At 40.6% G+C, this 72089-nt stretch overlaps 2 protein-coding genes across 2 annotated transcripts; both read left to right on the top strand.

Annotated features, from left to right (window-relative positions):
- Positions 1-25415: 25415 nt before the first annotated feature.
- Positions 25416-27177, top strand: LOC124138326. Its single transcript, XM_046504917.2, has 2 exons — positions 25416-25552; positions 26838-27177. Exons 1-2 carry the CDS (start codon positions 25475-25477, stop codon positions 27111-27113), a joined length of 354 nt encoding a protein of 117 aa, XP_046360873.2. The 5' UTR covers positions 25416-25474; the 3' UTR covers positions 27114-27177.
- Positions 27178-28837: 1660 nt separating this feature from the next.
- On the top strand, positions 28838-30886 carry LOC124138325. The gene is made up of 2 exons (XM_046504916.2): positions 28838-28962; positions 30594-30886. Exons 1-2 carry the CDS (start codon positions 28897-28899, stop codon positions 30828-30830), a joined length of 303 nt encoding a protein of 100 aa, XP_046360872.2. The 5' UTR covers positions 28838-28896; the 3' UTR covers positions 30831-30886.
- The last annotated feature ends 41203 nt before the right edge of the window (positions 30887-72089 follow it).

Below are 72089 nucleotides of genomic sequence, written 5' to 3'. Positions count from 1 at the left end.
AACCTGTTACGAGGTACATCAGAGATAAAATGAAAATAAGATGATATCAACAGATAACATGAATTTAACTTTTGGAAACACCTTACTAGATTCCTAGTCACGATGAAGCATGACCAGCTCGGCTGGTGATCTTCAGCTCACAAGGGATTAATAATTCCAAACATCATCTGTCAAAGGTCTTTTGAAAAATATATGTTCTCCTTTTCTGATTTATTGTTGTTTTAAAAGAAACTACTTTGTGGGGTACATTTTGATGAACAAAGTTAGATTGTTAACAAATTGGTAGTAAAATAATTATAAAATGAGATTGGTTGTACGTAGCTGTGCCATCAATGGGGGTTGTACCAGGCGTTTTCCTTTTGATTGCTGCCGATCTATTTCGTCCTGACAAATAATAGTCATAACTATTTACTGCTCCATACGAGTTTTGACTATCACTGTACGGCTGGAATACGTAAAACTTAAAGTCACTCAGTTTGTAGAAGTGTAGAAGTTGCATTCATGGGTTTTGGAACATTCATAAATAATTATTATGTTTATTAAACAATAACGGTATGTGTTATTAATTACATATAATAATTTGCATATTGTCTTATGGTTGCTAAATCTTCAGGGACATACATACACTTAAACTACCATGTTTGCATTGTGTTAGCATGGCCGCATTGTGTTGCATGTAGTACATAATTAGATTTTAATGAAAGTAACTATAAATCACAATATCAAATCTATCTATATTATATTTAGCCATTTATTTAAGGTGAACTGTGGGTACGATAGAGGGTAGGGGGACCTCAACATCCCAAGTTGCCCGAATGTTTGTTAAATGAATAAGTGTAATTTCTCGACTATGGAGCAAGTACCGTCAAACGGGTGGGGTTGCAAGGAGGCAAGATCTTCTACTCGCAAGGGATTAATAATTCCAAACATCATCTGTCAAATGTTCTCCTTTAATGATTTGTTGTTTTAAAAGAAAATACTTGTGTGGTACATTTTGATGAACAAAGTTAGATAGTTAACAAATTGGCAGTAAAATAATTACAAACTGAGATTGGTCGTGGCTTTGCCATCGATGGAGGATGAAGTAGTGTACAATTAGTATCTCCTTGGGAGGGTTTTGCAAGACCATGTATGTTTATTTGTACCACGTTTTAAAACTTAGAATATTTGCTCATTCCAATTTTCAGCTGAAGGGATGGTGTAACAGAAGTTGTATGATGCCTACTATGGTGGCCTCACATTTTCAAACGCCTGGTGTCATCACCATTCAGTGATCCGTTCATATCATTTCCACCGCTGTTTTGCCATTTACATCTCAATGGAGTCTGATTGTCCTCTGGCGATTTTTATTTGGTTGCTGGCGATCTAGTTTGTTCTTTCAAATAATAGTCATAACTATTACTGCTCCATATACGAGTTTTAAATAACATCTGTGATAATCTAGTTAGTATACTGTTAATCGTTAACAAGTGTTTAGATATTCTTAGTGTACGATTTGTGCTAGTCACTGTACAGCTGGAATAGGTAAGAGTTAAACTCACTCACTCAATTAGTAGGAATTAGGTGTATTAATGGGTTAAAAGTAATTTAGGACCATTCATAAATTGTAGTATATAAACCATACAATAACGGTACGAGTTATGTTATTACCACAGTGCTCAGGTTTGTTGAAATTTGCATATTGGCTTATTGCTACATCTTCAGGGACATATATACACTTAAATTACCACTGCATAAGTGCTGTTTCCAATCCTTAAGTGGGCAAGGCCTTTAGTATATTTGCAACAGCTTCCTTCCTTCCTGTAATATTGTTTTACACACATTTCTACCCACATTTAGCTATTACCATAGATAGTTTAATTGCCGTTCATGTAGGATGTTTGCGTTGTGTTAGCATGATTGCATTGTGTTGAATGTTGTACATAATTAAATTTTAATGAAAGTAACTATGAATCACAACATCAAATATAACTATAGTATATTTAGCCACACTGGTTTGGCAGAGTCATATACACGTATAAAGTATATGTCATCCCCGAGTTAAACTTCTCGACCCTAAAGCGGTCACATTTTTATGTAAGATGCGTACTTACTGTTTTTAACGTTATCATCAAACATGAAATATCTCTCTGAAAAATTGCTCACTGATTAGCTGCATTGAACTAATGCAGTAAGATTTCAATGTTATTCTCGATAAATACCTAGCTAGAAGCAAAATTAATTAAAATATCATGATTATCCTTCTAGATCTGTACACGACATAATTAATTACATCACTGATTTTTATGAATGTTTTTAGTTAAACCAGTGGTTTGGTTGCTTATATGCTGTACAAAGACCAACGCTGACTTTTTAATAATGTGCCTTTGAGACCCATGGGGATTCTGGATTTAGAATAGGTCCTCAGGAACCATTGCTGCTCGTAGGATGCGACTTAATGGATCGGGTGACATGGTCACACTCGGTGAATTTGCTTCCCGCTAGCCAATGTACCCCATCGGCTTGGATCGTTGCTCACAATGTTATTCTCAGTATCGTGGGGTCCAGATTCACAATATCAAAATTATTTACAGGTCATACAGTTGAGTGCTGTTTTAAACATCAAGCGAACTTGCACATGTACGCAGTGATGTTGATGGCGTGTTGCCTTGAACATGTATGTGTATGTGTTGAGTACATGAATGAAAGCGAAATAAAAAAATGTCCATGGTGTGAAGAAGTCTGTTGTTTGATTCATTGTACGGCTAAGTGCATAGAAAAATATGTTGAAGATTTTCAGATTTTGACAAATGTATCCTGTGTATCCCGTGGGAGTAACTCTGGCCAAATTATGACAAATTAACTGTCTGAAACTGACTTCTTTAATGCAAGAGGTACAGGTTACTACTGACAGCCATTCAGATAGACGTCGAGGTACTGCACCAGGGTCACCTTAGCCGTGAAGATGAGTTGATTGCGGTTAAAGTGCCAGATAACCATCTCAGCATCCTCTGGTTTCAGTGCCGTAAAATACATCATCTACAAGGAAAAACACAACCATAATCAATATTTCTTCATACACTACAAAGTTATTAAATGTGTTTTTGTTAATATGGCCTGAATTTATTGTAAGTTAATGTGATCATTCAAAAGGCACAACTTAAATACGAGACACGAATTGGAAAGTGAGCTATTGAGAATTCTACTTTGGTTCATTGAAGTGAGTGAGTGGGTGTTTTGTTATGCAATCTTCCATTTTCAGCAAATTCCGGATGATAGTTGATCGAGCTTGGACCAGGCAGTCAGAGACAGAACGCTGAACCAACGACCAAGACTCAAAGACAAGCAGTGCCTTATCAAGACTCACAGACAAGCAGGGCCTTATCAAGACTCAAAGACAATCAGAGCCTTATCAAGACTCACAGACAAGCAGGGCCTTATCAAGACTCACAGACAAGCAGAGCCTTATCAAGACTCAAAGACAAGCAGAGCCTTATCAAGACTCACAGACAAGCAGAGCCTTATCAAGACTCACAGACAAGCAGGGCCTTATCAAGACTCACAGACAAGCAGGGCCTTATCAAGACTTAAAGACAAGCAGGGCCTTATCAAGACTCACAGACAAGCAGGGCCTTATCAAGGCCGCAATGGTAGTCACTTACCTGAATAGGAAACTGTCCGAGAACTCTGTACATCAGATTCTGGTGATTGTCCAATCTGTACTTAAGGTTGTTCTCCAGATTGTCTCGGATTTCCTCTTTGTATTATTCACTGCTTAGACCTGATTTATACACGTTAACATCATGACACAGGTATCATTTGTTGTTTCTAAATCACTAAAATGTATAAAGAGACCATAACGAAAGGATAGCTTTGTTTGTTTGTTGTTTTACGCCGCACTCAACAATATTCCAGCCATATGACGGTGGTCTGTAAATAATCGAGTCTGGACCAGACAATCCAGTGATTGATCGCATGGAGCATCAATCCACACAATGGGTGAGTGAGTGAGTTGTGTTTAACGCCTCTATTAACAGTATTCCAGTTATATCACATCTTGTCAGCTTAATATGGGAGGAAATCCCGAAGTGATGCAGGCCCCAGACGTTTACCACTTCCGCCAAACCCACGGGCGAACCGGGATTCGAACCCACGATCATAAGTTTCTGGCGTGCCCAAGGGGGCGCCTTAGACGACTGGACCACTAAAAAGTCAACGACCCTGACAACGCCATCCCATTAGCCGCCTCTTACGACAAGCATGGATTGCTGATGACCTATTCTTACCCGGATCTTCAAGGGTAGAGACGCCTTTTAAAAGAAATATACCATGGCACTATTGGTCCTGTATACGTAGAACCTGATTTGTATATTTGAAGCACGACACTGCAACCCTGTACAGTCAAACTGACGATAGGTTTTACCTTCCATTCTGTATATGGCATCCCAAAAGTAAATGTAGTCTCCAGTCAGATTGGTTGGGGGTGGGGCACTTGCAATGAGGGCTTTGTTCACCCCTAGATCCTCTGCTAGTTTTTCACCCGTGAAAAGCGATCACAGTGATGTCCAGATTAGCTGCGAACAACTGCTCTTCGAGAGGACGAATATCGCACAGAACAGCAATATTCAGGACTGGAAAATAATTATAAAGACAAAAAAATTGAGACAGATATGCAGAGCTCCAGATAACCTGTTTAACAATTGAGTTTTTACTCTGGGGTTTCTTTAAATTTGGTTATTACAATTGGGTAACCAATATTTTTTCACTCATCTATTCATCACTCTGTTGGGATTTTCCCAAAATTAGTGATAATTTTAAGATTTAACAAAAAAATAAATAATGTTTTAGAAATATATCTCTTGTAAATATATAGGCTTGACTCGGGAAGTAAATTAATTCTGTTTCGAAAATTAGCGCTCCTTTGTACGCTTGCTGAAAAAGCTTCATTGGGCAGGTCTGGAAATCATCAGCTGTGCAGCTACACGACCGACAAAACGTAAGGGAACTAACGAATTGGTTGCAGCTATTGTTGAGGTGAACATTAAATTGTCATTTTTTTATAATACCAAGGCAATGTATCTGAACACAACACTAATGCAAATGAGCTAAGCACACGCTTAAAATGCCCCCGAGGCAGTCACTCAATGAACAGGCAAAATGGCGAATTGTGGGAAGGATAGAGGGAGGGGGACGTCAACATCCCAAGTTACCCGAATGTTTGTTAAATCAATAAGTGTAATTTCTCGACTAGGGAGCAAGTACCGTCAAACGGGTGGGGTTGCAAGGAGGCCTGGGCGTGTCAGGCCTCAACAAACGAGATCTAGACCAGATTGTCTCATCACATGAATTGCACAATGCAAGAGATTTAAGTCTTACAATGGAGAATTCTGTACAATAACAGGAAGGTCTATTTCAACGTCTACCGCTACAAACCGGGTCTATGCAGCCCACCTGAGAAGATGGCGTCCTGTGAAGGGTGTGACCCAAACAACATAACATAGACGGCACAGATTGGGGTGGGTCATGCGACACCAGGAACAGACTGTGCTTCAATAATTTACCACCGACTCACAGATGGCAGAAAAAGTTGCTGGTGATGTAGCGTCGAGCTGTATCCCCGGACAACAATGCTTGACCACGGTCGGTATTTGGACAGTAGTTTCATGGTGTGGGTATCACACATTGCAGGCGAACTGATTTGTTATTATGAATGGTCAATCATATGTTGACGAAATGCGCCCTGTCGTTGTGCAAACGCTAGTATTGTCGGTAGAAATTTTAAACTGTGTGATGACAATGCCCGACCAAATCGTGACAAGGCATACGGTCCTCTGGCGTGTCCTCAATGAAGTTTCTGTGGGATGTCCTCGGGCGTGGAGTGCACGCCACAGACCCAGCACCCTCCCACCGGAAGCGGTTTTGGCAGAAGGGCAGGCATTAGAAAGGTGAGGTGAGGTGGAATTGGGTTTAACGTCGCGTCCAAGATTATTGCACTTCTATAGCGACGCATGTACATGTGTGTGTGGCTGCTTGTACTAGTCCGGACTGATGCCGCAGTTTAACATGAATACCCCACTCAGACACAGAGTCCTTTTTTTAAGCCCCTTAATGCCAAGCGCCAGACAGGGTAACAACAAGTACCATCTTTTAACGTCTTTTGGTATGACGCGTCCGGGGATCGAACCCCGGACCTTCCGCTCTCCGTGCGGACGCTCTACCACTAGACCACGGAGGCGGTCCATTAGAAAGGGCAATTATATGCAAGTCTATCAATAGTTAACAGACATTTATCCTCATTGCACCATGTCGTTCACTATCATTTCATCAGTTCCCCTATGTTTCGTCAGTTCTATATGTAACTGGAAAAGCATGAAGAAGATAAGTAATTCATAGTTTGTGGCAATGTCAGAAAAATACTATGAGAACATATCGTCAAAATAGGGAATTGGATAGGACATGATTTTTGTCACAAATTCATCAAATTGGAAACACAATCTTACAACGTCAGCAGTGGTGTCGGTGCATAGAATAGCACTTAAAGTGCCAACTAAGTTAAAGCAAACTCTATCTTCACGCTAAATGTAAACATGATGCATTGTTTCGGCCTGACGAGGTTTTACCTTCTACTATTTTCTGAACTATCGATTGCCATGCAAATTGACACTTACACGTTAAATCATCCAGTAAATGACCTTGGCGCTAGCTTTCGATTGGTTGAACATATGACAATATTGGATCAAAGGCTTCAAAATGTATTCACGATCTTTAAAACTCTCTTTATGATCACATCACACTCATTATCAAGTTTGTACTTACTAATACTCTTGGTTCGCCAACCTCCTGCAATAAGACACACAGATGCATCATTGTGTATTGTTAAAACTGTTTACCCCTTCAACATGATTTTTGCAGTTATACTTCAATAGATAGAGTAAAGTGAATATCAATTTAAATTCTTCCAAATCCACACAATGCATTTTGAGCAAACACAGCATATCAATTTGAACCAACCTTGAACATGAATTCAACACCCTCTGTTTTGTCCAAGATCCTCTTCACAGTGGCCATGGTGGTCTTAACATCAGTGACACCTGTTGGCTCAACGATTTCAACAAGGAAACGAGTGTGTTCTTCGCATCTGGCAAGGCCCGACATAAGCATTACAGCTAATACGACAAGACCGAGATTTCCCATCGCTATCTGTTGCAACAGAACAACCGATTCACTGCTTCAAAACAGGTGAACTCCCTATATGTATATAATTTATCAATAGGTAGGTCCATTTACAGAAAAGGGTGGTTAGGTACGTTGATGTGCAAACAATCAACGTTATTATATTTTCACATGAGGAGACGCCCATGTATGTTGTAATGAACTCTACCTATCTACATCCAGTATGAGCAACCATTGGTCAGGTCATTGCTTTGCCAATTTGTGACCACAACCAATCACATTTCGAAGTTCACAGTATGTTTCCTGCTAGTCCAATCAAACCCGTGTAATGAAATCGACGTGTGGTTCGTAAACTGTAGATTTTTGTCCATTTTCAAGCATGTGTATCGTCAACTGGGCGTCGACATATATTTTCTAAATCTTTTCATGTTTGTACTCAAGATACTCATGTGATTTAATGCACTTCGCGAAGTTTCATCCAATATCTGCTTATTATCTATTACTGTTGTTGTCTGTGTTAATCTGCTGCTTTTCACAACATGTCATGCACATATAAATCGCATCACTTGGTTGTTGTCACTCCAGCTTGATAACGGTGTAAGAATCTACATCGAAACGTTGCTATATGCATGAACCAGAAGTTATTATCCATAAAGTTGTTATAGAGTTTTCCTTACTTATTCGCTTACTCCTAGAATGCCAGTCAAACAGTTGAAGTAATAACCAACCTAAACAAAAAAGTTCGTAATGTTTTCCATTCTCTCTTTCGTGTTTTTATCCACTTTTTACTTGGAATTGTTGATTTTTTAAATGATCTAGCTGCTGCTGGCTGGTGCTGCAGAACGAACTGCACTCAAAACATATGTGACAACTATTCTCATACAGTGATATCAAACCTATCACTACGTGCAATTGAGATCAAATGCAAAATAATTGAAGATAAACAAATTAACTTTTGGTATCACCTACATGGATTGCTAGCATGATCTCTTAACTCTAAGTTGTACTGGATTGCATTCCTTTTAAAGTTAAATGAAAATGAAAAGGACAGCAAGTTCGTGGCCATTATTTCGTACCATCATTTAAGGTTTTATCACATACTAAATATTTAGAGAGCAATACCTAAGGGCTCTTCAAATGCAAAGTGGGAGGGGGATCTGAAAAAAACCTCCAATTATACAGAGCTCTCATACGCCCCAAACTGAATAACGACTTCATCTTTTATGGAGGAGAGTGCAACTGTAGCTTTATGATCGAGATTATCAAATGATAGTTAAACTTTTACAGCAAAATTTAAGGGCTCTAAAATAAATTAATGTTTTCATACTCTCTTTCGTGTGTTTATGTCATGTCATGTCATGTACACATCAACGTTTTTACTTGAAATTGTTGAATTGTTAAAATATCTTGTTACTGGTCAATATGACATTGTCTTCAGCTGGTTACCCAGGCATGCTGGAATCATTGGTAACACAATAGCTGCTGTTACAGGACGTAGAGTACTCTACAAACCATACTGTGATGTCAAACCTGTTACGAGGTACATCAGAGATAAAATGAAACATAAGACGATATCAACAGATTACATGAATTTATCTTTTTGAAACACCTAACTAGATTCCCAGTCGAGATTTATTTGTTTTTTTACACATGAATATTTGTTTCAAGAATCAGTCACGATGAAGCATGACCAGCTCGGCTGGTGATCTTCTACTCACAAGGGATTAATAATTCCAAACATCATCTGTCAAAGGTCTTTTGAAAAATATATGTTCTCCTTTAATGATTTGTTGTTTTAAAAGAAACTACTTGTGGGGTACATTTTGATGAACAAAGTTAGATAGTTTACAAATTGGTAGTAAAATAATTATAAAATGAAATTGGTTGTAGCTGTGCCATCGATGGGGATTGTACCAATGTAGTAGTGTACCAATGGAGTCTGATCATTCTCAGGCGTTTTCTATTTGGTTGATGCCGATCTATTTCGTCCTGTCCAATAATAGTCATAACTATTTACTGCTCCATACGAGTTTTGCTTGTCACTGTACGGCTGGAATACGTAAAACTTAAAGTCACTCAGTTTATAGAAGTGTATAAGTTGCATTCATGGGTTTTGGAACGTTCATAAATAATTATAATGTTTATTATACAATAACGGTATGTGTTATTAATTACCACTATGCTCAGGTTTCTTGTACTTTGCATATTGTCTTATGATTGCTAAATCTTCAGGGACATACATACACTTAAACTACCATGTTTGCATTGTGTTAGCATGGCCGCATTGTGTTGAATGTAGTACATAATTAGATTTTAATGAAAGTAACTATAAATCACAATATCAAATCTATCTATATTATATTTAGCCATTTATTTAAGGTGAACTGTGGGTACGATAGAGGGTAGGGGGACCTCAACATCCCAAGTTGCCCGAATGTTTGTTAAATGAATAAGTGTAATTTCTCGACTGTGGAGCAAGTACCGTCAAACGGGTGGGGTTGCAAGGAGGAACAACTGCTCTTCGAGAGGACGAATATCGCACAGAGCAGCAATATTCAGGACTTGAAAATAATTAAAAAAGACAAAAAAATTGAGACAGATATGCAGAGCTCCAGATAACCTTTTTAACAATTGAGTTTTTACTCTAGGGTTTCTTTTAATTGGGTTATTACAATTGGGTAACCAATATTTTTTCACTCATCTATTCATCACTCTGTTGGGCTTTTCCCAAAATTAGTGATAATTTTAAGATTTAACACACACAAAAATAATGTTTTAGAAACATATCTGTTGTAAATATATAGGCTTGACTCGGAAAGTAAATTAATTCTGTTTCGAAAATTAGTTCCTTTGTACGCTTTCTGAAAAAGCTTCATTGGGCAGCTCTGTACAGCTACACGACCGACAAAACGTAAGGGAACTAACGAATTGGTTGCAGCTATTGTTGAGGTGAACATTAAATTGTCATTTTTTTTATAATACCAAGGCAATGTATCTGAACACAACACTAATGCAAATGAGCTAAGCACACGCTTAAAATGCCCCCGAGGCAGTCACTCAATGAACAGGCAAAATGGCGAATTGTGGGAAGGATAGAGGGAGGGGGACGTCAACATCCCAAGTTACCCGAATGTTTGTTAAATCAATAAGTGTAATTTCTCGACTATGGAGCAAGTACCGTCAAACGGGTGGGGTTGCAAGGAGGCCTGGGCGTGTCAGGCCTCAACAAACGAGACCTAGACCAGATTGTCTCATCACATGAATTGCACAATGCAATAATTCAAATCTATCAATAGATAAATTCCGAACAGTGGTGCAGTAGGGTCATAGTGTGGGTATCACGCATATCAGGTGAATTGATTTCTTTATTATGAATGGACATTTGACTGGTCAGTCATTTGTCGTTATTCCATAAGCTGGTATTTTCGATAGAAATGTTGAACTGTATGATGACAATGCCAGACTACATCATGATTTTCCCCCTGACATGTCCTCAATGAAGCTTCTGTGGGATGTTCTCGGGCGTGGAGTGTACCACACAGACCTCGCATCCATCAACGTAGCCAAGTTTGGGGTAGCGTTGCTGTCAGAAGGGTGGGCAATAGAAAGGTCAACCACAAGCACGTCAATCTGAAGTATCCATCAAGGTGGTGTTCATATATCGCCCAACATGGTGGACACACCAGATATTGACCTACACGCCAGAAATGTATTTCACAGACATGTATCGTCATTAACGAAAGATATTTAGACTATATAAGACTATCTATCCTCCTGGCTCCCACAGGAGATATCGCTTGGGTGATGACAAGTGATATCTACATTGTAGATATTGCTGCAATGAAATTGCATCACAATGATTTGCAGACCATTGTGACGTCATTGGTTACCATGACGTCACAATCATATGACATCACTAATGGCTCTGCTACTGAAGCTGTTAGCAGTACTTTTTACACTTAAGACGCTGCTTATTACTGGCTACAAATTGAAAAAGTTGGAAGAATGACGTTGGTTGATAAAAAATATCTGACCCTCGTGTCTATTGATTTAAATATTATCAACACTCGTTGATATATTTGATCTCAAAAGACACTCGGATGATATTCTCTAAATATATCATCTCTCATTACATCACGACCAGCGGATGTGTAAAGATCATTGTTTTCACCCTTGATATCCAGCCCAGGTCTATTTTGGAAGCTTGACCATTGTTGCTGCTCGGTGAATATTATTATCTCTCCTATTACAATTGTTGCGTAGCAACTGGAATTGATTTGTAAACCTAGTTAATCTTATAATACAATAGTTAGTTATATACCATTTCTTTGTTTGTTTGTTTTACGCTTAATATTTCACTTATTGTGAAAAATTTGGAAGTCGACACGTAACAGAAAATGGGGACTCGTCCGGGATTGAAAGTTCATATATCCAAACATTGTTTGTCAAGATTATATGATAAACATATTATTGCCTCATCTTGTGTGAGACCAATTATCACAATGGTGTTTAGTGAACATGGGTTGTTAGCATACCTTCTACGAACAAGTCTCTGTACTCAAAAAATCTGAACTGGTTGAATTTCCCAAAACATTACAAACTTGACATCAAATCAGGTGTGCTTAAGGCCGATGCCAAGATGTTTTCATTACATACCCGGTTGAGGAAGAAATTTTGGCTGATGACGCTTTGGCGATTGTTGAAAAAAACCCAGTTTTTTTGGCTTTAAAGAAATTAGAATTTGACCGAGAAAAATTGGCTATGTAAAAAAAAATTCGGACCAAAGAGTGGGACGTTTTTAAGTTGAAAAAAGGAAGAAAAAGAAGCGAGATAATTTTGGCATTAAGAAACAAAGTATGTTTTTCATCGATCATTGTTTGCTGGAGGTTGGCAACGTTTAAAGTTCTACTATTATCCAGAATACCAGACAATATATTGTCACTGCTTATGCCAAGTCTTTTCCAACAGCCATGTGCAAATACATCACTCCACAAGCTAATTATATATCCTCTATTCGATTCTTTGCCATGCCTTTAGGCATTTAAACTCAACGACAGTGTTAATGTGTGCATTCATGTACATGTTGCTTCATATACCTTAGCCATTCTAATTATTCTGCAAATGAAACGTTTCAACCGTAACAACATTTTCATTACCCTGAATATGAGTTTGATCATCATGTTTGCCCCCATAACATGTGTTCTTTGATGTGGTAAATATATTGTCACGTCACACTAGGTTGCGTGTATCTGTAGGCAAAATATTAGACAAAGGTCACATCAAAGCACGGAACGATGCCTTAGGTTTATATCCTTTTTTACTTCATTTAAATGCATCAGGTTCGTTGCCTGCACAGAGCTGTGACATCGTGTTTATCGCCACTATAATATCACTTAATTACCATGAATACTTATGAGGCATAAACGTATGCCTTAAGGGTGGGATATATTAAATTACATTTCGCACAACTTTGTTACTAAAATGGGTCGCATTATCAATTCATAAACTGAGGGGCTAAAGAAAGTATACCGAATTTGTTTTTAATGTAATGGATAATTGAAAGAGTGAGTGAGTATTATTTTACACCGCTTTAAGCAATATTCCTGCAATATCACGGCGGGGGACACCAGAAATGGGCTTCACACATTGTACCCATGTCGGGAATCGAACCCGGGTCTTCGGCGTGACGAGCCAACGCTTTAACCACTAGGCCACCCGACCGCCCCGATAATTGAAAGAAGTGTATAATTTGATCATGTCTACTTACATATCACTTACACCTACACAAATTTGTAAAAAGTAATCTGTGGCAGGGTAATTTTGTGTAAAAATAAATTGTTTAAGTTTGTTTGTTTGTTTGTTGTTTAACGCCGCATTCAGCAATATTACGGCGGTCTGTGAATAATCGAGTCTGGATCAGACAATCCAGTAATTGACATTATGACAATCGATCCACGCAATTGGGATCGATGACATGCATCAACCAAGTCAGCGAGCCTGACCACACGATCCGTAAGTCGCCTCTAACGACAAGCATAGTCGCCTTTTACGGCAAGCATGGGTTGCTGAAGACCTATTCTACCCCGGATCTTCACGGGTCTTGATAATGTATGGTATCAGCTAAACATGAGCATATATTAATAGTTTGTTGTGTTTGTCACTTTGACTCCTTTGTGTCACGTTTGAAATGGCAGGCCTATTTGCCCAGGTGTAAGTATGCATTCCAAGAAAGCACCTTTTTCAAAGTGCTCTTGGCGTCATGGCACAAGGTTGTCGAAAAAAAATCCCAAACTATCAAAAGGTTCACCACTAGACCTATCTATGTGGCAAGTTTAATGAAGAATTATTGCACGTCGTTTAAGATTTCCGGAAAAGAGCACTACCACCATATCCAGCCTATGTCAAAATTGTTACCCTGGAACTATGAAAATATTCCCCCCCGAAAATCCAAAACTATCAAAAGGCACCAGTTCACCACAAGTCCTATCTATGTGCGAAGACATAGTGTACGTTTTTCAAGATCTGCTCCGGAAATGACATCTTGCATAGATTGACGGATGGACGAACGGATTGACGGTGTACATTTTAATACCCCCTGCAAAACGCGTCGCGAGGGATCATATAAAATAGTCAACAGTTGGAAGTAAGGGTATCAGGAGGTGACATATTACCCCCATCTGTAATGACGAAAAATATCACCGACCTGTAGCCAACAAAACAAAACATACACCTACACACCTGCCAATCCATAAAAAAACACTTCCACACTAATACAATTAAATCACCAGAAAACTTAACATATTTTTTTAATTAATAATCGTTTTTGTGTTTGTGTTTTCAAAGAAACTAATAACTAACAAAGATGTTCCTACCTGCTGCACCTGACATCATAACCCTGCTACTAACACAAAACCTTTTTTGGGAAATTAGGCTTTGAACCTACTTCTGGTAGACATGTCAATATTTATTAAAACCCTAAGACTCAACTACTCAGTCACACATACGTCACACTCAGTCTGACTTTGGGGGCAATTTACTTTTAAATTACCCCAAAGTCGTTTAAGTGTACGGAATACTAGTGCGGCCATTACTCTATATCGCCTTACAGCTGCGTCGTTCTTCATAGGTGTATCCCTTTTTGTGTTTTACCAGTGATCCCACTCCCTGTAAGAACAACGACCCCTAAGACACACACACACCTTTGCTTTCACGTAACTAAACCATGTAATGCTTGACACACCTAGTAGCAGATATAACACACAACACCGCCTCCGTGGTCTAGTGGTAGAGCGTCCGCCCGGAGAGCGGATTGTCCGGGGTTCGATCCCCGGCCGCGTCATACCAAAAGACGTTAAAAGATGGTACTTGTTGTTACCCTGTCTGGCGCTCGGCATTAAGGGGTTAAAACAAGGACTGGTCGGCTCGGAGTCAGTGTACGGAGTCAGTGTACTGTGTCTGTGTCTGAGTTTAGGCAACTTTCCCTGTTTGGTGTGAGATGCCAATATTGAATCACTGCAATGTTCTTTCATGAACAATGTTATAGTAACTTTCGTGTATGCAAAGTATCACCCACGTACTTTTGTCACAACAGTTTTGCAGATGTAATATAATACATCTATTTTCGCAACAGGACAAACTGAAAACAGACGATGCCTTGAAACATATTAATTATCCACAACATACAATTTCAGCTTGATCGCTGTGCTATTCATAACATTATTTTCAAAATGAAGTTTATTTCAATGTTAAAAAACCCAATCAAATTCCTAAATAATATTTGTATCCCATTGTAACGCCACATATTTCTACCAAAATATCAAAGGTTTTACCTCGTAGCTCCAATGTTGTTGTTGTAACCTGTATCCATGACTGTTGAGCTTCCAGTACCCCATATTTGTAGTAAACGTCGACGAAAGAGGAAACGGCGGTAGCAATAATCTGGATGAATGGGAGATAGCGTGGGTCGATGCTATGACTTTCTGCCACGGATCGCATTAAAAATGAAGTTGATTATAACATTTAGAGATGTTGATGTTAGTGTAAGAGAATGACCAGTTTTACAGAAGTGACCAGGTGATGTCAAAGTTATTTAGCTGCATTATTTAATGTGTGTTTATAGGACTCGTTTTGGTGTGGAAGAAAAAGTCTCATATTCAGGCGACGATCAAGAAATGTGAGACGCACACACATTTCAGGCGTAAATTCACATTTCACGCATGATTTCAAGCAGGCGAGGCAAAAGGAAGAAAATACAACAATAGGACGGATAACGGATTTGACAAATCAGTACTTGCTTACTTAATTAATGTGTTTATGATGTGTTTAACCTGTTTTCAAACCTTACAAGTAAAAAATGAGACAAAGTACCAATGTAAGTAATTTTATGGAAATTATGTGAAACGCCTTCCTAAAATCCTTGGTCAAATCCGTAACATATGTCGTCACACTGCACGTTTGCATGTGTAGCATCCTCACTATGTCTAATTTCTTAAGCATTATATACCTATTTCTGTCTAAACATTACGACAATAGCAAATTCAAATCATGTCAGGATATTATCATTTTCGATGTGCGCCCCACTGAGTCGCAAAGGGTCAACGGAGGTCATGGAACAGCAGCAAGCAAGTGACCAGCTAAACAATTACTTACGTTTGTATTTTTAAACTGACATTGCTTCATTTGGCCATGGTTGCAAAATAATAATGATAATACAGTGTATTTGTACCGCGCCAGTCCCCATACACTAAATCTTTGCTCAAAGCGCAACAATAGTCTCACAGGAATAAGCTTCTCTGAATAGTTAGGTCTTAGGAATAGATCTGAAAGTGTCCTAAGTGGGTGATAGTCTCATTTGAAGCGGAATATTGTTTCAAAGTTAAGGACCAATTGCGAGTTTGTAGCGAGGACCTCCGGTTGCTGTAATCAGAGTGTTCTGTATGGATTGTACTGGTGTATTAGACTTGACAGATAGGTTGGTGCTGGGCTATGCAGACATTTGTATCTGAGGCAGATTACTATGTATTGGACTCGGAATTCAACAGGCAGCCGTTGCAGTGTCACGAGTACTGACGTAATATGTGAGAATTTCGATGTGGAAACAATATGAGCTGCAGTATGGTGTACCATCTAAAGCTTATGAAGTGAAGATTTATTGATTCCATACAGTAAACATTGGACAGCATCTATTCCAGAGAGTACCGAGGACTGAACAAGGATCATGGATGAACTTGGGGTGATGAGATGACGTATTTTTCCAAGGCATCTTAGGTGGGAATAGCAGGACGTTCTCAAATTGTCAACCTGTGCATCAGTTGGAAGATGTTAATCAATAACCTTCCCTTAACCTTTCACTGTTGCAGAAAATGGAATGGTTGCCTGGCCAACTGTGACTCTTTCATAACTTGTCCCCTGCAGCTGATGTTGTGTGCCAACTAACAGTGTCTAAGTGTTGTCACCGTCAACTTCAATGTGCTCTGTCATCCAAGTCTTGATGTGTGTAGTCAGTAGTCCTGTGCAGTGCGTCAGTGATTTCTGTTGGTTCAAATCCATCGATGACCTGTGTGTCACACTGCTGGTGATCCACGTCATGCTCTTTTGTAATCTCTTTGAACTCCACAATGCAGGGTAGCAGAACCTGATCTCTCAATATTCCCAATTGCCATACTATGTTGTCTTCCATCTAGATAGGACCTTATGAGCTTCAAAGCAACACCTCATATCCTTATATCAGTAGATATGTTGAGAAGTATTACATGATCCACAGTGTCTTATGCTGTCGAGGGGGATTAAAGTAGCCATATGTCCTTGTCAACATGATACTTGAGCTCATTAACATCTCGTAACAGTGCTGGTTCCATACTTTTCCCCCGGGCCATACTGATTTGTAAGTCGTCCTAAAGTCTCATATAAACAGCTTTCTCAGTAACATTTGAGAGATAGCTCAAATTAGAAACTGGTCTATAGTTTTAAGTATACCTGTGTCAAGATCTTTCTTTTTCTAAAGAGGCCTGATAACTGCATGCTTCAATGCGTCAGGGAAGAGTACCTGTACTAAAGCTGAGATTGACAATCTGCGTTATAACTGGCAGTATAACCAAATAGTCTAAGATCAGTTCAGTAGGCACTAGATGAAGGCGACATTTTGTCTTCTTTGATGATCTTATAATGTTTACTATATCAGGTTCATTAAAAGGCTCAAATCCCAAGATCACCTCTCCTGAAGGTGGAACCATGTCTTAACATTTGAGAGATAGCTCAAATTAGAAACTGGTCTATAGTTTTAAGTATACCTGTGTCAAGATCTTTCTTTTTCTAAAGAGGCCTGATAACTGCATGCTTCAATGCGTCAGGGAAGAGTACCTGTACTAAAGCTGAGATTGACAATCTGCGTTATAACTGGCAGTATAACCAAATAGTCTAAGATCAGTTCAGTAGGCACTAGATGAAGGCGACATTTTGTCTTCTTTGATGATCTTATAATGTTTACTATATCAGGTTCATTAAAAGGCTCAAATCCCAAGATCACCTCTCCTGAAGGTGGAACCATGTCTTCAATAAGAACTGATTAAACAGAGAAAAAGCTCTCTCGTAATGTTTCCGCTTTACTGTTGGCATGTCCAATTAAAGAGTTGCAAGATCCTCTTTGCTTTCATCATCAGTCAATTTGGGACTTCCTTTCTTCCAAGTAAAGTCCCCATGTACGAATGGAATATTTCAACATACTCAGCAATGAGTTGCTTTAAAACAGTGGTTGATGATAGTTACATCGATTATGATAGGAATCAAGTGTCACACAGGGGGACAATAATTTTACGGTACTTTAACCTCCAACCAAATTTAACATTTATGATACAGACCCATCTTTTCAAGTAACTTAAGATGAGATGCTCGCTTACATGGGAAAAGAGATGTTTTAGATTAACTGTGGAGTAATGTGCATCTCTTGCGATTGTATAGCAATGTTCACCATCAGGCAAATATTGCTCTTAACTTGTCTTTTCAAATTCCGAGTGGGGAGGGGACCCTTCACTTGTACAGATCGTTAACTTTGACTAGACTATGTTTCCATTGTCTATAGTGAGGCATGCAAAAGCAGTTTACAAAAATTAGACACTATACGCCACCAAGGTCTAAAGCTCTGTTTGGGAATTTTAGATACTTTAAAGTATCTCCTCAAATCATCCCATAATTCTTGACATTTTATAACTTTTAAATGATCTTTCCACTGACCTATCTCCCATTGTCTTTTGCTGGTTGCCTTGTCATGTGGGCACAGCAGGTTACTCAAAAGCCGATGCTGCAGATAGAGCAGCTCTTGACAAACCGTTATCTCCACTCTTTATCTCGCACAACGATTTCAAACCAACCATCAAAATATATATTCGGGATCTCATGCAAAAGAGGTGGGACACCCAGATCGGGATCAATAAACTTTAATGAATTTAAATCAACAATCGGTCGTACCGACTGGGCCTCATATCTAACCGTCATTTAACATTCTCACCACAGATCAAATATCTAAAGGGAAAGTGCATAGAGGCTCTTGACTCACTGTTTCAAATCACACAACCCTCCTTCACTTGTTCAGATCTTTAAAACGCTTTACACTAGACTATAGTTCCATTGTCTATTGTGGAGGTTGCGAATGCAATTTTTGAAAAATAGACACTATACACCACTTAGGCCTAAGGCGATGTCTTGGAACTTTTACGACCTCTCCTGTGGACAAATCATCAGCTTCCCTCGAACAACCCCGCATTAAACTACCACTTCAATACATCTCTGAAATACATTCAAATCAATCAAACCCAGCATACAATTGTGTTTTCAACCCTCAGTATGAAAACCCGTGTCGAAATTTGTCCAACCTGGTTCCACCACTTGCAATCAGATTTCAGCCACAAATCGCTGCAGCTAAAATAGATCTAAATATTCTATCACCTTTCCGACTTCTGTCGTCTCCTCCTGGCAGATGGTGAAGCCATATATTGACCCTACTCTCACCCAGCTAAAAAGGTTCGAAACAAATCCATTGGTATATCAACAAGAATACAACCAATTACGAATTAAAAATAATTCTCACAGATTCGTTTTTTTCATACGGGTCCAAGGATGGTGGCAATGTTGCAAGCGCCACTATACATTGGATCAAAACCTCTTTCTTCAAGAATCTCCGATGATAGTTCAATGTTCACTAAGTGGGTGATCCAGAAGAACAGGAAGCGCTTATCCCTTTGGGGACCACCTGGTGTCATCACTCAATCAATTTCAGTGTCCATTCCTATACATGTACTTTATTCACAATGTCCTTTTATGCTCAAGGAATCTGTTTCGGCAGATCATCGACACTGAATATACTCCAGCGATGACGTTTTGAATTTAATGAGATCTCTATCTATATGTATCGTGCAAAATCTCACTTTCCGCCACACATCACCTCTATTTTTTTCAGAAAGTAAAGTGTGTTCATGTTTATGAATCAGGGTTTAACATATAATTTTTATATTTTATCTTTTATTATCATTTTATCTTTTATACTGCACAAATGTCTACCTATGTCAACATGGAACGGTACGAGGTACGGTGAGGTGAAATAAGCTTAAACGTCGCATTCAAAAATATTTCACGTTTGTGGCTGCTTGTGATAGTCCGGACTTATACTGGTTTCATGGTGCCAGCACACCACCGTTCTGCCATATTTTGGACAGGCGCTCTATTCACTACACCACGGAGGCGGTGCACGTTTCTGACTATAAAGTGATACATATTTGTGATATTGTATTTGACACACGTACAGGAATGAAATGTGTGAAGCGTGCACTATCCTAACAATGACAAGATAATGAATATTATGAACAAAACATGATATTAATTACACGTTTGCAAAATACGCTGTGATATATATTTGTATTATTGTACACGATTGAGTATATTTTTTACCAAAACATCAGAATATTACGTTCAAATAACCTTTATCAGATTAGACTTATTGGATAACTAAGTATCTATGTCTCTCACTGAATATTATGCTATAGAAGAGTATAATGTAATCTACTTTGTTTCAGCTGGTACATTAGGTGCACCGTCAATCCGTCCGTTTGTCGGAAAGATGTCGTTTCCAGAACAGATCTTGTAAACCGTACAATATTTCTTCACCAAACTTGGCACACACATAAGTTTAGTGGTTAACTGATGCCTTTTGATAGATTGGGATGTTTTAAAATAGAAAATTCGAGTTTCCATGGCAAAAACGTTGACTTAGACTGGAAATGGTGGTAGTGCTCGTTTCTGGAGCAGATCTTGGAAACCGTACACTATTTCTTCACCAAACTGCGTACATAGATAGGCCCAGAGGTGAACTGGTGCCTTTTGAAAGTTTGGCATTTCGGGGGAAGTTGATTTTACTGGCTGACTTATTCACAAGTATTTACCATGTGGAGGATATCGATGACTTTGGCCTCTTGTTGAATATTAACCCGAAAAATGGCTATTGATCGCAAACGCTTTTGTAACAAGTACAATAGGCTTATTATCGTCGAGGTTGTTTCAAGACATATTTAAGTTAGTGCCATACTGGAGTCACAGCTGTATAACCAAATGAAGATCCGGATTAGAATAGCGTTAGGGTAGAAGTCCAGGTGCTGGTAGGCTCTTATGTCCAGGTAAAATCTCTCTGAAACCTTGAACGTCCCCTGCAAACGCTCATTCTCAGAGATGTTGGGTGTTCCCAGAACCGGTGGACCGGTGAGAGGTGTTCTCGGAACTGCTGGACCGGTGAGAGACGTTCCCAAAACCGGTGGACGGGTGAGAGGCGTTCTCAGAACCGGTGGACCGGCGAGAGGTGTTCTCAGAACCGATGGACCGGTGAGAGACGTTCCCATAGCCGGTGGACCGGTGAGAGACGTTCCCAGAGCCGGTGGACCGGTGAGAGACGTTCCCAGAACCGGTGGACCGTTGAGACGTGTTCTCAGAACCGGTGAGAGGTGTTCTCAGAACCGGTGGACCGGCGAGAGGTGTTCTCAGAACCGGTGGACCGGTGAGAGGTGTTACCAGAACCGGTGGACCGGTGAGAGGTGTTCTCAGAACCGGTGGACCGGCGAGAGGTGTTCCCAGAACCGGTGGACCGGTGAGAGGTGTTCCCAGAACCGGTGGACCGGTGAGAGGTGTTCTCAGAACCGGTGGACCGGTGAGAGGTGTTCTCAGAACCGATGGACCGGTGAGAGGCGTTCCCAAAACCGGTGGACCGGTGAGAGACGTTCCCAGAACCGGTGGACCGGTGAGAGACGTTCCCAGAACCGATGGACCGGTGAGAGGCGTTCCCAGAACCGGTGGACCGGTGAGAGGCGTTCCCAGAACCGGTGGACCGGTGAGAGGCGTTCCCAGAGCCGGTGGACCGGTGAGAGACGTTCTCAGAACCGGTGGACCGGTGAGAGGTGTTCCCAGAACCGGTGGACCGATGAGAGGCGTTCTCGGAACTACTGGACCGGTGAGAGACGTTCCCAGGACCGGTGGACCGGTGAGAGGTGTTCTCAGAACCGGTGGACCGGTGAGAGGCGTTCTCAGAACCGGTGGACCGGTGAGAGGTGTTCTCAGAACCGGTGGACCGGCGAGAGGTGTTCTCAGAACCGGTGGACCGGCGAGAGGTGTTCTCAGAACCGGTGGACCCGTGAGAGGCGTTATCAGAACCAGTGGACCGGTGAGAGGTTTTCTCAGAACCGGTGAGAGGCGTTCCCAGAACCGGTGGACCGGTGAGAGGTGTTCTCAGAACCGGTGGACCGACAAGAGGTGTTCTCAGAACCGATGGACCGGTGAGAGGCGTTCCCAGAACCGGTGGACCGATGAGAGGTGTTCCCGGAACCGGTGGACCGGCGAGAGGTGTTATCAGAACCGAGGGACCGGCGAGAGGTGTTCTCGGAACTACTGGACCGGTGAGAGACGTTCCCAGAACCGGTGGACCGGTGAGAGGTGTTCTCAGAACCGGTGGACCGGCGAGAGGTGTTCCCAGAACCGGTGGACCGGTGAGAGGTGTTCTCAGAACCGGTGGACCGGTGAGAGGTGTTCTCAGAACCGGTGGACCGGTGAGACGTGTTCTCAGAACCGGTGAGAAGTGTTCTCAGAACCGGTGGATTGGTGAGAGGTGTTCTCAGAACCGGTGGACCGGTGAGAGGTGTTCCCAGAACCGGTGGACCGGTGAGAGGTGTTATCAGAACCGGTCGATCGGTGGAGGGACTCGCAGTAAAAACGGCGGAGTGCATACTTAAAATCGGTTGAGATACCGGGGGTAGTGTCGTGATTTTACGACTGATTCAATAAATCTATGTCTTTAAAACTTGTGCCGTGTTATGTTTTTATCACATTAGTGGAGTGAGTATGGTTTTACGCCGCTTTTAGCAATATTCCAGCAATATCACGGCGGGGGACACCAGAAATGGGCTTTACACATTGTACCCATGTCGGGAATCGAACCCGGGTCTTCGGCGTGACGAGCGAACGCTTTAACCACTAGGCTACTCGACCGCCCCTTTATCACATTAACGCATTATAATCATCAGCCGTATGAATTGTGGTGCTCTGGTGAATGTAGGTGTATATTGCTGGGGCGGGATGTTGTCCCGGCGGGAATTTAGGAGTCTACCTTAGGTCAGTGGACCTAATGTAGAGACAAACCACAGGAATGAGAAAATATACTGATTTGTTTCGAATGATTTATTTGTGAGCCCAAAGGGTCCTCATGTAGGCCGCGTGATGACCACTTAGGTTATGCCTAGGAGTAGATGGCAAATCCTTTTTTGAAATTCGGCATTTTTCCCTACGTCTGGTAGATTAAATCAATATTTATCAAAAACCCAAGACTCGACTACACAGTCACGCTGCCTGGCATAGCAGTGCGTACACTTACTGACGGCTTACCCAGAATTAGTTTTAGTACAGTATCTTCCTTGAATATATGCAATGTATCTATCCCCCGTCCATTGCTTGACAGCGCCTTTCAGATGCAACGATTATGCGTTGTTTGTCGTTCTTCAGGGATGTATCTGTTATTGTGTTTTACTAGTGTTCCACTTCCTGAAACAATGACGACCTCGCGCTCCCTAAAGGCAAACGGTTGATTTTTCAGATTGCACGTACAGGTTCATGTAATTATACTATATTGGTGATATAAATCGTTCTGTTTGTGTTCTGTTTTGCTAACGTGATCTAAAGTTTCATGACATTTTCGACATTTTGAATGAAAATAAATGCGTTATTGTGTCTGTGATATTATGGCGCCAAAGTTAGTTAAACGCTGTACGCGTCTCAGCCCCTATGGACATTGTGAATGTGACCAATAGGTGTTACAGTGATGTACAGGTCCGGGGGGGGGGGGGGGGGGGGAGGGGGAGAGAGAGAGAGAGAGAGAGAGAGAGAGAGAGAGAGAGAGAGAGAGAGTGAGTTATGCAACAACATACGTGTTATATTTGAACACCAGTTAAAATGGTAGATATAACATTTCTATGACAAGCTTACTTGATTTTCACGTCCTTTGGTAACATGAGCATGCCATGTATTGATATTTGTCAGCTGCTCCATGTATGGCATTGGGGCTTAGAACTCGAATTCTTTATCAATGATTGCTCAAGAAAACAACTGTTAACAGGCCTCCGAAATGTCATAACCGATTTCTTGGACATGGCGTGACGAATGAACGGCGACATCTACCATCACACACGGTAGACCCTACTGGAAGGGCAACTTGAAGACATCAGTTTCACGAGCAGTTATTAATACGATTTAGATTATGTATGAGTAGATTGGAAGATTACTTGATTTTACTTGCCTTCTTTTTTTTAAAGTGTGAACATTAATCCTTTAATCATAATAATGTCAACACCTTAAGAATGTAACTCGGAACCTTAGATAATTGGCAGCCTTGTAGACATACGCGGTTAATACGTTTGGGACTATCATGATCGTTTGGTCAGTAAATATGATTAAAATATTCGTGATGTATTAGTTGTATTATATTATGATAATTGTCTGTGACATATTCTGTGTACGTTGTTCAACATGCATCAACCGAGTCAGCGAGCCTGACCACCCGATCCCTCTTACGACAAGCATAGTCGCCGTTTACGGCAAGCATGGGTTGCTGAAGACCTATCCTACCCCGGATCTTCACGGGTCCAGCTCAATGTGGGAGGAACATCAGAAAAGTGCTGCAATCACCATTGCAACCAACGAGCACTGGAATGGTGCTGTGAAACCAAGGATCAGATGAGGGCGAATCTGGAACTCGAACCCACGATCTTAGTCTTATAACACAACGCCTTAGTCTACTTAACTGACAGTTCCCCGTGGGATGTACGGACGTAATATTGGCAGTATGTATGAATAATGACGTCAGTGGGACGTTACTGTTATGGGCAATAATGTGTATATATAAGCCCACTGTTATACCATTACCGTTCCCACCTTGCAGATAGCTAGATGTTGATGTTGATTACGACTGATCTTGAAACAACTTTAGCGTTATTGCTGTGTTCTGTTTACCCCCATCCTTCTCTCTCTCTCTCTCACACACACACACACACACACACGCACGCACGCACGCACGCACACACACACACACACGCACGCACGCACACACACACACGCACACACACGCACGCGCACACACGCACGCACACACACACGCACGCACGCACGCACGCACGCACACACACACGCACGCACGCACACACGCACACGCACACACACACGCACACATAAACACACACACAAAAACACACACACACACACACACGCACGCACGCACACACACACACACACACACGGGCGTTTGGGTAACTTAGTGGTTGCAGCGTACGCTGTGCACACAGAAGACTCGATTCTCCACCATGGGTACAACAGAAGCCTCTATCCCTGCAAGTAACAAGTCCACTTGGCTTCTGCACGTGTTTTACACCACTGCTGGAGACTGCGATAAGTGAAAGCCATGGTCCAGCATTGCATGCATTGCATGACACATAGCCGTGGTCTGATTTACTATGGGGTCATCAGTAAATATAAGCATAGTACTTGTTATTCTTCTGGTAATTCATTGCCATAATCCTTCCATCTAAAACCATGCCATCTGTAACTGAAATGAACCGTCTATTCAAGTCAGGAACCGGGATCACATTGCATATATCTTGTAACCAATTAATCGCTGTTGTGACCAAGACCCCACAGCATACTTAAACCGACGGCTGTGGTTTAACCTTAAATTATGCACAAACAACACGACCTGCCTGTAACATACTGATAACAGCTGCTAGATAACGACTGCACATACAGACAGACAATGGCGACCCGATGGAATTTACTGTCCGTTCTCTCCCTCTGTGTCCTCTTCAGAAGTTCATACCAGCTGATTGGTCAGGTGAGGTACTAATAACGATTTTAGTTTAAAGGAAAGTAAATAAGATAGGATTTGATTTTTTAAAAACAAAAATGTCAATTATAACACAAAAGCTGTTATCTCTTCAAGATTACATCATAGAGCAACCTATTTCTATGGCTGCACAAGAAGGAACGATTTGTAATGTTGGCATAGATTCCAATATAAATACAAACGTCAACGATAGAGAATAACCAGTCTCTATTATATACTCACTCACTCACCCAATGTAATCTATTGGGTGTAAAGGGCAAAATAGTGATAGATATTATATGATCAGTGAAAATCAGCTCCTGGTATAAGGGTAACGCTATTTTTCAGGGCATTATCATTTGCAGAAGCCCGAGGTCTTCCATTAACTGCCCGACGAAGGAGGGCAGTTGGAAAGACCGAGGGCTTCTGCAAATGATAATGCACTGAAAAATAGCGTTACCGTTATTATAGCTAAAATGGATGGAATTTGTTATCAAATAAAAAGAAACAACAATGTCGATTTTGAAACATTTACTGCAATCAACACGAATGTCACTGACCCACTTTTACAAATATGGAAACGTCACAGAACAAACCAGATGACGTCACTATTGAACGTTACGTCACCTATCCCTATCCTATGACGTCACCTAACAACGGGCGTGATAATGGCCCGTCGTCAAGTAATTTGAGGGCATTATCAAGTTACAGTGGCCCGCTCATTTCTGATAACATGCGGGCGTTTTTATGATAATTCTATCCATTTTAGCTATAATATCTTATACAACTCAGTGTTTGATCTTAGTATTGACCGCCTCCGTGGTCTAGTGGTAGGGCGTCCGGAGAGCGGAAGGTCCGGGGTTAGATCCCCGGCCGAGTCATCAAAAACACTTTCAAAGATAGTACTTGTTGATAGTACTCTGCCTGGCGCTCGGCATTAAGGGGGCTAAAACAAGGACTGGTCGCCTCGGAGTCAGTATACTGTGTCTGAGTGGGGTATTCATGTTAAACTGCGGCATGGTATCTCATTGTGCTAGCACTATAAATTGGCATCAGTCCGGACTAGTACAAGCAGCCACACACGTGCATGCGCGTCGCTATATAAGTGCAATAATTTTGGACGCGACGTTAAACCCAATTTCACCTCCCCTCACCTGATGTTAGTATATGATTCTGCTAGCCGTGCATGTTACTGGTAGTTTTCGAAACATGAATCACAGATGTTGCAATTATTTCTATATGAAGAAAAAAACAGATTTTTCAACCATTGACAATGGAGTCTTTACCATTGCAGGTGACTATTGATATGGACTGTGACCCATCAATAAGTAATCGCATGAACGTCTGTCCCAATGGTTACTGCTGCGTCCGTGACGAATTCCTTCCCTCCTACGTGTACTGCAAGAAGATGGGAGTCCTCAACATGGACTGCACGATGAGGGTGACGGAGTCCGCCTGTCCGTGTGTCTCGGGCATGTACTGCCGTCCCAACATTGAGAGTGCCACCTTCCATTCACTGTACGGCAAATGCCAGCCTAACACAACAGCACATGGCAGTATCACTGGATGAACTGATCTCCAACAACGGATATAGGACAACTATGACACAAAATGATTAAAATATCATGAAATTATTCGCGTTTCTTCTGACTAAATCTATCATGTTTCTGAGCAAACAGGGGCGGTCGGGTAGCCTAGTGGTTAAAGCGTTCGCTCGTCATGCCGAAGACCCGAGTTCGATTCCCGACATGGGCGTAAAACCATACTCACTCACTCACTCACTCACTCACTCTAAGCAAACAGGAACATCCTGTGACATTTGAAACGAAACACGTTTGAGAAATGACTAACTATTGCAAATTAAGAACACTATTGAAATGGTATTGGTGTTACTTTCATCTAAAGGTCAATATTAAATATGATCTGATGACATCTCTGTACAATAATCTCTTTCGATGGAGACATGTTATCCTGATGGTCTGGACTATTAAAACATCATTTTGTTGCTGGAAGGAAACACAACTACAACTGATATTCCTGATTTGCCATGATTTACATTTTTGGTCACATTATTTAGTAACTCCTTATAGGAGATACCCAAAACAGACACATCCAGTTTACAATCAGGGTCACAGTCAAATGCACTGTGATAAATAACCAGAGGTTTGAGTTCCAAATAGAGACAATATTTCAGAATTTTCTTCTCAGCTGAATATGGACGATAAGTTGAACTACCTGCTTTATTCCTTTGTCCATGAGGGGGCACAGGTCGTCCAGTCGTCTAAGGCGCCGCAATTCGCGGTGTAGAATTGCATCCCTGCGCAGGCCAGAAACCTATGATCGTGGGTTCGAATCCCGGTTCGCCCCAATTATGTTTCTAGGTTTGTCAGCACCGTGCTCGTGGGTTTCACCGAAGTGGTTAACGTCTTAGACCTGCATCGCTTCGGGCTTTCCTCCCACATTAAGCTGACACGCCGTGGTATAACTGGAATAATGTTAAAAGCGGCGTTAAACCCAACTCACTCACTCACTCTCAGCTCCATACCCCTGCTCTTGAGTTTCACCAAAGTGGTAAACCCGTATCACTTGAGGTGTTCCCCCCACATTAAGCTGATACGCCGTGAGTGAAATACAGTAAAAAGAGGCATCAAACCAAGTCTCACACACTGACTCTTCCATGAACGCTGACCTTTCATAAGATGAGCATTAGATATGTTCATATTTGTTTGTGATATTTGATACGCCGCACTCAGCAAAATGCCAGCTATATGACGGCTGTCTGTAAATAATCGAGTCTGGACCAGACAATCCAGTGATTGCCATCATGAGCATCGATCCACATAATTCGGATACGATGACATGCATCAACCAAGTCAGCGAGCCTGACCACGCTATCCCCTTAGTCGCCTTTTACGACAAGCATAGTCGCCTTTTACGGCAAGCATGGGTTGCTGAAGACCTATTCTACCCCGGATCGTCACGGGTCAGAGATTCCAGTGAATACATGGCATTATTAAATCATAATTGTGACAAATCAAGACCATAGATATTTACAACAGTGAAGTCGTACGTGGCTTAATAGTGAATGAATGTGCATGTTTATTCCTGAGAGTGGCGTTAAACAACAAACAAACATACGAGGTATTTGATTGCGATAAACCTTCTTTTATCGTCATCCGTTAGTGAAATGAATGAATAAGAAAATCTCCTTTTCCAGTCAATACCCTGCGTTATATGGCAAATCTCTTATCGCCATTTTCTTCGTCATTATGTACTTACCAGTACCCTCGCATATATTTTATCAGACGGCTGTGGTTTAACACGCTGATAACGATTGAACAGGAAAACAGACAATGGCTGCCCGGTGGAATTTATTGTTCGTTCTCTCCTTCTGTGTCTTGTTAGGAAGTTCATCCCAGGTGAGTTTGTAAAGGAGATGATTGGCTAAAACGCTTGGAAATTAAAAAAAAAAGTTGGTCATAGCACTGAAGCGGTTATAGTTACGAGGGACGTTCAATAAGTTTTGCAACTTCAATGTTTGCTTGTACTAGTCCGGACTAAAGCTGATTTTATAGTGTTAGCCCACTTAGATACCATGCCGCAGTTTAACATGAATACCCCACTCAGACACAGTATACTGACTCCGAGCCGACCAGTCCCTGCATCTCATTAAGCTGGGCCCCGTCTCTTCATATCTCTTATAAGCTGACGAGGCGCATAGGGAGCCGGAAACCAGATTACATTTCCCAAGCAATCAGATTACAACCCACACAACCATTCGTTTGACAGCCATCGTAGTTGTGCAATTTAGGTTCCGTGAAAGTGTAATGAATACACAAGGCCGAAGATAACTTGAGAATGTGATTTTACGACTCATTTAGCAACAATCCAGCAATATGACGTCATGGGACACCAGAAATAGGTTTCACACGATGGACACACGTTGAGAATCGAACACGGACCTTCAGGGTGACGAGAGAACGCTTTAACATATGTTATCATCCATACTGGCTCCCACAGTAGATATCGCTTGGCTGAGATCAAGCGATATCTACATTGTAGATATTGCTGAAATGAAATTGCATCACAATTCTTTGCAGATCACTGTGATGTCATTGGTTATCATGACGTCACAATCAAATGACATCACTAATGGCTCTACTACTGAAGATGTCAGCACTACGTTTTTCACTTAAGACACTGCTTATTACTGTTAACAAACTGAAAAAATTGGAAGAATGATGTTGGATGATAAGTAAAATCTCACCCTCGTGTCTTTTGATGTAAAATATTAGTTATAGTTACGAGGGGCGTTCAATAAGCTTTGCAACTTCAATGTTTGCTTGTACTAGTCATTGTTAATGTATGGGAGTTACGATCACTTTAGCGCTGGGAACGCTTTGTACAACGGCACCCTGGTCAAGATGAAACACTCGGCACAGTAGTTAATGAATCCAAAGAAATCTCAAAGTAAACATATATCCATGATGTCCTATTCACTTGAGTTGTTAATGGGATAAGAGTAGGCCACTCACATATGTTATCATTAATGTTTTGAAGCATGAATTGGCTAACTCAGCTCTAATAACTACATGTGGTAGAAACATATGTTTTTAACCACTGAGTGAGTGAGTGAGTGAGTGAGTGAGTGAGTGAGTGAGTGAGTTGGCTTTAACACCGCTTTTAACATTATTCCAGTAACATCACGGCGTGTCAACTTAATGTGGGAGAAAAGCCCGAAGTAATGCAGGTCTCAGATGTTTACCACTTCGCTGAAACCCACGAGCACGGGTATGGTGCTGACAAACCTAGAAACATAATCGGGGCGAACCGGAATTCGAATCCACAATCACAGGTTTCTGGCATGCCCAAGGGACGCAACTCTGCACAGCGAAGCGAATCGCGGCGCCTTAGACGACTGGGCCGTCCGTGCCCCTCATGGAAAAAGGCACCAAAGTTTCGATAGAAGACTTTTATAGAAACTGCAACGTCAAATATTTGATTCCCCCTTTAACCATTGAAGATCGGCTCATAGTTGTTATGGTTGTAGGTTGATTGTAACCCCAAATGCCCTGTTGGGTTCTGCTGCGTCCATGAAGTATTCCCCGAAGCCTATGTGTACTGCAAGAAGCTTGGATCCCGAAACGCCGACTGTTCAACGAAAGTGACAGCGTCCACATGCCCGTGTGCTAATGGCATGTCCTGTCATCCTAACATCGACACTCCCACCTTCCGCTCCTTATATGGGAAATGCCGGCCCAAGACAACAGGAACTGTCATTGGGTGATTCATGTGCTTAAAGATTAGTAGTTGTTGAAAAGAATAAAACATTTATATTTCAAACCTGTGTCAATCATTGGTATGGTGCTGAAAAACCTAGAAACATAATCGGGGCGAACCGGGATTCGAACGCACAATCATAGGTTTCTGGCGTGCCCAAGGGACGCAACTCTGCACAGCGAATCGCGGCGCCTAAGACGACTGGGCCAACCGTGCACCCTGCAGACCACAAGACATGGACCAAAGTACCATCTTTATTGATCACGCTCATCCCCGATTATCATTGGTATCTTATCTTCATTCTAGTATGATATAAATCACGGATCCAATTGCCTCCATAGCTTAAGACCAAAATAACGGCCTCGAGTGAGGCCTCCATTAAGGACAAACCGGGATGAGTCTACTTTAGACCGCAGGATCTGCATAATTCAAGAATTGGATAAAATAGATCCTGTTTTAATATCGAACTTACAAGATATGTTGATATGAATGAGAACTAAACTTCAACAATTGCATGTTGCAGACTTATGACAAGATTAAATATATAGGTACAAATAAAATGTGTCAAAAAGGGTGATTTTAGAGGTGTTCATGAAGCACTTTTCTAAAATTTGAACAGGAACAATTACTGACACAAGTTTGGGACTTTCAGCCATTTGAGTGAGTGAGTGAGTTGGGTTTAACGCCGCCTTTAACAGCATTCCAGTTATATCACGGCGTGTCAGCTTAATGTCGGAGGAAAGGCCCAAGTGATGCAGGTCTCAGACGTTTACCACTTTGGTGAAACCCACGAGCACGGGTATGTTGCTGACAAACCTAGAAAAATAATCGGGGCGAACCGGGATTCGAACCCACAATTCAAGGTTTCTGGCGTGCCCAAGGGACGCAACTCTGCACAGCGAATTGCGGCGCCTTTGATGACTGGGCCACCCGTGCCCCCCTTCAGCTATTTGAACATGCCTAATAATTTTTGCCTAAAAATAGATATATTGACATTGAATACTCAATAAAATGCGATGATGTTATCTAAATACTAAATACACACGTAATCAGTCAGCATCTGAAAAACTCCCTCCGAATGCTATGACGTTCGACGGCACAGCAGTTAACGAATCCAAAGAAATCTCAAAGTGAACATGTATCCATGATGCCCTATTCAGTTGAGCTGGTAATGGGATAAGAGTAGGCCACTCACATATGTTATCAGTAATGTTTCGAAACATGAATTGGCTAACGTAGCTATAATAACTACATGGGGTACAAACATATGTTTTTAACCATTGAGTAAGTGAGTTGGCTTTAACGCCGTTTTTAACAGTATTCCAGTTACATCACGGCGTGTCAGCTTAATGTGGGAGGAATTGCAGGTCTCAGACGTTTACCACTTCATTGAAACCCAGGAGCACAGGTATGGTGCTGACAAACCTAGAAACATAATTTGGGCGAACCGGGATTCGATTCCACAATCATAGGTTTCTGGCGTGCCCAAGGGACGCAACTCTGCACAGCGAATCGCGGCGCCTAAGACGACTGGGCCAACCGTGCACCCTGCAGACCACAAGACATTGACAAAAGTACCATCTTTATTGATCACGCTCATCCCCGATTATCATTGGTATCTTATCTTCATTCTAGTATGATAAAAATCACGGATCCAGTTGCCACCATAGCTTAAAACCAAAATAACAGCCTCGAGCGAGGCCTCCATTAAGGACAAACTGGGATAAGTCTACTGTAGACCGCAGGATCTGCATAATTCAAGAATTGGGTAAAATAGATGCTGTAATATGGAACTTACGAGATATGTTGATATGAATGAGGACTAAACTTCAACAATTGCATGTTGCAGACTTATGACAAGATTAAATATATAGGTACAAATAAAATGTGTCAAAAAGGGTGATTCTAGAGGTGTTCATGAAGCATTTTTCTAAACTTTGAACAGGAACAATTACTGACACAAGTTTGGGACTTTCAGCCATTTGAGTGAGTGAGTGAGTGAGCTGTGTTTAACTCCGCTTTTAACAGTATTACAGTTATATCGCGGCGTGTCAGCTTAATGTGGGAGGAAAGCCCGAAGTGATGCAGGTCTCAGACGTTTACCACTTTGGTGAAACCCTCGAGCACGGATATGTTGCTGACAAACCTAGAAACATAATCGGGGCCAACCGGGATTCGAACCCACAATCCAAGGTTTCTGGCGTGCCCAAGGGACGCAACTCTGCACAGCGAATTGCGGCGCCTTTGATGACTGGGCCACCCGTGCCCCCCTTCAGCTATTTGAACATGCCTAATAATTTTTGCCTAAAAATAGATATATTGACATTGAATACTCAATAAAATGCGATGATGTTATCTACATACTAAATACACACGTAACCATCTGAAAAACTCCCTCCGAATGCTATGACGTCACTATGAAATGCGATGACGTCATGTTACAATTGACGACGACACATGAATCCGTGATAACTGAATACACCTGGTTATTCTGATAAATATTGATCAAACTTAGTTATGAATTAACTTCTATTATAGTTTGTTTAGCGCTTTAATGAGAAATAAACCTACGAAGTAGTCTGCACTGTAAAGTGTAGATATTAGCGTATAATATAATTTTTCGGTTATTAAGAAATAAACTGCGCCCATCGTGGTTCATTCTCCCTGCAGTGTTTTATTATTCGATACTCCTACTTGTCGTTTATTTCTTATATAAGACATGAACATTTTGTAAAACCTTTTTACGGATGTCAATAAAATGTACAAGCTTTGAATTTTTTAACACGTAAATAATGATGACTCTGAATACAGTCCGTCTTCGGCAATGTCGGACAAGTCATTTTTATGTATAGGGGGGTTACGTTTGGGTATTATCACAATTTTCAGGTCAATTATATGCACCATTTATCCCAATACCGATTGTCATATCACTCCCACTTTTGGATGCGATTGTTGGCCATTGCATTCATCAGCTACATCTATGGGGAACAACTCACGAGACACTTCCCTCTCAAAAATAACGTCGTCCAATTTACGACGTCATCAATTGCAAGTTGCGAGCGCATGTTCGAATCTTCAGAAATGACGTCATGAAAGTACAATGTTGTATCATGAAATATACAACGCTTCGTTCTTCATTGGTCTTTTCTATTTGTCGCGTAGCTATCTTATATAACATCAAAGACGCAAAAAACAGATGCTTGGTTAACCAGTCAAATGCCGCGGAATCCTTGCATTAATATATGATTTAATTAACTTGGTATTTCACCAAACTTCTGATTTGGGATCGAGCGATAATAGAAATGTGTTCATACATTGTGAATATCCCACGAGACATCCGGGCATCGCATCTCATTTAGCTGGGCCCCGTCTCTTCATATCTCTTATCAGCTGACGAGGCGCATAGGGAGCCGGAAACCAGATTACATTTCCCAAGCAATCAGATTACAGCCCACACAACCTTTCGTTTGACAGCCATCGTAGTTGTGCAATTTAGGTTCCGTGAAAGTGTAATGAATACACAAGGCCGAATATAACTGGAGAATGTGATTTTACGACTCATTTAGCAACAATCCAGCAATATCACGTCACGGGACACCAGAAATAGGCTTCACGCGATGGACACACGTTGAGAATCGAACACGGACCTTCAGGGTGACGAGCGAACGCTTTATCATACGTTATCATCCCAAACTGGCTCCCACAATAGATATCGCATTGGTGAGATCAAGCGATATCTACATTCTAGATATCGCTGAAATGAAATTGCATCACAATTCTTTGCAGATCACTGTGATGTCATTGGTTATCATGACGTCACAATCAAATGACATCACTAATGGCCCTGCTACTGAAGATGTTAGCACTACTTTTTACACTTAAGACACTGCTTATCACTGTTTTACAAACTGAAAAAATTGGAAGAATGATGTTGGATGATAAGTAAAATCACACCCTCGTGTCTTTTGATATAAAATATGTCAACACTCGTTGATAAAATTGGATAAACTTTTATCCCTTTACCCCAACGCTATAAAAATTGTTTGTTTATTCAGCAAGGTTACGTAGGCCATCTGCCCGTGTCACAGCAGTTGTACAGCAGTCATTATTATCATTGAAATATACATCAACAGTTTTGTCCTTAATTGCATAGACTTATAAACATACATAGCCAAGTTTCGTATGATATTAAATTGATCACTTGACATCCAGACATTGAGTTTATGTAATGCGGGATAGACATAGTAGTATCAATTGAAATAATTATAGTTTCAAATTTCTGCATAATAATCACACAGTTAATTCTTATTGAGGTACCATATCAGTATACACAACTTGTTACCCTACGAATGTATTAGTTAGTAACATATCGTTCTTTAAAAAAGGGGCGGTCGGGTAGCCTAGTGGTTAAAGCGTTTGCTCGTCACGCCGCAGACCCGGGTTCGATTCCCGACATGGGTACAATGTGTGAAGCCCATTTCTGGTGTCCCCTGCCGTGATATTGCTGGAATATTGCTAAAAGCGGCGTAAAAACATACTCACTCACTCACTTCTTTAAAAAAAAGTTTTACTCAGGTTTTAAGAACACTAAAAAATCAAGTTTGTATCCAGTGTGATACAACATGTGGTCATTGTGTATTTACGCTTAATAGACAGACACGATGTATTTCAGATAATTTATCACATACATCCGGATGCTGAGGTAACCAACATTATGTTCTCAGGATAGTAACAGTTTTAGTTACATGGTCCATTGCGCAGACATACCTGAGAAAGCGTCGTAAAATCCCTCGGATATGTCACAGTAAACGGGTATTTAATTGAGACTTAAACAGCCTCAATTGAATTGCGATATTTTGGATATAGTTGTAAACATGTCTGTAAACATAATTGTTTAGAGAATCAATATATATCATAGGGATAACATATAATATTTACATTCTATTTGACGGCGGTCTGTAAATAATCGAGTCTGAACCAGACAATCCAGTTATTGACATCACGAGCATCGATCCACGCAATTGGGGTACGATGACATACATCAACCAAGTCAGCGAACCTGACCACCCTATCCCGTTAGTCGCCTCTTACGACAAAGATGGTCGCCTTTTACGGCATACATGAGTTTTTTGTAATGTGTGGAAAGTTTATATCATTTTCAAGAGGACAGAATGTGTTTATTGCATTACAAAAAGCAAGATTTATTTTGAATTGGCTCACGTGACATCACGACGTTTAATAAGCGATGAAGTATTTTTCCGACGCTTTTGATCTCAAGAAATCGGTCAAAACACATCTGTCTTCTTTTTGAGAGGTTATTCAATGATGTTCTTCAGCATCAAAGAATATATTTTTCACTTTAGCAACGACACAACAAACTGGATAAATGCATATGACTAAAAAACACATTGAAAGGAATCCAACGTTTGTTAATTAAGTCTTAATCCAGAACGTACCAATCGATGCATATTGTTTCACAAAGATTCACGTGTGCTTCCATCTCGTGTCTTGTACAACCAGGATCCTAATCGCATTTCATCAAAATAAAGAATCCTTAACTGGTTATTGGAATACAATCTTTTGCTCTTTTTTCCAGAAGAAAACAGACATAATGGAAACAGAAAGGTGCTTTGTTCTGAATCAAATTCAGGTTTTCTTGTGATTTAAAGGTAGTTGCCATGGCGATTGACAACACCATACAGAAAAAAGTCCAGCCTATAGGTTCATCTGGTTAACGATCAAAGGCCTCCGTGGTGATCCAGGACCAGCTGTATCTCTACACGTCTTTGAATGGACAGTCTTATTGTCAGTCTTTGTGTTCCAAATGTCATCCCGTGACGGGTGCGGGTCCAGATTTCTCCAGAAGTTCAGCTCAGCTTCGCCAGCACAGCGGGACGTAGATGTGCACATACTGTAGCTTGTTTCCCTATGGAGAGGCAGGGTAGCTTAGTGGTTATTTAGCGTCACGCCAAAGAACAGGTTTCGATTCGCCACATGGGTACCATGTGTGAAGCCCATTTCTGGTGTCCCCCAAATGATATTGCTGGGATGTAAAACCGCTCACTCACTCACTCACTCACTCACTCACTCACTCACTCACTCACTCACCCACCCACCCACTCACTCACTCACTCACTCACTCACCCAATCACTCACTCACTCACTCACCCACTCACTCACTCACTCACTCACTCACTCACTCACTCACTCACTCACCCACCCACCCACCCACTCACTCACTCACCAAATCACTCACTCACTCACTCACTCACTCACTCACTCACTCTTTGTTAAGGGGGACTGGGCTGGCCCAGTTGGGTAAAGGACTGTCAGCAACACATCAAGCGATACATTGGTTGTTTCTTTTAATTTATAATTCTACACCATTCAAACCAGTGACTGAAAGCGTGAGCAAGGATCCTTGGCATCGGGCCACGATGACACTCAACCTGACCCCCTGATCCCCATCGCGACAAGAGTGAAGAGTTTGTGACTAGTCCTGTTTACATGAAGATGAAGTCCCGTTACACACTTCATCACAAACCTGTGATCAATAATTTGACATTTTGAAAAACAATTTCCACACAGGCATGCATATGTCACAAACAGGAAATTGTGTCTGCTACACTACTTTGCGCGCAATCAGTGCTTCCCCAGAGGGCTATTTCCTCAAGCCGTTTTTTCAATAGCTAGAAAACAAGGACGTGTATGCTTTTCAAACTTCCTTCCTCCCGTCAGTGTGCAAAGGAACTTCAATTTGCTATCTTTACTTTTTATATCATGTAGTTTTTGTATATATATGTCTGTCTGATGAAACTTCAGGGTCAGGTGTCAGTGCATGTGTGAGTTGGTGGATGTAGGTAGGTGTACGTGGTGAGTGTACGAGGTGTGAATATTGGTAGGTGTACGTGGTGGGTGGACGAGGTGTGAATGTTGGTAGCTGTACGTGTTGAGTGTAAGTGGTGTGAATGTTGGTAGGTGTACGTGGTGAGTGTACGAGGTGTGAATATTGGTAGGTGTACGTGGTGAGTGTAAGTGGTGTGAATGTTGGAAGGTGTACGTGGTGGGTGTATGTGGTGTGAATGTTGGTGAGTGTACGTGGTGTGTGTACGAAGTGTGAATGTTGGAGGGTGTAAGTGGTGTGAATGTTGGTAGGTGTACGTGGTGAGTGTACGTTGTGTGTGTACGAGGTGTGAATGTTGGTGGGTGCACGTGGATGATGTAAGTGGTGTGAATGTTGGTAGGTGCACGTGGTGGGTGTACATGGTGAGTGTACGTGGTGTGTGTACGAGGTGTGAATGTTGGTTCGTGCACGTGGTGGGTGTAAGTGGTGTGAATGTTGGTGGGTGCACGTGGTGGGTGTAAGTGGTGTGAATGTTTGTGAGTGTACGTGGTGGGTGTAAGTGGTGTGATTGTTGGTAGGTGTACGTGGTGGGTGTAAGTGGTGTGTGTACGAGGTGAGAATGTTGGTGGGTGCACGTGTTGGGTGTAAGTGGTGTGAATGTTTGTGAGTGTACGTGGTGGGTGTAAGTGGTGTGATTGTTTGTAGGTGTACGTGGTGAGTGTACGTGGTGTGTGTACGAGGTGAGAATGTTGGTGGATGCACGTGGTGGGTGTAAGTGGTGTGAATGTTGGTGGGTGTACGTGGTGGGTGTAAGTGGTGTGAATGTTGGTGAGTGTACGTGGTGGGTGTAAGTGGTGTGAATGTTGGTAGGTGTACGTGGTGGGTGTAAGTGGTGTGTGTACGAGGTGAGAATGTTGGTGGGTGCACGTGGTGGGTGTAAGTGGTGTGAATGTTGGTGGGTGTACGTGGTGGATGTAAATGGTGTGAATGTTGGTAGGTGTACGTGGTGGGTGTAAGTGGTGTGAATGTTGGTGGGTGTACGTGGTGGGTGTAAGTGGTGTGAATGTTGGTGAGTGTACGTGGTGGGTGTAAGTGGTGTGAATGTTGGTAGGTGTACGTGGTGAGTGTACGTGGTGTGTGTACGAGGTGTGAATGTTGGTGGGTGCACGTGGTGGGTGTAAGTGGTGTGAATGTTGGTGGGTGTACGTGGTGGGTGTAAGTGGTGTGAATGTTTGTGAGTGTACGTGGTGGGTGTAAGTGGTGTGAATGTTGGTAGGTGTACGTGGTGAGTGTACGTGGTGTGTGTACATGGTGTGAATGTTGGTGGGTGCACGTGGTGGGTGTAAGTGGTGTGAATGTTGGTGGTTGCACGTGGTGGGTGTAAGTGGTGTGAATGTTGGTAGGCGCACGTGATGAGTGTAGGAGGTGTGAATGTTGGTGGGTGTACGTGGTGAGTGGACGAGGTGTGAATGTTGGTAAGTGTACGTGGTGAGTGTAAGAGGTGTGAATGTTGGTGGGTGTACGAGATGTGAATGTTGGTGGGTGTACGTGGTGGGTGGACGAGGTGTGAATGTTGGTGGGTGTACGAGGTGTGAATGTTGGTGGGTGAACGTGGTGGGTGTACAAGGTGTGAACGTTGGTGGGTGTACGAGGTGTGAATGTTGGTGGGTGTACGAGATGTGAATGTTGGTGGGTGTACGTGGTCTGAATGTTTGTGGGTGTACGAGGTGGGTGTACGAGGTGTGAATGTTGGTGGGTGTAAGTGGTGTGAATGTTGGTGGGTGTACGTGGTGGGTGTACGAGGTGAGTGTACGTGGTGGGCGTACGTGGTGTGAATGTTGGTGGGTGTACGTGGTGTGTGTACGAGGTGAGTGTACGTGGTGGGTGTACGAGGTGTGAATGTTGGTGAGTGTACGTGGTGTGAATGTTGGTGGGTGTACGTGGTGGGTGTACGAGGTGAGTGTACGTGGTGGGTGTACGAGGTGTGAATGTTGGTGGGTGTACGAGGTGTGAATGTTGGTGGGTGTACGAGGTGTGAATGTTTGTGGGTGTACGTGGTGTGAATGTTGGTGGGTGTACGAGGTGTGAATGTTGGTGGGTGTACGAGGTGTGAATGTTGGTGGGTGTACGAGGTGTGAATGTTGGTGGGTGTACGAGGTGTGAATGTTGGTGGGTGTACGAGATGTGAATGTTGGTGGGTGCACGAGGTGTGAATGTTGGTGGGTGTACGAGATGTGAATGTTGGTAGGTGTACGTGGTGGGTGTACGAGGTGTGAATGTTGGTGGGTGTACGAGGTGAGTGTACGTGGTGTGAATGTTGGTGGGTGTACGAGGTGTACATGGTAGGTGTACGAAGTGGTGAATGTGGATGGGTGTACGAGATAGGAAATGGTGAGGGTGTACGAGATTGTGTACGATGTTAGGTTTATTTGTTTGTTGTTCAACGCCGCACCCCAGCTATATGACGGCAATCTGTAAATAATCGAGTCTGGACCAGAAAATCCAGTGACTGACAATATGAGCATTGATCCTAGCAATTGGAATACGATGACATGCATCAACCAAGTCAGCGAGTAGTCCCACCCGATCGCATTAGTCGTCTCTTACGACAAGCACTGTTGCCTTTTACGGCAAGTTGCTGCAGACCTATTCTACCCCGGATCTTCACGGGTCAGTGTACGAGATAGTGAATGCTGGTAGATGTAAAGTGACGGTGGTAGGTGTACATACGGCAGTGAGAAGTGTTTCCAAGGTGGCAGAAGGCACTATAAGGTGTTGTCGAGTGGCATAGATGTAACACCAGATCCCATGGAATAAATCAGTGGATGGCTGCTTGACATACACAAAACAACACAGCTTCAATCACCAGTGAAAGGTGATGCGGTCATAACGCTACTGATAGAGAAAAACAAACGTTCCTGCGCTTTTGAAGTGCCCATTGGCTTATCATGATCTGGTGGCGTGTGACTAAAACGGGTTTCAGAGAAGGGACAGATCGTTATACAACTGTTGACATAAGAACTTAACGTCAATACCGACAGACAGCTGCCAACCTTGGCTCGAGTTATTTTTGTACATTACCGTGGCGTTTGCATAATGAAAGTAGAACCCATAGTCCAAGACCTTGATTATTTGAGACGACCGAAATGTAAGCTTACATAAAATCTAATTTACAGGTCAACAAGCCAGTTACATTAGTCAATACTAAGTATTCAAAGGTCAAATTGATAGAAACAGCCCAATGTTGACTTGAACCAAAATGGACAGATACAAACCATATTTCTATTTTGGACAACAACTTGTAGTCCTTAATACATAGATTTGTAAAACGGATAAAACATTATAGGTCTAAGGTCGCCTCTACGACCTTGACGTAAACTGCTATGAGATTACGATGATGGTACTTGTTGTCACCCTGTCATATCATGACGTGAGACGCCAAGTATGGGTATTACGGTACGCATTATAACCATGTGGGGAATTAACCCCGATACACACCGTGACAAAGAACCCTTAAACCAACAGATTCTCAGGTCTTTGAGTGAGCGAAATTTAATTTCAAAATGATGCCAACGTCCAATTTTTCAATAATGGCCACAGTTTTCTCTATCGTTGTTATTCACAGAATTCCATCTAAATTTATCACTTTGATTGCAAGGCAATTCATACATATACTCCCAATGCAAACATCTGATACACGTTTCCTCTTGCTTTGGCCGCTGGGGGGACATGTTGAATCTGTTTCGGACGCCGTCTTTATCAATAACGGATTTCGAATGAACCATCGGTATGTTGGCAAGTTTCTTCGGTGACTTAGATTATCAAGAGGCTGTTTCAAACAAGAATCCAATTTCAATACATCACAATAGATTTTCCGTTCCAACAGCCCAGGGGAACCCGGAGTGCGCCGCACTGATTGCATGAAACCAGAGCGACGTCGAATAGCAACGTCGAGCATGAAACAAAACATGAACATTGGTATACGTTGGGTGGTTTTTTTTTTAGTACGTGGTCGTTAACACTACGTGCCACCGCAACTCACATAAACTCCCGGCCAAAGAAAGTATACTCTTTACATAAACTTCCAAACGTTCTCAAAGCCCCACTAGGCTGAAAACAGTCGGCGAAACACTGCACTCTTGAGGTCCAAAACACATTTGATACCCGTATACATTTCTTGTTTGTTTTCTTTTTAGCCACCATGAAACAAGGATTTATACTGTTTTTTTGCCCGTCAGATTACAATGGACAAAAACTCACAAAATGGGAGCGGGGGTGAGTTTAACGTCGCTTTGAACAATATTATATTGACGTGACGAGCAAACTCTTTAACCACTAGGCTACACCACCGCCCGTTAACAAACAGAAAAGTCACATTTCGTTTACTCTATAAAACTTTCCACATTATCAACAGTGATGATACCTATGTATACATCCGCTGGGGGACTTATGGTTTGAGTTGTAGACAATTAACTTTCTACAATGTCAGGACAATCATGATATGTGTGTACGAAACTTGTGAATCGGCAAGAATCACTGACAGGCAGAGACATGTCACGTAATTAATAATTTTGTGCGTCAAAAGTCAAATGGTGTGATGAAAAGTGACCAATAAAGTGACTACGGTAAACTACGGTTATAACAAACTCAAAGGTGACCAACAATTTTTCATTCGTTGTAATCGTAGTTCGTATAAGCATATATATATATATATATATATATATATACACACACACACACACACACATACATACATACATACATACATACATACATACATACATACATACATACATACATATATATATATATTGAAAATGGACAGTTCGTTATAAGAGTGTTCGTTATAAACGTAGTACTGTAATTGGAGGGATATATTCCCGGTTTGTAGAAGCCCTTCTCTTGACTGTCAAAAATGTTCTCCACAACTGCTTTGACGTAATCGTTAGAGTCGAAATGGGTTCCGGTTGCAGCTTTCTTCATGTTTGGAAACAGATTAAAATCAGAAGGACCCAGATCAGGAGACTAACGTGGATGCCGAAGGAGTTTAAAAGCTACACTTATGGATTGTATCAATGGCAATGACTGATTTGTGCACTGGCCTCATGGAAGAGCATGCCATTTTCTAGCTTCCCACGTCTCGTTGTCTTAATTCATCCAATAGCTGATTTGAAAGTGCTGCATGATTGTTGTCTGGCGTTTTTTGGACAGTCCACCATGATGACACGCTCGGCATCCCAGAACAAGGAGGCTATAACATTGCCTTCTTTGATGGTGATGTCAAATGCTTCCACTGTTTTGATTTGTTGTTTGGAATGGGGCTTGAAGTGGTGTGACCAGGTTTCATACATAGTCACAAATAATTGCAAGAGCCTTTCTGTATCAGCTTCAATCAGAGCTAGAGTATCACTAGGCATGTTGTGGCTGGTGCGTTGTTAATTAGATGTCAGAGGATGTGTAACCGAACGAGCTGATACTTTCTTCATTGCCAGAGTTTCTGTGATAATGGAATGTACTCTCCTGGGAAATGTCATTTGCCGGACAGTCAAAGCCATATCGCAGATTCTCTTGATCATTTCTGGTGAAGCTGATGTCATAACACTCCAGGACGGGGGTCGTCTTTAAAGCTCTCCCTATCACGCTTAACCTCTGCTGCTCACCTCTTTATGATTTTATGATGGCACCTTCCCTGGCGTTCTACTCATATCTTTATCTTAATACATACCTTTTAACAGTTGATATGTCCACTGTCGTCACTTACAGAACTACTTTGAGTATCAGTAAATGCTCATGCAAGACGGAGTAAAAGGTCGCATGCTTCGTAATACAATCAAGATATCACCACTGATATGTCACGTTCTCTGTACATCACGAACAACACCTTCTTCCAAGCTGATCTTCTCATGGATATAAACATATACACAAAACCGAGATGTTTTTTTCAGGATAGGAATAATTGACAAAATGTTTTGTTGTGGCCTTCTGAAACAGTTCAAGAAAACCATAGAACAAAATTGTATTTTCTAAATGTTCCTCTAACCCCACTCCCCCAAAACTGCTTGTATCTCTCCTCTGAGACGTTTTTCTTAGCCATTCACAAATCAACCCACGTCCCGGATCCACTTCCCTTCTGTAATAAATAGCCTCACTTTCACCATAATTTTTTTTGTTTGCTATCATGTTTCTGGAAACGTGTATTATCACAGAGTCTCAGTGAACAACTTCTGTTTAGATATGCCTATGTGGGTCTTTTTAGAATGAGTAATGCCTGAATTGGATATAAATATATCTACACTTGAGCACCTCCTTCAAAGTGTATAATATGGTCTATATCAATGAGTGAGTGAGTTTTTTACGCTGCTTTTAGCAATATTCCAGCAATATCATGGCAGGGGACACCAGAAATGGGCTTCACACATTGTACCCATGTGGGGAATGGAACCCGGATCTTCGGCGTGACGAGCGAGCGCTTTAACCACTAGGCTACCCCTACGCCCCTTGTGTATACCTACAGCTTTTAATACATACATGCTTAAACATTCACGCTATTCTCACTTATAACATGATAAGCTTCATAAGTATTATAACAAAAGGTAATTATTAGAAGAGCTACATACATAGATTAAAGGCAACCAGAACGAGTAAGTGAGTGAGTGAGTTTGGTTTTACGCCGCTTTTAGCAATATTCCAGCACTATCACGGCGGGGGTCACCAGAAATGGGCTTCACACATTGGCAACCAGAACGAACAGGTCAAAGCAAGATAACGTACATACGTACTACCATGCCTTGGCAATGTCCCGACGTGTGAAAACAGCAGATGGTGTATGAGCAAACCCCATTAGGATGAGCAGTGGTTTATACTCACGTGCTGTTTTTGTGTGTGTAAAGGAGAAACTCATTTGATCATATAATGGTTGCTTTTTTAACGCTTACATGCAAGGACACCTTGTCATGCTTATGGAACCCCTCTAGAATTCAGACATGTGTTTCATTCAAACGATCAATAGTTATTACTAGAAATAAAAAACCCATATGCGTGTGACGGATTTGCGATGCCATAAATACAGTTTCCACTTCAAATCAATGAACATGGTGCATGTTTATATTGATGTATAATGTTGGAACATTATCCCTGACAGTAAAATCAATATTTTCGGTACGGAGAGATCACTGATTATTGAATTATGCCATGAACTGTGTGTCTTTAGACTGTAACAAGGTTCCAGAATAGTTTCAGATTTTATCCTCAACCGTACATATATAGTCTACGAAAAATGCGACAAACCCCCTAAGGATAGGATCTCTGCTCAAAGCAGAGACCATTGAACGATTACAGCCATATCAAAGGGCGAGTGTGAATCACTATCAGATATTGATGATACCAGGTGAACATGTCCTTCCCCGCCGATGGCGCCCGTCATAAACATAGGCAAGGGAAAATGTCAATTGTTCAGTTGACAAAAACACGAGAAAATATGATGTAAGTCAAAAAAGGGAATTGCATCTGACATCCTTTTAGTCACTCCTGCGCCAAATTTGGAAATGTCCTCTCTATCTACCATAAAGCTTATTGAAAGACCCTGAATGTTGTCACCCTGATCATAAAACGTTTGAGCAAGAATCGTATTACGCTCTTTGAAGTCTTCGTTGTCATAATAGCGACAAAACCGTTTCCATAGCCATATAAATCCCTGCACCAAGTAGAGTCAATTTACGATTCTGACTATATCAGTGAAATCACTATCAAATAGCGATGATGCAAGGTGTTCATGAAAAGGTGAACGCATCCTGCCCCACCGGTGGCACCCGTCACAAACACATGCAAAGGTAAGTCAATTGTTCACCTGGGAAACAAATGAAACAAGGGAAATGCATCTGCCATCATTTTTATCAATGATAAAGTTTGGAAAATGTCTTCCACTTTTCTACCTTAAAACCTTTTTGAAAACTTTACTTATGGCTTGAATGTTGTAACCTTGATCAGACATCTCAGCAAGAGCCGTATGACGCTCTTTGAAAAGTGGGTAGAAAGAGCATGCTCGATTGTACGTCAAAAGTTGTGAAGCGTAGACACCAAGGGCTGGAGCTGCTGGAATACTGCTCAACATAGAGTGAGTGAGTGAGTGAGTATGGTTTTACGCCGCTTTTAGCAATATTCCAGCAATATCACGGCGGGGGACACCAGAAATGGGCTTCACACATTGTACCCATGTCGAGAATCGAACCCGGGTCTTCGGCGTGACGAGCGAACGCTTTAACCACAGGGCTACCCGACCGCCCCGCTCAACATAGAGGGAAAGGTGACTATAGGAAAGGTGTTCAAAGTCATCCCTCTTGTCATACAGTCTTGCGGAGAGTGTTTATGTTCGGCATAGATCGAAATATAAAAAAAGATGAGGCGGTCTCATTGGTCTCTTTTATTTCTAGTTCAGGTAGGTAGACAAGTTGAAAGGAATTTTACATAACTTTATTTCTCATGCGACGTCAGTATTTCACATGGTTACAAATGTACAAAGAAAACCCTTGAAGAAAGTAAACCAGTTATCAAGGTCTTGTCGTTTTGCGTATAAAGGGATGGGTGATCAGTGACGAGTTGTGAATGTATGTCATTGTACCATGGTGACTTTAAATGTTACTCATAATATTATTATAATAATCAATTGTTTGTCTTGTCTCGATCAAGTAACGGCCGTGTTGTATATACTGTGGCGATAAACAACAAACTGATGTAAAGGGAACTGGATGATATATTTGAATCTAAGAGTTTAATGGTCATCAATATCGCATCACGATCTCTTTTGCAGATGTGTCAATTTTTCTGTTAGAACTTCGTTCGAAGAATTCGTTTTTAAACCAATCGAAGATTTTTCCTGAGCATCAAGTCTTTAATTCTTAATTGTGACAGGATACTTGAAATAATGTGCAAATGCGTTTTAATGTTGAGACTCGAAGTACATATTCTTATGAGATAACAAAATAATTGAAAATATATTTAGTAGCCCATCGAATTGGAATTAGTTCTAGGGTTGAATATTGACTAAAAATGACAAATATCTTTTTACTCACATTAATATATGGTCGTGTCTAATCTTTCAAAAACCTGAATCTAAAGATTTTCCACTTGACTTAAAAGCCCTCAAGATAAATGCGAAAGCGTCTCATTGCTTTTACTTTCTAGGAGGAGAACTGCATAATGGCAGCTGACTCAGGCTTTGATCGGCTTCAGTTTTTGTCAAGATTTAAATTCCAGTTGTCATGATGATTCACAGTTCCGTGCAGAAAACGTCGAATCGAATGTATCCTTTAGTTTGCGATCAAAAGCACTGTTGCAGTCTTTTCAAGTGTTATCTGTATCAATACCACATGTTCCAAAGAACACCCATATCTTCCCAATATGGAACATGCCTTTCTTAGATTCGGTTACCAACGTGCCACTGCAAACAACAATCCAATTTTAAAACTTTCTCCGAACTTTTATTCCATTTCAGCAGCTCAGAGGAGCGCATATTTAAACAGCCTTCTATTGATTTTATCTGGAATTGCCCAATTCAAACATTATAGGTAATCACACTCGAATATAAAACAGTACTCCGGGCATGTAGAAGATTTAACACCTTGTAACATCCAGCCATTGTATTTGGCAATTGATGGTAATGTCCGAATTGTTATCACAGAATCATTTCCGCAAATACACATTTACTAAACAGATCTGGATCGATTGCACAGGAACACGACGGAAGAAACCTCTGAGTGGTGAGCCTAGACATTTCCAGATACAATTAATAAGTAAATAATGTGCCCATATACAATACATCGACAGGAAAGGCTGTAGCGCATGTCTGTCATTACGTGTGTTGTTGTTGTTGTCTTTATTGCCACATTCTGCAATATTCGAGCTTTATAGAGCGATCTGGACCAGAACCTCCATTGATTGATACTATAAGGGGGTACATCGACATACACTCAACCAAGTCACTGGGCATGAGCATCGATCCACGCAATTGGGATACGATGACATGCATCAACCAAGTCAGCGAGCCTGACCTACCGATCCCGTTAGTCGCCTCTTAAGACAAGCATGGTCGCCTATACGACAAACATGGGGTGCTGAAGACCTATTCTCCAAATCAGCAATGTTAATGCTCTCTTGTAGGTGAAGACGACTTATAATGTATGACTCTATATTGTCGCCGTATCGGTAAATTTCGTTATCTTCACACCCTTGTCGAATGTTAATTTATGCAAATCTAAGCACGTTATTTCATCGCTTGATCGAATACAGGACTCGTTGCAATATGTCAAGGCTACTCGTAAGTATACCCGTAATTTTATATGATAGTTTCTGGATAGTTTTTGAAGTGGATTTACCCCTACCTCCATTCGAAATATTGATAAGAAAAAGAACCCATTCCTTGACCAAACCTATGGCTGTGTGCTTACTGATTATGCATAATCCAAAGCAGGAAGTGATTTAAGCATATATTCCACACGTATCATAATACAAAATAGCCATACCGCGATAAATAGAGTTGCACGCCCCTGAGTCTCTAATGACAGGTACTTTGTTTAACGAACTCGGTAAAGAAAATCAGCATAGATCAATCGTAATTGATGTGTTGTAACAGTTGAACAAAGAACCAGACACATTTTGCGTATGACATATTTAAGTAAGCGTGTGCCATTACGATCCAATATAACTTAACTACCGCGATAATATACTGAGTCAAAAACTTCACATTTTTTAACGTAATCCCATATATGATATACAACGGACAAATGTATCAGAGAAGGTAATTTTTAATCATTAATGTCCAAAGAAGGATTTTAATTAACGATGGTAACCATAATTTGTTCCAAGCACCTACGGTATTCGGTAATAACATCAACAGTTTAAATCATAAGTCCCAAGCACGAGAATCTGATGGCACACAAGTTCAGTAGCGTGTATGGCCACCATGTGCGTTGACAACTGCCACACAACGCCTCCGCATGGACCTTGTGATGCTTGTGAACACATGATTGGGAAGACGACGCCATTGTTGCTGCAAAATGGTGCCAAGATCTTGCAAATTCTGTGGTTGGTTCTGGAAAGTGCGCAGACTTCTGCCAAGAGCATCCCAGTCGTGTTCGATTGGATTGAGGTCGGGAGACCTTAACGGCCAGTCCATGACGTTGACTCCCGCATTCTGAAGGAAATTCCTTGTCAAAATTGCTGTGTGGGGTCTGGCATTGTCGTGTTGGAAGATTAAACCGGGACCATGTGCTGCCATAAAAGGCAGAAGTTCGTGTGCCAGTACCTGGTCGCGGTAAGCAGCAGCGTTGAGGTTGCCACGGATGACAGGAAGCCTGGAACGTGTATTGCAACAGAAAGCACCCCACACCATGACACTTCCGCCTCGAAATCTGTCAACTTCCTGTACACAACACTGGGAGTAACGTTCATGACGGCGCCTCCACACCCTCGCCCTACCATCAGCAAATCGAAGATTAAATCGGGATTCATCAATGAAGGCGACTTGATTCCAATTCCTCTGAGTCCATCGTGTCGCTGTGCCCACAATTGACGTTGACGTCTGTGTAATTGAGTCAGAATCGGCCCGCAGTATGGCCGTCGTGCTTGAAGGTGAGCAGTTCTCAGACGGTTTCGAACAGTTTGCGCACTTATTCTAGCCCTAAACAGTTCATTTCTGGTTGATGTCGCCGTCAAAAATCGGTTACGGAGGTGACGTTAGACAATCTGACGATCCTCTGCATGTGACGTCACATGTAGTCGACCTGGCTGAGGGCGATCAGCGGTGTTACCCGTTTGCTGTAGACGCGTCTGTAAATCATAAACAGTCCGTCGACTACAACCCATCGTCCTTGCGACTTCAGCTACGGACGTTCCCGTCTGCAACATGCCGATGGCACGTTCACCTTGCACATTTGAAAGGCGTGGCATGACAAATGGCCGTAAAGACTTTTGTTTTCTTGTGTTTTTCTTTTTTTGTTAATGACTGCTAACAAGTATGGCTGAAAACACGTGCGGTATTATGGCCACGTGACCAGTTGCACGTGAAAAACCACTTTTGCCACTATAGTGCTGTGCACATGATTTTAATCGATTCACCTGCACAAAAACGGGTGTTATCTGAAGACAATACGTGGCGATTACTGTTTAAATACACAATAAGGGCCCACAATGATAACTGGTCAAAATGTTAAAATTTTAGGATTGTGAAGTTTTTAATTTGGTTCAGTATATATCGTATCATGCTAACAAGGAAGTATGGGGCAAGAAGATTTCGATGTGAATACACATATTATCTCTTTTGTTTTTGTTGACATTTAGAAGCTATAAAACCGTGAACACAGGTGTGACTGGTGAATTTCAACTTCATTGTTTTTCAATGCGATGTTGGGTACATATGCTAGTATCTGTGTCAAGTACGTGATCAACAACTAGGTAGGTCTTGTTAAAACAAAATGTGATTTCATTTTACGTTTTTAGGTTATGTGTTTTTTGAGTGATGTGTAACATAAGGATCAGAACTGGACTAAATAAACTTTACAGGCCTGTTCACAGATAGGAATCTCATGTTTTGCCCCGAAAACTTTTATTGGAATATAATCACCATATGCATGCTTGTGGTTACAACCATAGTAAAATTTATTTAAGTCAAACTAGTTGTTTTGTGTAAATGCGTTTGGTCCTAAAAACAATACAATAAATGCAACGCCAGAAATACAATGTTAAACTATTACATTGATTTTATGACGTCACATATATTATTATTATTATTATTATTATTATTATTATTATTATTATTACAGATGGTTTCATACTTAATCCTGAACTGTAGGCATTACACTTTTGAATTTATAAATAGTTTGAACTTCCAATACAATTTCTTAAACGTTACGTGGCTCAATATAATGTTTTCAGATCAAAACGAAATGAAATTCATCTTCAACAATATTGGAAAAAAATGTGCCAACGATTAAAACGATTGCCATTTACCCTCATTCTGTCGTAAAGGTAAAACATTACATCTTAATTTGATAAAACACTGCATATACACAGTAATGTGCACATGTGTATAGTAACTGCAAAGAGGCAGCACACTTTAACATAGAAAAGTTCAATTTCAATCCAAAAGAAATCATTAGAAAATCATTAACCAATACTATTCTCCGTTTGACGATAAAGACTTTGACATATTGGAAGCCTTTCCCCAGGTGACAGATAAGCAGATATAGAGAATGTGCATATCTCGTAAACAGGAAATTGAGTCTATCACAACAGGATTGGAACAATCAGTGAGGACCGGTAGGAAACACTTGCTGACAATATCATCGTTAGTCTTCACTTCACACTGTGCACATTACTATGCGGTAAAGCGACCGGTAAATCAGCTGTTGTAGCCATAGACATGTTAAAATAATTTGATACCTCTGATTGATCAATCAGAATCAGTTTTTACTAGTTCTTAGTATGAGGAATATAGCTGTAAACTTTGAAACATATAACTGCATGAGGTGTATGGGATACATCAGACACATTAAAGACTTGTACGATAGTGACAAATCAATAACATGCTTGTGTGTGTGTGGCAATGACATTTTCAATATCGATTTGCAAATCTAACGCTGTGTTGTAACGCCTATAGGACCACGTGACATACTTTGTGATGCCGTATTCCTGGATTAAACGTTAGAAAAATCGGCAATGCATGAATAGTCACAGTAGTATTGTTTGATATTCATACGAAGAGCTTGGAGCCATAAGGGCCAATGCCATGTGGGGTCTGTTTTGAGGATAATATTATGCATGTTAACGAACATTTCTTTACCGATAAATTCCTAGACATTAACGCATTCTGACAGCAGAGATACACATGTTGCTATGAAAAACATTCAGAAAAGGAAATAAACTAACGTTTTTAATTTGTGTAAGGGCGGAAAGGGCCAACGTCTGTATTTTGGCCCTTTTTTACCCTCAGGCATTTGCATGGGATTTAACATGTGAGATTGATTAACTACTACTAAAAGTACAAACACATAATATTGAAGTACTTTTAAATGATTTAAACTAATGCTAACTTTGTTGAAATAGTTGAAACATAATCATAAGGTGTCCAAACTTCCAAAATCTCTCTCAGACAACCAGTCTCAACCATACACGGAAATGAGAGCTAAAACGGTCAAAATCTAGCAAAGTGACTTTGGCCCTTTTGGGAGTTGACTTTGGCCCTTTTATAGAATTTTAAGTAGCTATATTTCGAAAACGCATCGATGAAAACATACAATATTTTTTCTACAGGTAGACAAGAACTCATAGATCATATGCAAAAAGGGCCGAAGTGCATTTTGGCCCCTTTTAGCTCTAAGCTTTTCATATGATATAATTTTCAGAGGCGGTGGGGTAGCCAAGTCAAACATAGGTGTTCACTCACTCGCTCACTGATATAATTAGTGTCTGTTAAATGGAATACAATTTCTTTTTATCAATTTGTGAATCATGATAACATGAATCTACTTTAGATAATTAAGACAAATCAACAAACAGGAGCACAACTAAACATCCATTGATCATTTGACAGAGGTTGTAATTGAGTTGCCCATGGAACCTTGTCACCTTTATGTATTTTTCCCTTATTGTGGACCCAGGCGCCACCACGGACTCCTCCCCCGAAAGTTCAAAGTGGTGCAAAGTCCTACCACTTTAGTGAGACCCACGGCACGGGTATGGTACTGACCAAGGCTCAAAAACCAAGGTGATTCTGGGGTTCAATCCGCGATCATCGGATCCTGGCACGTCTAAGGTAGACAATTCGGGGTGTTTAAAAGAATTATCTGTTCCAAAAAATACAGGAAAAAAACCATTGTACACAAGACAATAAATCGTTCAATGGACATGCTAAAGACATTATGTAGTATGAGTCAAAAGAAGTGAATCGGGTGGTTATGCTTGGTGAATTTGTTGAGAGCGTGGCGCCGTACCCCCATCGACGTGGATCATTGCTCATGATACTGATCACTGACCTGTCTGGTCTAGACCCGAGTATTTACAGGCCGCCGCCGTCGTATGTCAGGAATCTTGCTTGGTACGGCATTATGCAACAAACGAAGACTTACTTTGTATAAAAAAAATTGAGTGTCAGCACTGATTTTCAATGATCAAGTCATATAAGTTTTATCACTATTTTGCCTTTTACATCAAAAGAAATATATTTCGACTCCTTCTATCAGAGAATGTCCATTGTATGTATTGAAGGGATGACCGAAAACTACAAAATCTCAAGGCTTCCTTCCAGAATACTGAATCGTCGGTCCCCCAGGACGTTCTAACTTAATCACTTCCTTCCATATTTGCGAAACATCACATTTAACGAAACTAATTGTATCAACTTCTTATAAGTCGTTCAACTTTGTGTGTAATCACAATTTATATCAAATCATAACACTCGATGGGCATAAGTGGGACAAATGCATGAATTTGAACGACAAACTCATTACTATCAACAGAAGTACGGTCTCTCTGAAGTACAGACGCTATGACTACAAATAACTAACTAATAATTGGGTTTAAGAAATCTTGAACTACCTATGTATTGAAGGAGACATGACTTGGTTGTAATTGGATACAATTGCCTGAACTTTCTGGACTAACTGAGTGGTATTAAGGATTTATTACTGTCATTAGCTGTCAATCTATAATGGAACAGTCTTTTCAAAGAGAAGTTTTTGTAGATTCTGCAGTCGACATTCTCAGCAGGCAACATGATGGCCTTTCGAGATGAAACTGCTTTTGGTATAGTTTATTTGAAGAGCCGAATGGACCAATGATGATGACACAACCGGTAGCCTCTCTAACAATTACTCATATCTCGGCTCAAACATGTCTTTTATAGTAGACTCAGCTATACAATCATTTCTACATCATTTCACATTCTAGTTCAAGTAAGAGAGATCATGTTTATTCACTGTTTATTATAGTCAATAGTGTAGTTATTTCCCAAAACTTTTACATGTCGGAACTGATACACTTAATTAAAACAAAACAGCATGTGTACCTATTTTTGTAATAGAACAGGAAGGGGATAAGAGGGAGTATGACATCCAAGCCAGGTAAGAAATCACAACGATTAAAAGAATAGCTATGTCATAGTTATCAGACTTTTTATTGAAAACGTCTTCAAATGATCAAACAATGATCACTTTGACAACTACTATCATGATAATCATATTCGCTATAATTGTTGGATTCATTTGTAGATACTGACAAACCAAGATCGAAAGAATTTGGGAAAAGGTTTGAAAAGAAAACAAATTGATACAGATGAAGAGAAAATTAATTAAAACTGGTATATAACCTACAGCAACACCAGCTTGAGTAAGAAGGGGGTGGACTTCATGTCATAATTTTGAAGGAGACGCTACAGGGGCTACGTGATGGCTACCTCTACAAGAAGAATATTACCACAGACATGCGTCCACTGAAAGTGTGTGAGGTCGACCTGCAAAGAACATCTACCACCGTCGGTCACTGAACATTTCCATTCCCCAGAAGACAAACACAGTCCGTTTTATCAGCAGCCTGAGAATGAGTGTCCGCAATGGAACCGCCCAGATGCTCCACTTGTACGATGACGAGATAGCAGGATTGGACGAATGCCTAGTTCCAATGTTACCATCCTGCCCTTCTATGAAGCCGCGACCTGTACACAGGAGGAAGACGATACCCGTACTGCAACAGGTTTCACCTGGACAGAGACGGTACATGGTCGAGTCTTCCTTCTCTTCAGACAACACGATCCTAGCCATTTCAATAAACCATAAAATATTTTCCATAAACACAGGACAAGGAATAGGGTATAACATAGGTACAGCCAGGGACAGTTTGAAGGCTTCAGTCCTGAGACTGTGTTCATGAACGGAACCTTTACATCTTGCCCAGACCTGTGGGACCAAAAGTCCTTCATGCCATGTCCGGATCACACACACACACACACACACATATATATATATATATATATATATATATATATATATATATATATATATATCTACACTCATCTGCCACATCGTCATCTCAAAGGTAGACTTTGGTGCACATAGTCTGAGTAGAGGACTGTTATCTAAAATGAAACAAACAACAAATGGTTATTCGATAGTGATGTATTTAATAAACTGACGGGCAAAAAGAAACTTTACCACTTTAAGAATTAAGTAAGTTCAAACTAAATCAATACAAAACACATCGTCCAAACACAATAATGTTCTATGCAGAAAATGATACACGTCCACGGCAATTGTTTTTGTAGAAAATGCGAAAAGGTAAAAAACACATGCAGCTTGGACAGCCGAAACTACATGTGCGATAAGGGTATATAAACGATACGGACGACATGTCAGACACGCAGCTAAAGAAAAACAACCATAGAAATGCCACGACTGACACCGGAACAACGCGAGTGGGCCTTGGATATGATACAGATGGGAGCCACTATTGCCCACGCTGCTAGACCCTTTTGGTAGCTCCCGTGTTGCTGTAATCTGATGCAACATTACAGACATTCCGGGCAGACATCAGACTGACCTAGAACAGTCTTCGTCCGGTTATCTGTTATGGATGGTGAACATGATATTTACAGAACAGCAACAGTAACATAAGATCATTAAAGTACTACAGTACTACAGAGAACTACAGATCAGAAGTGTAGCGGGCACATGAGTTCTTTAGTGTTCATAGCACCACGGACTATCAATGTACAGAACACTACAGGTCTTCAAACACAACAGATCATTTATGTTCGAAGCACTTCACATGATTAGTGTACAGAGCATAAGTGCATCAATGAACAAAACATATTACTAGTATATAGAACACTATAGACACAGGACATAAAAAATGGTATTATGGAGATAGTCCTATAGAATGTCTATCTTCTTAATATTTAGGTGTTACGTTCACTCAGAATTTAGATTGGACTAAACATGTATCTAATGCATCATTACAGGCTAAAAATGTTTTGTTTTGTGTGTTAAAATCACTAAGGAATGTGAAACCTTATGATTATAATGTATTTTTTAGGATATTTGATCCTAAATTTGCCCCGATTCTATTATATGGATCGGAAATTTGGGGAGTAGATAATTACAAGGAAATTGAATCTGTCCATTAGTTAGCCTGTAAGCAGTTTTTAGGTGTTAAAGCTTCCACATCAGACCATATTGTCCGTGGTGAATGTGGACGATATCCTTTATATATCTCAATTTATCAACGCTGCATTTCATATTGGTGTAATATTTCAAATATGCCCGATTCCCGTTACCCTAAAAAGAGCTACAATATGTTGTTTCTTGAAGCCCCTAATGGTAAATGTAATTGGGTGTCTAAAATCAAGTTGCTCTTGTATAAATTTGGGTTTGGTTATGTTTGGGAAAATCAGGGTGTTGATTCCCCAAACTTGTTTATTACTGAATTTGTATCACGTCTAAAATGTATTTATGAACAGGATTGGCATTCAGCAATTTTCTAAGCTCTAAAATGTATCATTATTCATTATTTAAAATGTCATTTTGTGTTGAACCATATATATCTGCTGTAACTATTGATAAATTTAGATCGGCAATAGCTTGATTTCGTTGCAGTTCGCATTCCTTATATATTGAAACGGGAAGATATAACAATGTACCTAGAAACTTGAGGATTTGTAAATTATGTAATATTGGTTATGTGGAAAATGAATACCACTTTTTGCAAAGCCTATGATAATTGAAGACAACAATATATCCATGAAATGTTTTATGTCCATCCTACCCTGGATACATTTAATATGTTAATGTTTGAACTACAATTCGAAATACGGCAATGTATTTGAATTATGCCTTTATCTACCGTGAGTCAATAATTAATACTGTGGACCAATATATGTACAATGTACCATGTTGGCCTAAACATGTTCGAAATAAAGAAACTGATAAGACATAAGTGTTTGCAACATTATAGTACTAATGACCAGAGCACTGCATATAATTAGTCTATAAGATATTAATGACAGTGAGTGAGTGAGTTGTGTTTAACGCCCCTTTTAACAGTATTCCAGTTATGTCACGGCATGTCAGCTTAATGTGAGAGGAAAGCCCGAAGTGATGCAGGTCTCAGGCGTTTATCACTTCGGTGAAACCCACGAGCACGGGTATGGTGCTGACAAACCTAGAAACATAATCGGGACGAACCGGGATTCGAACCCACAATCATAGGTGTGCCCAAGGGACGCAACTCTGCACAGCGAATCACGGTGTCTAGGCGACTGGACCACCCGTGCCCTCATTACTGTCAGAGTACAGAACACTTCACTTCATTAGTGTTAAGAGCATTAGACATTCAGTGTGGAGAGCAAATCAATATAGCGCTTAACATTAGATCTAATATCAACAGCAATACCAGCGTCGAATATGTGTTATTCACAAGGATAGGGGACATTGAGCATCGGTGTTCACTCTATTCTTCCACGGTTAGCCACGGTTTGGAATTCATGCGAATTCATGTGAATTCCAAATAAGAACATATTTCCAGATACGATATGATGGCTATTGGAAGCAACTTCGATAAGACGTGAACCGAAAAGATCGTCTCGCAAGCTTTTTGTAATGAGAGGTCATACATAGCCAACGCTTCAGTTATAGACATCAGTTATTCCTGTCTGTTCACGAAAGACATAGTGTACCTTGTCAGGGATCTCATTTGATCTTCTACTCCAAGAAATTTATTTGTGAGGATGTGATCTGTGCCCCAGTATTCTATCTAAATCATTCATACTTGACGTGTCTCTCACAGGAATAATAACAATGTGTGTTTGAGGAAATGAAGTATCACATTTTGACTTCTCTTAACTTATTAAGTGTCCTCTTCTATGTGATTTAAGGGTCAAGATTAGATGAGTGAGTGAGTGAATATAGTTTTACGCCGCTTTTAGCAATATTCCAGCAATATCACGGCGGGGGACACCAGAAATGGGCTTCACACATTGTACCCATGTCGGGAATCGAACCCGGGTCTTCGGTGTGACGAGCGAACGCTTTAACCACTAGGCTACCCGACCGCCCCCAAGATTAGATGACTTTACCCAACGTCAAAATATGTGGCTTAGTTCCTTAGCTAAGTGAAATTAGCATTATGTACTTGTTTACTTCAAGCTTCCTCAACCGCGAGCAGACTTGTTCACTTTGTTTAAAGAAAGAATATATACTATACTGATTTACTTGATGCTCATCGTTAACAGATGCATATTGATCTACAATTCCGTTGGCATGGTAATTCAATAAGAATCACCCGGTGAAAAACGTAAAATTGAAGTAAATTATAAAAGCTGCAAAAAAATCTGGCAAATGGAATGGAAAGTTTTTATCACAATTCAAGTGTGTCACAATACGTTTTTCTTTCCAAAACCCACGAGGGAAATGTGCATACCATTGCTTTTCATTTGGAAGATGTTGCGTAAACTACCCAATTTTAATTATCTTTAGAATGACTAATGTGATGTTATCAGGGCACTATGCGAGGAAAACTCAATCGTCAACTCTTAAGGATCGTCACACTCGAACGAGCTAGAAATATGGCGTCTGTCTTTCCAGTTACATATACCGAATTATCGGAAATGAATATAGTCGGAACCATTTGCAATATTAAACATATAAGACAAAATATGAAATGCAAATTTAATGACAATAGATTCTTTTCAACATCATCGCTGCATGAATATTAATACTCCTATAAACGTGAATGCTTGTCTGAATAGAGGGCAATCATTATTACATGCTGAAAAGTATTGCTATGGATTGAAATGATTGCCTGAAAGTGAACCGACGGTGTAGACAAACGCCTACTCTAATCTAGTTCACCCTGCAGCGTTCCTGATCGTCGGAGTTAAAGATATTTCAGTAGACGCCAGCGGGCTACATTGTTCACATCTAAACTTTTAAATGACTTGCATGTACTAAACATTTGCAAGTGCATGTTTTAAAAAAGTTCAGACATTTTTTTTCTCTTGGGTTATGTTGATTATCTTAGTATTATTTTGTACATGTATGACACTGAGCAAAACAATTACCATCGCCATAATTAAGTAGCAGGTATGTCATAATAATTCTCAAAGACTCTAAAGTGCATCCTTTCTAGAAATACTTATAGAAACCAACTACTGTTACGAAAAACTTGTCTCCAATGTCATATGATGTATACAATTATTCAAGTAGCGTGATCACTTCACACAAAAGACGTCAACATATCTAAAACAATGACTCAGTACATGAAGCTGACGTTATGTTTGTCAAAGGCAGCTTATCCGCTATGGTTAGTTTATCCCGTGTGTCCATGAAGGACAGTAACTTAAAATTACACAATGCGAATGTTTCTAAATCCTGTCTCTCAGATATTACAGTTGCTAACATGGTCATATCACGGTTCTTCTAATATACCGGTACATGCCGTTGTGGTGCTGATATATTTTAATTCTTGTTTGTCCTGGGTTGGTTCTCTCTTTTGATGTTCAACCTGCTCATGACAAGTCATGTCAATTATTTTTTATCACCTTGTTCCAATAAGGAAATGACAACAAAAGGGACAAAACCATTTCCATAATCATATAAAAAAAATCTCTGCTAAAAAGAGACCATTTTGTCTGTGACCTTTCATATACTATATATATGATCTTTTTGAAATCCACGTTTACCTACAGACAAATGTTAAGGCCGATATGCCTGTCTGTTAAGAACTACCTCAGTAAGCCAGTCACGGTGTGAGTGCGTAGAATTACATTTACCCCAAGTCGAATCATACATAGAATACTTGCAACTAATTCTTTGTTGTTTAAAATGAATATTTCTGATACCACGCTTTGTTCTTTTTGCAAATGTTATGATGAAACTATTGTACACATTTTTTGGGAATGTGAACTTGTACAAGTATTTTGGAAAACCTTCTTAGATTGGATAAATAAATGTAGCCATATACATCATATGAAATTAAGTGCTGAACTTGTATTTTGGAAAACCTTCTTAGATTGGATAAATAAATGTAGCCATATACATCATATGAAATTAAGTGCTGAACTTGTTTTATATGGTGTTAAAGAAAATATTGTTACTGACAAAGTTTTTGATCTTCTTATTTTAATAGCTAAATCTTTTATATATTTTTGCAGATTCAAAAAAACAAATCTCTGCTTCGCAATATTTCAAAAAGATGTCAGTCTGAGATACAAAAATTGAGAAGAATATAGCCTTTACAAATGGTAATGTAGCTACATTTTATAAATCATGGATCTTTAATCTCATATTGTTTGAAGAAGCAGAACAGCAATAACATATGTATCTCTTTCTCATATTTGTTTCTTGCCAGGATCAGTGTTTGAATAATATTTTGAATGCTTGACTGTGTGTATGTTTTGTTATATTTCTTAAAAATCACCTTGGCACCATTTCCAATACTTGTATTTAATTTTCCCCAAATGTATACATACATTGTCTTTAAGAATGTGAGGGTGACCATTGCCCTGGATGGCCATCCTCCTCATGTAACGGGGAAAAGGTGAAATAAAATGTTAAAAAAACCATTTACCCCATGTACAGGACATCACGGCCGAAACGAACAACGTGAAGGGGGGGATTTCGGATGTTGTCAGTGAACCTGTGGCGACTAAGTGTCAGTCATCATTGATTACTTGGGCGATTTTACAAAGATGATTGTAACGATGTGTCCAACAGATGCTGAAAGAGACACATAGGTTGCTGTATAATGACCTTGACTGTCATTGTCAGTATAGGCACGGGTCGTCCAGGCGCATTGCTTCGTTTTGTTTACAAGTATATTATTGAGTCAATGTTTGCAAACAAAAACTCGAGTTCAAGTTTAAAGGGTATAGATGATCAGAAACAATGTTTCTGTATTTATTCGTTCTTGGGGATTCCAAAGGATTTCACCAGGAATGCGGAAGTAGTCCGTAAGTTTTTATGTCAGTTAAAGAATACAGTCTCCCGAGAAAACGTCCAGTGGAAATCAATATAGTTTGTAAACTTCACATTATTATAACATAATATTTATTTGATAACTCATTCGTCATTGGAAATGGAAAACAGATACGAAGATAAGTAACACTAGCTCAGTAATAAAATGTTGACCCATTGAACAAAGCAAGCTATAAAACAGTCATATATTTTGACATTTCCACTGTAAATGGTATAATTGGTTTAAATATGTGTTTGATAATATAGTTACATTTTCAACTTCACTTTTAATACTGAAGAAATTATTAGAAATAAACATTGCCTCATATGATTCCGACTTTATTGCAAAGATATGGCGACAAAGTGAACTGTAAATTGAATCTACCACAAGCAGTGGCTGGAAGCCTTGAGGAAAGTTTTTGAGAATGTTTGATTCTAATGCTATCAAATTCATGTCAGAATCACAGGTCAGGGCGTACTGATCTGTTATAGTTAGACAATAAAAAAGTGGACAGCGTGAGTAGTGATGATTTTTTTATGTGAATTACCAAGATTGAGTGCGTGAAGGGGTTACATTTAACGACGAAATGAAATATTCAGCTATATATTGAGGCCAAAAGAAGATAGATGGTGGACACTACTATTAATATTTATCAAGTTCTTTCCTTTGAGTTAGTGTGAAACAGTTTCAAAGAAAACCGTGTTACATTAACGCACTCAACTGTTTGATTGGCCTTCTAGAGTGAGTGAGTAAGTGAGTTTGGGTTTACGCCGCTTTTAGCAATATTCCAGCAATATCACGGCGGGGTACACTAGAAATGGGCTTCACACATTGTACCCATGTCGGGAATCGAACCCGGGTCTTCAGCGTGACAAGCGAACGCTTTAGCCACTAGGCCACCCGACCGCCCCGGCCTTCTAGAAGTTTAGGTGATTAAGTAAGAGAATGTTCAACTTTATTGATACAAACTTATGCTTTAGAAGTTGTTTTCCATAAAGTTGTACGTTTTCATTGCAATCATTAGCGGGTATGTCCCTCACGACTGTGGATGACAGCTTTGCATCGCCGTGTCATACTGTCTATCAGATTACAAATTCTGAAGGCTGGAATTCGACGCTACTCTGCTTGAACTGCTTGAAACAGTTGGTCCAAAGTTTGGGGAGCGTGTGGTATTTGTCTTACTCGTTTCCCCCAAATGTCCTAAACAAGCTCAATAGCATTCACGTCAGGAATCTTTGAAGGCCAGAGATGGACTCTGATGTTGTGTTGGTTTAAATAGTCCATTGTCAATCTTAACGTTTGTGGTCTGGCGTTATCTTGTCGGATTTCAAAGTTTGGACCCCCTTGTATGAAAAACGGGCGTACCACCGGATCCACAACGGTTATGTTACGCTGAGCGTTTACTCGACAACCCAGACAAATTCAAGGCGTGCGTCGGCGGTAGGAAATCCTTCCCCGACCATGACGGAGCCTCCTCATTTTTCTGAGTTGTTGCCTGACATCTCCACCACATTCGTGTACGGCCATCAGCAAACTGCAGACAGAATCCGGACGCGTTTCTGCAACCAAGTCTGTCACTCATCCCGTGTTGATGTGGCTAACGTTGACGAAGACGACGATGATTGTTAAAATATCATGATTATTTGCTGTGTGCTTTCATTTTATAAATCACTCAGATATTTGGACGGCTCCTGTAAACAAAAATCATATTCTAACATTACATGTCATTAGTTCTGACAGCCAAAACAATCTTCACCTACGTATGATAGCAACGTACCATGATCTAGGCTCAGATCAAGATCAGATCTCTGGTAGCTAATTTTATTGCCACCTTGGTGTATAGTTTTGCTATTTTAGACAACCAATAACTCAGAGCTAATAGGGATCGTCTCTAACCACGTATCGATGCCATCAATCTATATTTTATAGTCAATGCCAATGGCCTTTTAACAAAAGTAGTTTTGACAAGTGACGAATGGCTAATGTAAAAAGACACTTTTATTATCCTTGTTAGACAGTAATTGTGATTATAAATAAGAGCCTATATGTGACAAATAGCATTGCTACCTACTCTAAATATCAATATAGTAAGGGCAGATACAGAATAAATGTTACTCAAAATGAGACAATAGTTTTCTAGGATGTACAAGATTGTTATGAAGATTTATGGCGGATAAAGAAGCAGGGGTACATGCTTGGTTCAAGACAACACGTATTCGAGTAAGTGGACACCATGTTCAATACATTAAGAACTTGAATATCTTCAGAAAATAAAAGCGGCGAAACCTTTTCAATTTTCACAAGAGAAGCTCTGCCACAAGCAGAGTCGTTTGTTCGATTCCGACTATATCAATAAGGTAAATCAATTGTTCACCTGAAAAACACGGAACCATATGGACGTCAAAATTGGCTGTTTGGTGGTTATTGAACGATATCAGATCATGGATATACCTGAAGTTAAACGTCTTGGCTAAAGCATCTGGTTTGACTGTGCCAAACATAAAGAAACCAAAGGGAACATATTTGGTTCCAATGCGGATGCATGTTTCTTGTCGTAAAGTCTTACCCACAAATTTGATGTTATCAACGAGGAAGTCCAGCATTTCACACACAAAATTTTTAAGTAAACTTCTGGTGGCATGTGCTTCTATTTTTGACAAACTGTCCTGAATCTTAGGAAGTGTTCGGCCCCTATAACCTAAACTTGATTTTCATCAGTGTTTCCCATGGTTACAAATGTACACAGAAAACCTATGAAGAAAGCAAGCCTGTTATCAGAGTCTTGTAATGTCATGTATAAGGGATGGGTGATCAGTGGCGTTTTGTGATTGTATTCATTGTACCACGGTCTTTAACGTTGCTTGTAATATCAATCAATTGTTTGTCTCGTTCAGACTTGACTATGTACTGGCCGTTTTATAGCGGGAATATTGCTGACAGGCGCTCCATAACAGACTTATTTCCTAAAGGCAACTGGATGCTGTATTTAAAGCTACGAGTATCTTCATCAATTTCGGGTTCTCTGGCATTCACGATCCCTTTCTGCAGATGTGTATATTATACTATGAGAACTTCGATCGAGGAATTAGCTATTTAATCGAATTAAATCGAAGATTTTTCCTTAGTATCAAGGCTTAAATTCTTAATTGTAACAGGGTACTTAAAAGAATGTACAAATATGTTTTTTTAAAAACTGAGAGGCGAAGTACATGGTTTTATAAGATAAAGAAAATAATTGAAAATGTATTTAGTTGCTCGTGGAATAGTTCTAAAGATGAATATTGAATTAAAATGTTAAAATCTGTTTACTCACATTGATATGCTGTCGTATCTGATCTCTCAAAAACCTGACACTTTACATTTTTTTCCACTTGACTCAAAAGCCCTCAAGATAAATGCAAACGCGGCTCATTGCTTTTACTTTCTAGGAAGAGACCTGCACAATGACAACTGACTCAGGCTTTGATCGGCTTCGGTTTTTGTCAGGATCTAAATTCCAGTTGTCATGATGATTCACAGTTCCGTGCAGAAAACGTCGAATCGAATGTATCCTTTAGTTTGCGATCAAAAGCACTGTTGCAGTCTTTTCAAGTATCATCTGTATCAATACCACATGTTCCAAAGAACACCCATATCTTCCCAATATGGAACATGCCTTTCTTAGATTCGGTTACCAACATGCCACTGCAAACAACAATCCAATTTCAGAACTTTCTCCAAACTTTTATTCCATTTCAGCAGCTCAGAGGAGCGCATATTTAAACAGCCTTCTATTGATTTCATCTGGAATTGCCCAATTCAAACATTATAGGTAATCACACTTGAATACAAAACAGTACTCCGGGCTGTAGAAGATTTAACACCTTGTAACATCAAGCCATTGTGTTTGGCAATTGATGGTAATGTCCGATTTTTTTATCACAGAAACAATTAAGCAAATACACATTTACTGAACAGAAATGGATCGATTGCACAGGAACGCGACAGACTAAACCTCTGTGAGGTGTTCCTAGGGATTTCCAGATGCAACTAACAAGTAAAGTATGTGGCGTGGACATCTTGACAGGAAACGCTGTAGCATGTATGTCATTACGTGTGGTTGGTTTTGTTTTTCTATTCCAACACATCGCTAGCTTTTTTACTACGGTCTGTTCACAGTCTGGACCCGAAATTCCAGTGATTTATATTATATGCAACGCGGTGAAGGTACGTCGACACCCAATTAACCAAGTCACCGGCCTAACAAACAGACCCACATAGTCTCCTTTTACAAGCATATGATACTATGGGTAACTCTAACCTAGAATATCCATGAAGAATGTATGCGTGAGTCACCACAGAATCGTAGTGTTGTAAATCAGTTATTTAATGTACTGAGAGATAGGCTGGAGACGCCGCGGGGAACGTTTTTCGGATGCTTGTGTTGTTGAGAGAGACTTGTTGGGTGGTCCGAGCATCATGGTGTGGGGTGGAATTAGTTTTGCACAGAGGGTCTGCCTCTCTCAGAACATCGGTCCAGGGAGAGGCATTGATGTCACAGCAGCTCGGTACATTGATCAAGTCTTGAGACCACACGCCGTACCACATTTGACGCCATACCACACGCAACCACGAGTTTCATCATGATAACGCCCGTGCCTTAACTGCAAGAGCAACAAGAGACTTCTTCCAGCAGAATGACATTAGAACCATACAGTGGCCTGCCCTCAGTCCCGATTTAACTCCCATTGAGCACCTGTAGGACGAGATTCAAAGACGGCTGAATGACGTCCGACCAAGGCCGACAACTGCAGCTGAACTGCGTCAGGCGTCCCTCAGAGTCTGGGCTCAAGTGCCTATGGCCTTGATTAACCGCCTCATCCATTCCATGTATCGACGGTGCACGGCAGTCATCATTGCACATGGGGGACACACGAGATACTGACTTGTGATGCCATTTACTTAGAGACTAGTGTTGTGTTTCACTTTAAGAACATTTGACCCCTTAATTTCAACCAAGATGATCAATTTTGCCAAGTTTCATCTTTTTAATATGTCTCAAAGTATGTTTACAGTGTTTGGACATATAAAGTTTCACATATATCTATCCATGGTGACGTTTCTTTTGCGGTTCAGTACATAAATATTTTCTTGTAGGTGTGGTCGACCTATCCTAATAGGGAAGTGTGCAGCTTAGATTTGGTGTAAATATACACATTATATCTTTTGTTTTTGTTGACATTTCGAAGCTGTAAAACCAATGAAGAGTTTATTTCTTTGTTCTTCCACAATGTTTGGGTACAGATGCTTCTATCTGTCTGAAGGACGTGATCAACAACTAGGTAGGACTTGTTTAAACAAATTGCGAATTAATTTTATCTGTTTAGTGTGTGTGTTATATAAGTGATGTTTAACATAACGATTAGAAATGAGCTGAATAAAGTTTACTCACCAGTCATTGTTTCGAAGCTCAAGCCCGAAAATGACTATTGGATGATATCACCTTAACCGTGCTTGTGAAATATCTACTAAGATTCAAAATAGATAATTTGTGTGATATCCTACAATAACTTCAATGCCATTGAAGTGAAACATATAACCATGATTTTGCGACGTCATATATTTGTTGGAATGCTTAATATACATAATATGCGTACACACAGTGATGTGCATATGTGTATAGTTACAGCAAAGAGTGTAAAGGAACAGAATATGGAATCAGAAAATCTTTAACCAATACCATTCATCCGTTTGATAATAAATGGACCGTCTCCGTGTTCTAGTGGTAGAGCGTCCGCCGGGAGAGCGGAAGGTCCGGAGTTCGATCCCCGGCCGCGTCATACCAAAAGACGTTAAAAGATGGTACTTGTTGTTACCCTGTCTGGCGCTCGGCATTAAGGGACTAAAACAAGGACTGGTCGGCTCGGAGTCAGTATACTGTGTCTGAATGGGGTATTCATGTTAAAACAGCGGCATGGTATCTCAGTGAACAAGCACTATAAATCGGCATCAGTCCGGACTAGTACAAGCAGCTACACAAACACACACACACACAAACGTACATGCACGTCGCTATATAAGTGCAATAATCTTGGATGCGACGTTAAACCCCATTTCACCTCACCTCCGTTTGATAATAAAGATTTTGACGTAAATGAATCATTTCCCTGGTTGACAGATAAGCAGATATAGAGAATGAGCATATCTCGTAAACAGGAAATGAGTCTATCACAGCAGGATTGGTACAATCGATGATGCCCGCTAGGAAACACTCGCTGACAATATCATCGTTAGTCTTCACTTAACACTGTGCACATTAGTAGACGACAACCGACCGTCAAATCCAGCTGTTGTAGTCACAGACATGTTACACTAATTTGATACCTCCAATTGATCAACCAGAATCGGGTTTTACTGGTTCTTGGAAAGAAATATGGATGTTAACTTTGAAAAATATGATTGCATGAGATGGATGGGATACACCAGACACATTGAAGACGTGTACGACTCGCCTACATGTAACGTAGTATTGATTGATATCCTTCTGATATAATTCTCAGGGTCGCTGGGGTAGCCAAGTAGATCAAACCTTCGCTCGTCACGCCGAAGACCCGGCAGTGTCGATTCCCAACAGAGGTACAATGGGAGAAGTCCATCTCTGGTGTTCCCTGACGTGGTATTACTGGATTATTGTTAAACTATAGTCACTCACTCGCCCATTGATATAATTATTATCAGTTGAATTGAATACAATTTTTGTATTTTAAATTTGTGAATCATGATAACGGGAATCTACTTTACATAATTCAGACAATGATGCGTGATCACAACTAAACTTTAATTGATCGAAAAGTGACTTAATGGTTGTAATTCAGTTGTCATCTGAATGCATTTTCTCCTGATTTTGAAGGACGATCTCGTAACACCTCTCAGGAAAGCTTAAAGGATGCAGGTCTTTGATATTTACCACTTTAGTGAGACCTACGGGCATAGATATGGTGCTGACCAAGGCACATAAACCAAGGAGATTCTGGGGTTTAATCCGCGAACATCGGATCCTGGCACGCCAAAGGTAAACAATTCATTGGTGTTTAAAAGAATAATCTGTTCCAGAAAAAAACAGGAAAATCACAAACACATTTTTCACAAGACAATAAACGTTCATTGAACACGCTAAAGAAATAATGTAGTATAGGTCAAAATAAGTTGATCGGGTGGTCATTCTTTGTGACTTGGTTGACAGCATGGCATAGACCCCAACGACTGGTCTGGTCCAGACTCAAGTATTTACATGCCGCCGACGTCGTGTGACAGGAATCTTGCTGGGTTCGGCGTTAGGCAACAAACAAATTACTTACTTTGTTGTGAAAATTGTGTGAGTGGCGGATGCTGGAGCAGGACATGCTTACCCTTTCGCTAACACTAGGTGTCAGCAGTGATTTTCAGTGATCCATTCATATAACTTTTATCACTTGTCTTCTCTCTTTTACTCCCAATGGAATCTGTTTCGACTGATAATCAAGACTGACTATTCTCTGGAGTTGACATTTAGAATTGTCTCCTTCTATCAGAGAATGTCTTTTGTATGTTTTGAATGAATGAATGAAAAACTGCAAACACACAAGGCTTCCTCCCAGAAATCTGAATTGTCGGTCCCTCAGAACGTTCTAACTTAATAACTTCCTCACACATTTTGCACAACATCAAATTTAACTGAAGTAATTGTATCGACTTCTTTTAAGTCGTTCAACTTTCTGTGTTATCACAATTTATATTAAATCATAACACACGACGGGCATAAGTGAGAAAAATGTATGAAATCGACGAACTCATTACCATCAACAGAAGGAGGGGCCCTCTGAAGCACAGACGCTATGATTGCAAGGTTCTTTAAGTATCTTGAACAATCCATGTATTGCAAGAGCCATGACTTGGTTGTAATTAGAGACAATTGCCTAAACGTTCTGGAATAATTGTGTGGTATTAAGGATTTATTACTGTCATTAAATGTCGCCCTTTTGTGGAGGCAGTCTTTTCTAAGAGAAGTATTTGTAGATTCTGCAGTCGACATTCTCAGCCGGGGAACATGATGGCCTTTCGAGATGAAGCTGCGTTTGTTATATTTCTTTTGAAAAACCGAAGAATGATCATATGAAATGTCTACACCAGATAAAAATCAGTCTCGATTATCCGTCGAAACAGATTCCACTGGGCGTTAACGGCGAAATAGTGGTGAAAAAGATGTGCATGGATTAATGAAGATCAGGAATGACACAAAGTGTTCGCGAAAGGGATAAGCACGTCATTCACTATCGACAATAACACCCGCCACTCGAACCATTTTATTTAGCATAAATGTTTCAATTCCTAGGTCAAAACATGACATTTGTTTCTAAATCAAATACAGTAGTTGCAAATTGTCTTGAGTTCAAGTAAGAGAGATTATGTTTATTTGTCGTTGATTTAGTTAATAGTGTGGTTATGTCTCAAAACTTTTACAGCTCAAAACTGGTACACTTAGTTAGAACTATACATCATGGGTACCTACTCTTGTGGTGGAAAAGTCAAGGAAGGGACATGATGGAGCAGGTTAACCAAGCCTTGTCAGAAATGACAATGATTCATTGAATAACTATGTCATAGTTATCAGACTGTTCAATAGATACGTCTTAAAATGAAGAAACAAGTATCACTTTGTTTGGCAACTTCTATCATGAAAATCCTTTAGCCATACTTGTTAGATTCATGTGTAAATACTGATACATTAAGATCAAAAGATAGTTTTGGAGAAGGAAACAAGTTGACACAGACAAACAAAACATTTATTAAAACTGGGAGTTCCCAGAAAGGGACGCCACATGTGGAACCGTCATACAGCTGGAATATTGCTGAGTGCGGCAAACCAACCAAAAAGCAAAAGTACTTGATGTTTACCTCTACAACAAGCATATTACAACCAGACATGCTCCCAATGATTATTTCCATTCCCCAGAAGACAAACACAGTCCGTTTCATCAGCAACCTGAAAAAGAGTGTCGAGAATGAAACCCCCTACATGCTTCACTTGTACGATGACGAGATAGCAGGATTGGATGAATACCTAGTTCCAATGTTACCATCCTGCCCTTCTATGAAGCAGCGTCCAGTCGGAGGCGGAAGGAGGATTACATCTGACGTTCACCTGGACAGAGACGGTACATGGTCGAGTCTTCCTTCTCTTCAGACAATACGATCCTTGCCGTTTCAATAAACCACAAAACACCCTCCACTTTAACACGAGACAGGGACCAGGGTACTACATAGGTACAACCAGGGACAGTTTGAAGGCTGCAGCCGTCAGACTGTGTTCATGAACGGAAACTTTAGATCTTGCCCAGACCTGTGGGACCAAAAGTCCTTCATGCCATGTTCGGATTATATACTCTTCAAAAAAAGAAACTTGACACTGACTTTCAAAATGTAATATAATGCGATTGTTTCAAAATAGGACACAGAAACCATAATTGAAACGCTGTTTGAAGATCAATGTACACAATGTTCAAAACATAAATCGTGTCACCTAGACAGACACACGTACACGATACAGTTTATGTCACAGGGGTACAGAAAATGTCATTATCGGTTGTGCCCACCACGTGCATGAATCACCGCTAGACACCGACGACCCATAGATGCAATCAAGTTGTCAATCACACGCTGTTGGATGTGGTGCCATTCATGCTGAAGTACATCAAGAAGCGCCGGAAGTGTTTGGGGCGGTGGATTCCTTCTGCGATCCAACTCGTCCCACAGATGCTCAATCGGGGACAAATCTGGTGACTGGGCTGGCCAAGGTAATGTCTGGATGTTGTTGTGCTGTAAGAAGTCCTGACAAACACGTGCAATATGCGGTCGAGCGTTGTCCTGCTGGAACTGTCCGCCATGAACGTTGACGTGAGAAAGAACGTAAGGCTGTAGGATCAAGTCTCTGTAACGCAAACCTGTCAATGCACCTGCCACATGCACGAGAGGCGTCCTACCACCGTGATGAATTCCGGTCCATACCATGACACCCCCGCCGCCAAATGGGACAACCTGCTGCACACAGTTGGGGGCGTAGCGTTCACCCCGACGTCTGTAGACACGTGCGCGCCCATCAGCACGTGGGAGTAGGAAACTGGACTCGTCAGTAAACAGTACATTTCTCCACCTTGCACGTGCCCATCTAACCCTCTGTTGGCACCAAAGCAGACGGTCCGCCAGATGAAGTGGGGTCAATACATGACGTCGAACAGGTCTGTCGAACATGGTCTGTCGTCAACTCTGTTGGTGTTGTTGTATCGGGTCCACAGTGCGGAGATTGTCTGTCTGGATACGCCAAAGTGCCTGGCCACTTCTTGCTGAGTTGCTCCAGCTGGTCATCTCCCAATGGCGTTGTTCCGTTGAGCTGTATTCAGTCTTGGCATTCTGTCACCGCCTCTACTGCCGTTATAAGGACTGTATGAACAGCCGTTGATGTGGATTTGTATATCCATTCAGCAGGGGGGCCTGCATGCCTAAATGCAGGGTCCTGTGCTGCACGTTTTTTACAGGCGGTTGCGTTTGGATGAAGCTGTAAAATTGATAAGCAAACGCTACGTTTATGTGCTTTGCATGTGTTTTCGCGAATTATAGACACATCATCTTTCTGTTTGACTTATTTGGTTCTCATTTAATGTAATTATTTTAGATATTTGGCAAAAAGTGGTTTAACATCTATGTCAAGTTTCTTTTTTTGAAGAGTATATATATATATATCTTGAAGGTGAGGTGAAATGGGGTTTAACGTCGCGTCCAAGATTATTGCACTTACATAGCGTCGTGCATGCAACGTGTGTGTGTGTGTTTGGCTGTTTGTACTATAGTGCTAGCACACTGCATATTTCCACGCTCTGCCACATCGTCACCCAAACATCTTCCGTTTAATGGAAATCATCGAGAAGATCGAGAAACAGGATAGGGCAATTATGGTGTAGGTAGACTTTAGCGCGCCTTATCCCAGTAGAGTAGACACAGTCAGAGAAGAGGATCGTTAGGTTCAGGCGTCAAGTCCGACAAGGACTGAAGACTGTAGGGTGATAATTGAAGATACTGAGTGTGCATAATCGCAAAAACGTAAAGTGAATAAACTGCCGGGAAAAAGACGGTATAAACCAATATTTAATGGTAGCTAAAAATGAAACGAGCAAGAAATATTTATTCTATGGTGATGTATTTGAAAGTTTTGGACCATAAATTTGCAGTGGTTCAGCCGAGTAACGTTTTGAAAACTTTTGTCATGTTTTTGTCGAATGCCATGTTGAAGTGTATACCTTCTCTTGCCATGCAGTATAGTAGTTTTTCACTACGCTCATTATGAACGTATCAATCAATATTAGTCTCACGTATTCATCGTTGTTCTGTAAACTTACTACAGATTGAGCAAACATT

The sequence above is a fragment of the Haliotis rufescens genome, unplaced genomic scaffold (assembly GCF_023055435.1).
Source record: "Haliotis rufescens isolate VD_foot unplaced genomic scaffold, xgHalRufe1.0.p SCAF_5, whole genome shotgun sequence".
Classification (NCBI taxonomy): Eukaryota; Metazoa; Mollusca; class Gastropoda; order Lepetellida; family Haliotidae; genus Haliotis; species Haliotis rufescens.
This window is presented reverse-complemented; position numbering and strand designations above follow the sequence as displayed.

Coding starts and splice junctions, on each gene's coding strand:
- LOC124138325 (XM_046504916.2), top strand. CDS start 28,897: ATGGCTGCCCGGTGGAATTTATTGTTCGTTCTCTCCTTCTGTGTCTTG. Junction 28,963..30,593: donor TGTTAGGAAGTTCATCCCAG/GTGAGTTTGTAA, acceptor TTATGGTTGTAG/GTTGATTGTAACCCCAAATG.
- LOC124138326 (XM_046504917.2), top strand. CDS start 25,475: ATGGCGACCCGATGGAATTTACTGTCCGTTCTCTCCCTCTGTGTCCTC. Junction 25,553..26,837: donor CATACCAGCTGATTGGTCAG/GTGAGGTACTAA, acceptor TTACCATTGCAG/GTGACTATTGATATGGACTG.